The 67,439-nt window shown below is 41.5% G+C and overlaps 1 protein-coding gene and 1 long non-coding RNA gene across 3 annotated transcripts; one reads left to right on the top strand and one right to left on the bottom strand.

Annotated features, from left to right (window-relative positions):
- Positions 1-11,583: 11,583 nt before the first annotated feature.
- Positions 11,584-55,686, bottom strand: DCP1A (decapping mRNA 1A). Of its 2 annotated transcripts, XM_055558567.1 has the most exons (10): positions 55,417-55,686; positions 52,846-52,886; positions 50,783-50,910; positions 34,886-34,952; positions 29,892-30,030; positions 27,847-27,960; positions 19,777-20,526; positions 17,797-17,862; positions 15,853-16,071; positions 11,584-15,542 (listed from the first exon to the last, which is right to left on the bottom strand). In XM_055558567.1, the coding sequence occupies exons 1-10, from the start codon at positions 55,549-55,551 to the stop codon at positions 15,462-15,464; spliced, it is 1,740 nt and encodes a 579-aa protein (XP_055414542.1). In that variant the 5' UTR covers positions 55,552-55,686; the 3' UTR covers positions 11,584-15,461. The 2 variants fall into 2 exon arrangements, with proteins under 2 accessions (XP_055414542.1, XP_055414543.1); XM_055558568.1 differs by lacking the exons at positions 50,783-50,910; positions 52,846-52,886; positions 55,417-55,686 and adding an exon at positions 43,011-43,749.
- On the top strand, positions 43,508-54,641 carry LOC129635490 (uncharacterized). Its single transcript, XR_008706324.1, has 3 exons — positions 43,508-43,643; positions 44,035-44,099; positions 54,522-54,641. It is a non-coding gene; the product is annotated as an uncharacterized LOC129635490 (long non-coding RNA).
- Positions 55,687-67,439: the final 11,753 nt, after the last annotated feature.

Genomic DNA, 67,439 nt, shown 5'->3' with positions numbered 1-67,439 from the left:
GCTTCTTTTGATAATGATGCCCCCAGGAATGTGAGCTCTCACCGAGTTAACTCACAGAACCTCTGACTTTTCTGATTTGACTTTTGTTATTGTTCTTGTTTTTTAAAACACATTTCCCCCCTACAAAGGTAAAAGGAAAGCATGCTCATTGTAAAAACCTGGAAGGTATAGAAAATTTAAAAGTAAACTAAAATTGCACATAATTCCACTCAAAGAGGACCACTGTTAAAAGTCATTTGTTCATTTGAGAATTTTTTTTGCCACATCATGCTGCATGTAGCGGAGAAGGCAATGGCAACCCACTCCAGTACTCTTGCCTGGAAAATCCCATGGACGGAGGAGCCTGGTAGGCTGCAGTCCGTGGGGTTGCTAAGAGTCGGACATGACTGAGCGACTTCACTTTCACTTTCATGCATTGGAGAAGGAACTGGCAACCCACTCCAGTGTTCTTGCCTGGAGAATCCCAGGGATGGGGGAGCCTGGTAGGCTGCCATCCATGGGGTCGCACAGAGTCGGATACAACTGAAGCGACTTAGCAGCAGCAGCAGCAGCAGCTGCATGTAGGATCTTAGTTCCTCAATCAGGGATTGAACCCGTGTCCTCTGCAGTGGATGCTTGGAGTCCTAACCACTGGACCAGGACTTCACTCATTTGACAAATATTGATTTATTACAGTGGTGATGGAATTCCAGTTGAGCTATTTCAAATCCTGAAAGATGAGGCTGTGAAAGTGCTGCACTCAATATGCCAGCAAATTTGGAAAACTCAGCAGTGGCCACAGGACTGGAAAAGGTCAGTTTTCATTCCAATCCCAAAGAAAGGCAATGCCAAAGAATGCTCAAACCACCGCACAATTGCACTCATCTCACACGCTAGTAAAGTAATGCTCAAAATTCTCCAAGCCAGGCTTCAGCAATACGTGAACCGTGAACTTCCTGATGTTCAAGCTGGTTTTAGAAAAGGCAGACGAACCAGAGATCAAATTGCTAACATCTGCTCGATCATGGAAAAAGCAAGAGTTCCAGAAAAACATCTATTTCTGTTTTATTGATTATGCCAGAGCCTTTGACTGTGTGGATCACGGGAAACTGGAAAATTCTGAAAGAGATGAGAATACCAGACCACCTGACCTGCCTCTTGAGAAATCTGAATGCAGGTCAGGAAGCAACAGTTGGAACTGGCCATGGAACAACAGACTGGTTCCAAATAGGAAAAGGAGTACGTCAAGGCTGTATATTGTCACCCTGCTTATTTAACTTATATGCAGAGTACATCATGAGAAACGCTGGGCTGGAAGAAGCACAAGCTGGAATCAAGATTGCCGGGAGAAATATCAGTAACCTCAGATATGCAGATGACACCACCCTTATGGCAGAAAGTGAAGAGGAACTACAAAGCCTCTTGATGAAAGTGAAAGTGGAGAGTGAAAAAGTTGGCTTAAAGCTCAACATTCAGAAAACAAAGATCATGGCATCTGGTCCCATCACTTCATGGGAAATAGATGGGGAAACAGTGGAAACAGTGTCAGACTTTCTTTTTTTGGGCTCCAAAATCACTGCAGATGGTGGCTGCAGCCGTGAAATTAAAAGACACTTACTCCTTGGAAGGAAAGTTATGACCAACCTAGATAGCATATTCAAAAGCAGAGACATTACTTTGCCAACAAAGGTCCGTCTAGTCAAGGCTATGGTTTTTCCTGTGGTCATGTATGGGTGTGAGAGTTGGACTGTGAAGAAGGCTGAGCGCCAAAGAATTGATGCTTCTGAACTGTGGTGTTGGAGAAGACTCTTGAGAGTCCCTTGGACTGCAAGGAGATCCAACCAGTCCATTCTGAAGGAGATCAGCCCTGGGATTTCTTTGGAAGGAATGATGCTAAAGCTGAAACTCCAGTACTTTGGCCACCTCATGCGAAGAGTTGACTCACTGGAAAAGACTCTGATGCTGGGAGGACTGGGGGCAGGAGGAGAAAGGGATGACAGAGGATGAGATGGCTGGATGGCATCACTGACTCGATGGACGTGAGTCGGACACGACTGAGCGACTGAACTATGTAGAGAATAGAAGAGGGTCAAGGGTTAGGGAGAGGGGCTGGAGAGTAGAATTGGGCATCCCCTCAATAGGTGTTTACTATTTTTTTTTTTTTTAAATATTGTCAAGGTCATATAACATTTACCATTTTCTTTTACATTCTCCCATTAGCATTCTCAAATTCTTCAAAGACATCATATTGATTAGCTGTGAACCATCCCTCAGTGATGGGTATTTGGAGTGCTTCCAGGTTTTCACCAAGATATATTACCCTGCAGTTAACATGTGGTACCTAAATCCTTGTCCTGGCAGCTTAGGTCTGAACTGGGAGTTCTCAACTAGGACTCTTCTAAGTCAGAGGGTGGCAACCATTCTAAAGCCCTTGATACGTATTTGGCAAAGAGCTCTCCAGCAGGTCTGGTTCTGTGACTCTGGTAGTTCTGCCTCAGTACATCTGCCCCAGACTGTGCCTGGGGGAGAGGGTGGAGGGAGGGAATCCAAGGCCCCCATGGCCTTGGATGGATTCCTCACATCTGTAAAATGGGCTCATTCTTACAACAGAGGTGTATTCTTGTTTTCCCTTTCTTTGCCTAGGGGAAGCACATTCAAGGGTGGGAGCCTGCCTTCATTTTAACAGGACTGTAAGCTGTCTCTGGTAGTGGTATGTAGGCAGCAGGAGTGATTGGAGACTGTATCCTCTGAGAGAATTCTGAGATGACTTTTGTAGATGGTTTTCTCCAGGACACAGGCAAACTCTGGGATGTGGGCACTGGGTGGGAGCCCCATGATAGGAAGGCTGCTGCTGCTATTGCTAAGTCATTTCAGTCATGTCCGACTCTGTGCGACCCCACAGACGGCAGCCCACTAGGCTCCTCTGTCCCTGGGATTCTCCAGGCAAGAATACTGGAGTGGGTTGCCATTTCCTTCTCCAATGCATGAAAGTGAAAAGTGAAATTGAAGCCGCTCAGTCGTGCTCGACTCTTAGTGACCCCATGGACTGGAGCCTGCCAGGCTCCTCCATCCGTGGGATTTTCCAGGCAAGAGTACTGGAGTGGGGTGCCATTACCTTCTTCGTGATAGGAAGGCAGTGGTGGGGAAAGGGAACCAGGTATATATATATCCTTGGATATACACTGCGGAACAAACTGTTTTCCAAAGTGATTGCACTATTATATAATTTCACCAGCAATGGATGCCAGTTCTGATTTCTGCACATTCTTGTCAATCCTTGTTATTATCTTGTCTTTTTTATTTTAATCAACCTTGTAGGTGCAAAGTGGTATCTCATGGTGGTTTTGTCATTTACTGCTTTTTAAAAAAAAATTATACAAGTAACAACACATGTCCCTTGCAGAAAATTTGAGAATATAACAAAAATATTGTGATGGTCTGTTTTATGTCATTCAGCTATGCTGTAGTCCCCAATTATTCAATTAAACACTAAGTGCTGCTGTGAAGATATCTTATAGATGTGATTAAATTCCATAGTCAGTTGATTTTAAGTAAAAGAGATTCTTCTAGATAACCTGGGTGGTTATCTAGAATATCTGATTCAGTTGGTTGAAAGGCTGAAGAAGAAAAACTCCTTCAATGGCAGTTCCACCTGAGCCCAAGGGTCTAGCCTGCACTTCCTGACAGGTTGCCCTGCAATTTGTGACTTACCTGATCAGCCACTCCCCACCCTCCCTGCCATGCTGCTGCTAAGTCGCTTCAGTTGTGTCTGACTCTGTGTGACCCCATAGATGGCAGCCCACCAGGCTCCCCCATCCCTGGGATTCTCCAAGCAAGAACACTGGAGTGGGTTGCCATTTCCTTCTCCTCCCTGCCATACAGCAATTCAATTCCTTGTACCAAATCTCTTTAATATAGACAGTTTCCGCTTCTCTGCTTGAACTCTGATACACCAAGAGGAAAATTTCATTCCCCATAATCTCACCATCCAAGGTTACCAAGGACAACATTTTAGTTATTTCCTTCCAGTCTTTTTTCTTTTTCTCCATGAATATAAATATTTCAAACAAGGTCATGACCCCTCTGGTTTACATCACTGTGTATCTTAAATTCTTTTCCACAGAGTCCACGTGCTTTTCTCCCCCAGGATTATCACTGGGCAGAGGAAGGTTATCCACTGGCCCCCTCGGTTGGACACTGCTTTGGCATTTGCACTGTAATTAACAGTATGTGTGCTTTCAGAACAGCTAAGCACTAGCTTCCAGGAGAGAGGACTTTTTTTTTTTTGGTTTTCACTGTGTGTCCTTGGCCAATCTCAGGACCAAATTGGGTGGTTGACCCTCTGAGTCACCACCAAAGGCCAGGGCTGAAGGCACCTGCCATTCCTAACAGGTGAGCACCAGGCTGGAGCCCAGCCAAGCCAGGCCTGCTTTTCTTGCACACAAAAGAAAAGTGCCTAGTCACTGCAGCTTGCAATCTGAGTAGCGGAGCCTGGGCACCTCCCCTGCGTTGGGAGCAAGGAGTCAACCCCCATCAGCTCCCGTCTGGGGGCACTGTGGCAGGCTGGGATCCGATAGTGCTATTGACAATCGGGGCACTTCTAGGGCAGCTGGCCTGGCCTGCAGCACGGAGTGGGGAGAGATGTCACCCTGTGCCTTGTTCTGATTGCTCGTTTCCCTGAGCAAGCTGGGCAGCAGGGGTGGCTTTTGTTCCAGTGGATATTACAGATGACCGCTTGTTTTTGTTTTGTTGTGGTGAGATTAAGTGGATTTCCTCCCGGGCAGTTACTGAATAGTTGAAGTGGTAGTTTTTTAGGCGAGGACTCTGGAGAAAGGCATGGAGAGGGATCATTTCCCTGTTCAGAGCCACATAGCTCCTCCTAGGAAACATTAAGCTGTAGGAGTGCTTGGCTGGGAAGAGCAGTCAGCAGTTATAGGAAGTCCCATGCCCAAGTTGGCTGCTCCTCACCCAAGGGAGGTGCCCAAGTTCCACTACTCAGATTACAACATAATGGTTTTTTTCTCCCCACCCCACCCTCAGAATTAGCAACGACATCTAGTCAGCCTTCCTTCTGGTGACTTTGAAAGAAAGTGAAAGTGAAGTCGCTCAGTCGTGTCCAACTCTTTGCGACCCCGTGCACTGTAGCCTACCAGGCTCCTCTGACCATGGGATTCTCCAGGCAAGAATACTGGAGTGGGTTGCCATTTCCTTCTTTGATGAGGCCTCAAATGACATTTTGATTCACTCATGAATTTATTCGTTTGTTGCATTTGCCAAGGCCTGTGTGCAGATATTGTGCTAGATGTTTGAAGACAATCCTGTATCAGTTCTCAGCTCACAGGTCATAGGTCAGTGGGGGCCATGCGGCTCTGTCCCTGTGATCTATACAAAGAATTGCCTCCTGAGGCTGCAGATCAGGGAAGGCTCTGAGGAGGAGGTGACCACCGACAGCCAATTTGCCCCCAAACTGTACCTGTGTCAAGCTGGCATGGGTGATGGGGATTGAGACAATAAAATCATTTCAGACCTGGGCCTTGGCTTTCCTGCTTGGCTGGTGTCCTGGCAGGATGCCTCTAATCCACTCTCCCACTTTCTCACCCTCTTTGGCTTAGGGCTGAGAAAGCCCTCTGAGAACTATTCCTGTAAGTGAGGAATAACAGAAGGGGATTGGGAGCAAGGCTGCTGTCACTTCCAAATGTACTCCAAAATTCTCCAGGGACCCGAAGCCTTTCTCCATGGTCCACAAACCCAGAGAGAGGTGGTGGGAGTAAGTCCACTTCAACTCTTGCCTCTGCTGCCCTCTAGCTGGGTGAACTTGGATGGATGGTCTTTGGCTGATCACTTAATGGCCAGTTCCCTCATCTGTGTCCCCCAGTTGGTCAGGAGGGTGAAAGTCACTCTGTCCCACAGCACCCTGCATCCTGCTCTGTGCCACACTGTGGGTACAGAGAGGCTCCCCAGTGCGCAGCTTCCTACGGAGCCACAGTCTAAGGGCACAGGGCAGGCGTGTGTGCACATGGTGTCCAGCACTGGGTTTGAGACAGAATAGCTCCTACCTGCAGCCCCGAGGGTCAGATGGGGACCAACAAATAGGGTCTGTGTATGTGTGTCTCTCTCCCATCTTCCCTCCTAACTTCCTCTGAGGTTGAGCCACCAGCCATTGCACTGGTCCATCAGTTAAGGGTGCTGAAGTCCTTGGGAGGCGTTAATAACCTCACCATCTTGAGCTGAAGTGCAAACAGCTCCTCAGTCTCCTTTTGGGCAGGAGCCCAGGGAGACAGAGTGGGCAGTGGAGGGGTGGCGGAGCAGACTCCCAGGTGTGTCGGCCTTGGGCAGGCCCGCTACGGGAGAGCCGCTGTCTTTTGTCGGGGAGGGGAAGTGTCGGAGTGAAGGCCAGGGCTCTGATTTATGGGGGCATTCTGAGAATTTGTGTAGTCATGCCCGAGCATTTACATATTTAATATAGAACATCTGATTATAAATCACTGTAAAATTTCTCCTGTGTATTACAATTAAGATATTAATTTAAAATTTATGTAGGCCTAGGTTACATTCTCTACACATGGACATCACCAGATGGTCAACACTGAAGTCAGACTGATTCTATTCTTTGCAGCCAAAGACGGATACGCTCTATACAGTCAGCAAATACAAGACCGGGAGCTGACTGTGGCTCAGATCATGAACTCCTTATTGCCAAATTCAGACTTAAACTGAAGAATGAAGGGAAAACCACTAGACCATTCAGGTATGACCTAAATCAAATCCCTTATGATTATACAGTGGAAGTGAGAAATAGATTTAAGGAACTAGATCTGATAGATAGAATGCCTGATGAACTATGGAATGAGGTTCGTGACATTGTACAGCAGACAGGGATTAAGACCATCCCCATGGAAAAGAAATGCAAAAAAGCAAAATGGCTGTCTGGGGAGGCCTTACAAATAGCTGTGAAAAGAAGAGAAGCGAAAAGCAAAGGAGAAAAGGAAAGATATATGCATCTGAATGCAGAGTTCCAAAGAATAGCAAGAAGAGATAAGAAAGCCTTCCTCAGTGATCATGCAAAGAAATAGAGGAAAACAACAGAATGGGAAAGACTAGAGATCTCTTCAAGAAAATCAGAGATACAAAGGAAACATTTGATGCAAAGATGGGCTCGATAAAGGACAGAAATGGTATGGACCTAACAGAAGCAGAAGATATTAAGAAGAGATGGCAAGAATACACAGAAGAACTGTACAAAAAAGATCTTCACGACCCAGATAATCACGATGGTGTGATCACTGACCTAGAGCCAGACATCCTGGAATGTGAAATCTTAGAAATGGAATGGGTCTTAGAAAGCATCACTACGAACAAAGCTAGTGGAGGTGATGGGATTCCAGTTGAGCTATTTCAAATCCTGAAAGATGATGCTGTGAAAGTGCTGCACTCAATATGCCAGCAAATTTGGATTTGGAAGACTCAGCAGTGGCCACAGTACTAGAAAAGGTCCGTTTTCATTCCAATCCCAAAGAAAGGCAATGCCAAAGAATGCTCAAACCACCGCACAATTGCACTCATCTCACACGCTAGTAAAGTAATGCTCAAAATTCTCCAAGCCAGGCTTCAGCAATACGTGAACCGTAAACTTCCTGATGTTCAAGCTGGTTTTAGAAAAGGCAGAGGAACCAGAGATCAAATTGCCAACATCCGCTGGATCATGGAAAAAGCAAGAGTTCCAGAAAAACATCTATTTCTGCTTTATTGACTATGCCAAAGCCTTTGACTGTGTGGATCACGGGAAACTGGAAAATTCTGAAAGAGATGGGAATACCAGACCACCTGACCTGCCTCTTGAGAAATCTGAATGCAGGTCAGGAAGCAACAGTTAGAACTGGCCATGGAACAACAGACTGGTTCCAAATAGGAAAAGGAGTACGTCAAGGCTGTATATTATCACCCTGCTTATTTAACTTATATGCAGAGTACATCATGAGAAACGCTGGACTGGAAGAAGCACAAGCTGGAATCAAGATTGCCAGGAGAAATATCAATAACCTCAGATATGCACATGACACCACCCTTATGGCAGAAAGTGAAGAGGAACTAAAAAGCCTTGTGATGAAAGTGAAAGTGGAGAGTGAAAAAGTTGGCTTAAAGCTCAACATTCAGAAAACGAAGATCATGGCATCTGGTCCCATCACTTCATGGGAAATAGATAGGGAAACAGTGGAAACAGTGTCAGACTTTATTTTTCTGGGCTCCAAAATCACTGCAGATGGTGGCTTCAGCCATGAAATTAAAAGACACTTACTCCTTGGAAGGAAAGTTATGACCAACCTAGATAGCATATTCAAAAGCAGAGACATTATTTTGTCAACAAAGGTCCATCTAGTCAAGGCTATGGTTTTTCCTGTGGTCATGTATGGATGTGAGAGTTGGACTGTGAAGAAGGCTGAGAGCCGAGGAATTGATGCTTTTGAACTGTGGTGTTGGAGAAGACTCTTGAGAGTCCCTTGGACTGCAAGGAGATCCAACCAGTCCATTCTGAAGGAGATCAGCCCTGGGATTTCTTTGGAAGGAATGATGCTAAAGCTGAAACTCCAGTACTTTGGCCACCTCATGCGAAGAGTTGACTCATTGGAAAAGACTCTGATGCTGGGAGGGATTGGGGGCAAGAGGAGAAGGGGACGACAGAGGATGAGATGGCTGGATGGCATCACTGACTCGATGGACATGAGTCTGGGTGAACTCTGGGAGTTGATGGACAGGGAGGCCTGGCGTGCTGTGATTCATGGGGTCGCAAAGAGTTGGACACGACTGAGCGACTGAACTGAACTGAATTGAGGTTACATTCTCTGTGAATTCTGGGTCAAAATGGTAAAGGTGAGGGATTTCCCTGATGGTCTAGTGGCTGGGAATCTGTGCTCCCAAAGCAAGGGGGCCTGGGTTTGATCCCAGTCAGGGAGCTGGGTCCCACATGCTGCAACTAAGACCTGGCACAGTCAAAGAAACAAATTAAGCAAACAAATACTTTTTAAAATGGTTAAGGTGAAATGACAAATTATTTGTTTAAAATGGGGTGAGGTGCCTGCTGGGGTGCACGTAGCCTGTGGTGCAGATCACAAGGTAACTGGTGTTGCCGGCAACATTGCTGGAGCCCCATTTCCCATCGGGGGCCCTGTCAGGGTAAGGGGTCAAGTAGAAGTCAAGGAAGCCTCTGGGTGCCAGCAGGACAGGAGAGGATGTTAGCCTGAGAGGCTGGAGGGCTAACCTCTGGGGGTAGGGACACCTCAGATATTGTTGTTCAGTCGCTAAGTCATGTCTGAGTCTTTGTGACACCATGGACTGCAGCATGCCAGGCTTTCCTGTCTTTCACCATCTCCCGGAGCTTGCTCAAACTCATGTCCATCCAGTCAGTGATGCCATCCAACCATCTCATCCTCTGTCGTCCCCTTCTCCTCCTGCCTCAATCTTTCCCAGCATCAGGGTCTTTTCCAATGAGTCGGCTCTTCCCATCAAGTGGCCAAAGTACTGGAGATTCAGCTTCAGCATCAGTTCTTGCAGTGAGTATTCAGGGTTGATTTCCTTTCGAGTTGACTGCTCAGATCTCCTTGCAGTCCAAGGGACTCTCAAGTCTTCTCCAGCACCGCAGTACAAAAGCATCAACTCAGATGCCAGATATAGAAACAATAAACGGGGCTTGGGTCGCAAAATGTGTAGGGATCCAGATTTTGTACTTGCTTCAGAAGCCAGGGCCCCATTGCCAACACTGTGAGAAACTCCACAGAAAATGGCGTGTAGCTTGCTAAGAGTGTCTCTAGAGCTCTGGCAGGGCTCAAGCAGTGCCAGACTCATCTTTTTGGAGTGGCAGGGACCTGGGTACAAAGACACCAGTTCTTATGGAGTGTGGCTGCCTTCTCGGCTCCACGTTCTGGAGCTCTTTTCAGATGGATGGGCTGATATCAGTCTAACCAGACCCCGTACCCCTTCTTCCCCTTCTCAGGATAACAGAAGCTGGTGTGTTTCAAGCCCTTTCTGGAGGCTGCACTTTGAATGGCCTCCTCCTCCCAGGGATGTGGGGAAGATTAACAAATAATGCATACAATCACACAACAAATGTTGGTTATGATTACTCATGGGACTGTATTTCAAATTTATTCCAACTTAACTGAAGGAAATGTTTGTGAAACACGATGTGACTGTCATGTTGCTTTTGTTATCACCTCCTTCTGAGCCATTCTACCAGTTGGGCATAACATATCTCTTAGCAGCCATCCGCAGAGAATTTATTTGCCTGGTGAACCTGAAGTGATGTGTGGAAGCCCCATCCTCCCGCCAGGTAGGAGGCTTATGTCATGAGTTCTATTTGCGTTGAGTATGGCAGCAAACTCTAGGAGGCTGAGGATCTTGAATGGATTTAAGCCCTTTAGAAACTTGTTGACTTCTTCCCATTACAGATACCAGAAATGCAGTGTCTGAAAGAGGGAATGCAGGCTGGGCTCCAGGGTTTGCTTGATTTAGTGAGTTTCCTGCTGCTCTTCTCTTCTGCTTTCCAAGAACCCTGCTTCATCCTTAGAGGAAACCCCGTGGCTGGATTTCCAGCTGCTCATCCAGGAGAGACAGGCTGCTTCCTGTAGCTCTGACAAACATAAAAGCCCCAGCAACAGCAATCTAGAATAATTTATCATGGAGGCAATGGAATCAAGAAAGGAATTCTAGACCAGCCTTCCAGTCTGCATGGCTTCAGGTCCTTAACTCAGTGCTGGCTTAATAAGCAGCAGCCTTTGGCACATCCTTGTCACTCTTGGCTTCAACTCCCTTCTCTCTAAAATGGGTTATTGTGAAGATCAAGAAAATAGTTGCAATGTTTATGTGTTGAATGAGCATGCATTAGTGGTGACTGAGTGTGTGTATAAAAGTCATAAGAAGAAAAGAAAGAAAGTCGCTCAGTCGTGTCTAACTCTTTGCGACCCCATAGACTGTAGCCTACTGGTCTCCTCCGTTCATGGGATTTTCCAGGCAAGAATACTGGAGTGGGTTGCCATTTCCTTCTCCAGGAGATCTTCCTGACCTAGGGATTGAACCTGGGTCTCCCGCATTGTAGGCAGACGCTTTACCGTCTGAGCCACTCATGAAGTAAACAAGTCATAAAACAAGGTTTAAGCATATGCTCTGCTCTATGAAAGCAGGCAGGTAAAGCAAACATTTTAGGGAGAATTTCATTTGGAAACATACTGGGTTGGCCAACCCTATACTTAATGTGAACAGTTATCAGGGACTTATATGATTAACACTTTTCTACCCTCTTCCCTATTTCCCATAACAATCACAGTTTATTTTCTTCTCTCCCTCTTTCCTTCTTTATCAACCTAGACACCAGGCACATGAATTGAGTGCATTTGAGAAGTGACTCAGAAGATAAAATTCCCCTATAAAAGACTATTTCTCGTCCTGATTAAACCTGTTCCCTCTATCTGGGGAAACCTTTTGGGAATAAATGGATTTGTTTTGTTCTCTCACCCTACTCCCTCTCAGCAGTAGGAGGCTCTAGCACAGTGTAGCAACTCATCCGAAAGTTCCTAAGTCTTTAAGTTCAATAAAAACACAATTAAAATTGAGTAGGTGCTAAAACTTGGTTTTGAACTTTTATTAAAAAAATATATTTGCAAACATATAAAATTTAGGATGAAAAATGCTCATCTGAAAACAGGTAATAACTTAATATTTGCAAACATACACAGATGGTATAAAATCCATACCATTAAAAATGTTAATGATGCTGCATTGCGCTCATGGAACAAAAATCTTGCCACAGTCCCAGAGCTTCTCAGGCCCACATTCAGGGCAATGAGACTGGTACACTGAAGGTCATGAGAGCCACATGGCCAAAGCAGGAATACAGAATAAAAAACCATTGAGAACATATATTTTAAAAACATGTTTCTGAAGGAATCACACAGATAAAAGGGAAACACAACTCTGCATTTCCCCCTTTCAAAGTGAACGGTATTGCATCAGAGCATTTCAAATGAAGATGTCACACACAAAGCCAAGTGAAACATTGCACATGTCTCTCTTGCTGAAAAAAACAGGCTCCTGGAGGCCCCAGCCCACTCAGGGAAATGTTCTCAAGCACAGCTTTTAAAGAGCTCAGTGTAAGTTGCTTTACTTCTTTCAGATCTTAATATTTTAGACACCTGAAAATGCAGGGCGCTACTGGTTCCAGCGGGCCCTTTGAATACAACTGAAGAAAACCAAAGACAGGTAAGAAAGAAACATGTGCTCAGCAGCAAACGTGCAGCAAGAATGCAGGACACATGTCCCTGTGAGTACTCGTTTTCACTCACACGGACCGAGCCTACCCATGCCTGTGCCGCCTCTCATTCCTCTGTGTTTCATTTTGCCCAGAGTTACAGTATGATGGCTGATTTTGTTTTTTAAGCAGTTAGGCACCTTCAATTTCATGTTGCATTATTAGTAATACAATGGCAGTTATGGCCTCTACTACCAAAATGAGAAAAATGTCAAACTACATTCTTTGGGGAGGAGAGTAATAAAGCTGCATGGTTTAAAAATATTTACCTAGTAGATTTGATGGGGTTTAAGATTTTTTACAAGAACACACAGGTGGAAAAAGAACAATTCTTGACATGCAAAATCGGGTCCTATTCTCAACTAAGCCTGTGCCTCCTCTGGCAGAGAAGTACCCAGGTCAACTTGGGCTCTTAACAAAACCCAGCTCCCAAAAGCCTTCCAAAGTAAGCCGTGGACATTCATATTCACATGCAGATGGCATGAATGCTACTCCTGGAGCTGACAGTCACTGGACAACATGGGATTCCAAGTCACACCTTACCAACCTGGGGGGAGATGCACAATGAGGAGGAGCTTCTGCCTTAAAGAAACGAGGCTGTTTGGGCAGTGGGAGTCCACTCAAACACACCACGGTAACTGCAAGAAAAGAAGAGCAGGGCCGCCCACTTGGGTGAGGGGCTCTACAGACAGACACGGTGACCTAAGTGCAGGGCACCTGGAGTTCTGCAAACCTAGCAAGGAGCGTCTCCGTTTTGGTGTCCATTTTGACTCAACTAAGGTTTAAAACTTAAGATTCCAGTAAAGTTACTGCAGCAATGTAAACATGCAACCTAAACTAGCATGAGGTTCTGGACAGAAGTCTGAATGAGGGGTAAGGCAACTGAACTGTGACTTTTGGCCCAGGGTCATCCAACTGCCACTGTTCAGGCTTGGCCTGACTTCGCTACTGACTCATTCTGGCCTGAACTTCCTGGTTCTCATGACGGTGAACCTCTGGCTTCTGAATTTTCAAAATGCTTTGAATACAGAAATTTGGGAGTTGAAACAGGCTTACCCTTTTCAAGTCTCCATGACTTGGGCACTTAAAAGTTTACTTTCACACTAAGGAAACCTCATCCCAGATTCTCTACTGTCTATCTTATTCATTCCTTGAATTAAAGGGTGAAAATGAACAGATTTGATTACAGACCCTCTTCAGGACAGTCTCTCAACTGTCTTGTAATATTGACCCTACTCAAAGCATCATTTCAACTCAAACATCTATCATAACAAGAACCCCTCGATTCTTCCGCTTTCCAAAGCCCATAGAGACTTACACCTGGGATGCATGCCAGCCTGCCAGGGCAACTGTCTTCCGAGAACAGTCACAGGGGCGCCCTGGACACCACCTCCTGGGGTCAGCGACATTTCACACCTTACTGTAACTATCTCTTTCCTGGGTGATGCGCAAGCAATTCATTTTTGGTTGCTGAATTTACACACTACCTTTGAAAACAAACTATTCCTAATTCCTAATTGAGTATGAGAACTTAGAAGCTTCCTGGACTTCTGCACAATTCACAAATAACAGGTAGACACAATAGAAGACACTAAATTTGGAAGCAGAAAAGTTCACGTTTAGATTAACAAAAGCCAATCAAGGTATTCTTTATGCTAAAAAACAAAAAACAGAAAACAAGCGCAAACTAAAACAAGTATGCAATTCACAAGTAATTTTCTAAAATCTCAGCTAAAAGAAAAAAAACCTATGGATTTATGATTGAGTTACCATTAAAGCTTAAATGATTGTTCCCAAGGAACCATCATATCTGTCAGCATTATTCACAGCTAATCCTTAAGCTAGCTGGTTGAGCCAATTGGGTTTTTACCCCATCATTAAATAGTGCTCAGAAAAGTAAGCAGTGCATTTTAATTGGTTAAATACTACAAAATGACCTGTATCATAGAAACGAAGACACTTTCATTCAAAGAATATCTTAAAATTACTATTGCTGAAATAAATCAAATCTACATTAAAATATTACTAATCACCATTACATGCCATAAAAGAATAAATATAAATCATGGCAGATCAATAGCAGCATAACAAAGCATCTTTACATATTTTCAGACTTTGGGCTGCAGAAGTACTCACAGCCTAAGAATACATTGGTAAAGTTCAGAATATCACACTTGGTTTTTAATTCCATATTCTATAATAAAGTAAGGGCAGTGTGAATAACAGTTCCCTTTTCTGCATAGCTTTAAAACTATTCTCAGTAGACTTGAGGAATGGAACCAGAATGGCTTTGTCAGATTGGTCCACTGGTCCTTTTGTCAAAGTGTTAAGGGAAACAATTAACAATGACCTCTCACTGTGTTTAGACAGAAAAGGAAAATAAGGCTATGATTCACACACAAGCTTAACATTTTCAAAACCAGTGGAGAGTTTAACTTAAAGTGAAGATTTCTGATAGAATTTGGGTCTTACCAGTCCCAGCCTTTACTCCAAAGGTGTGCCACGCCCGCTCCCACCTCAGCACAGGGCCGGCAGGGCCCTATTCAAACATATCCGCACAGGGGAAGCCCTCTGCGTGGCATCACCGGGGACACTTAAAAACAGAACACAATTAATAAACTTCAGAACTTTTAAGGCCCCAAAGGGGCATTCATATAAAATACACTTCACTTGAACAAACCAGTCCTAATTTGCCAGCTTAACCTCTGACCCTTAAAACCCGAAGCTACTTTGCACAGAGCTGACTTTTGCTCTGTTCAGAACTTGACTACCAGCCCAAGGCTCAAGTTTTTAGATGGAAATGAGGGAGGGGAATGGGGGTGTGGGCTGGGCTGACTGCCGCAGGGCTGGTGACCTCTTTTCCCTAAGACCTTGAATACGAAAGTGAGTTGAAAATCAGATTCCTTATTTCACAAACTTGTTTAGAGCTGATGAAAACACCCACACAACTGAACACAATGGTCTCCCCCCCCACCCAAAACAAAGGTCTGCTGGTGATGCTTCACAGTGAAACCTCCATTATCACTGAGAACGTCACTTGGAAAACATTCTTAAGCAATGAGTCTCTTTCTCATAGGCTCAATTTTAGAATTCTCAAAGTTCAATGTTCCGTTTAGAAGTTTCCATGATGAGGCCTGTTTGTTTCTGAGGTCGACATTCTGCCTTCAGAATTACTCTGCTCTAGTCATAGGTTGTGGTTGTCTCTGTTCTTGGTCAGAACCTGTAGGTAGACTTCATGAAGTGTGCTGAGGAAGCTGGAATCATTCTGGAAGAGATGGTCATGTCACATTTACCTCCTTAGAGCTTACTGTCATGATAACAGCTTAGGAAGAAGTTATATACGTGCTCTGTATAACTAATTATGCCAAGAATCCCACCACCCAGAGACAATCATGAGGAATATTTTGGAATTCACACAGATCTATTTTTCCACTTTGAGAATTTTTCCACAGGGAGAGAGAAACACTGGTCCTAGCTGGTCTTGGATTTTCTTTATGAATTGATTTTTTTAAAGAATCATACAATTATTTTTTTACAGACTGAAAATCCAAAGACTAAACTGATATTCTACATACCTTGATTAGATGTATTAATGTATCCTGGAGCTGAGACTTGCTGAGGATGATGGAAGGCTTTCTCTGATTTTCTGTCGTCCCGACGGTGAGAGGAGAAGGGGAGCTGGCTTTCCTCTCAAGGTCTGAGGACCTTGTAACTGTCTGCTGGAAAACACTGGGGGACAGCAGGACTGAGGGTGCTGCCGAGGTTGTTGCGGGAACCAGAGGGGGGCCTGCCACCTGCAGGGGAACAACGGTTATTTTGCAACAAAGAGCGTGGGAGCCAGCAGCCAGGCCCAGAGGAGGGGACGCCTGATAATAAGCACAGCAGCAGGAGGCTGGAATGCAGAGTCCAGTGCTAACTATTTAGAGTTCAGATAAAGATTCGGAAGCAGTATCTAAGCATTTAATGTCTGGATAGGAAGCTTGTTAGCTGAAGGATGAAGAGCCCATATACATGATAAGGATGGCCTAGAGCTGTTATGAGAAGCCAAGCCCCATCACTACAGAAGGGGAACCTGCTAACTAACAGCAGGGTAGGCACAGTAAGAACAGTCCTGAGATTAAGTTGAATATGTAAAGTTTTTCCATGAGGGACACAGAAACGCTTGGAGGAGGGTGTGAAGGAACTTTCTGAGGTGACGGAAGTGTTATATAACTTTTCACTACCCAAGGGATATATGTGTATTAAAACTCAATTTAAGAAATCTGCATTTTATTATACATAACTTTTAATTCAATAAAAAGAATTACATGAAGCATTAGTTATATGAAGTTATATGAAGCATTAGCTTCTTTAGTCGTGTTCAATGTATTTATTATGCCACTACAGTCATCAAAGATACAATTTTAAAAACATAAAACTAATATTTATCTCCTTCTTTCATTTAGATATACTTCTGGGCTAACAATGGCTAACCAGCAGAACACAGTAATATTTTTTTTTGAAAATGAAAGTTGCTCGGTCATGTCCGACTCTTTTAGACCCCATGGTCTTGTATAGTCCATGGAATTCTCCAGGCCAGAATACTGGAGCGGGTAGCCTTTTGCTTCTCCAGGGGATCTTTCCAACCCAGGGATCAAACATTGTCTCTCGCATTGTAGGTGGATTACCAACTGAGATATGAGGGCAGCCCTTTTTTTTTTTTTACTAATTCTCATATTTTGATACACTCAACACGAAAACTATGTATTTTTCCCCTCCTATCTGTCACCCTCCTCATCTACAAAGAACCAAACTGTCCATAGTTTGAGAGTGCAGTTTCTGGGTTCTGCGCCATCTGCAGTTATTTTTGGTGCAACACCAGGCTGAGAGATCACCAAGAAGTGGTACGCTGACCACCATGCAACAGGGCAAGCTGCAAAGAAGACCTGCTAAGACCAGTCAGAAGGTGGCTTTCGTTTACAATCTTAGGCTTCAGGAGAGGTGTTAAGGCTCAAAAGCTAATGGAACCTAAAAGTTTAGGAACTGAAAAAGATGAGTGTGCCTGTCAAAGCTGGTAGGGAATGGAGGATGAGGACAATGTCTAAAAAATGAGGCAGGGGGGAAGCAGCAAGGCGCAGAGCACACAGGCCTGGGAGGTTCTGCCCACAGGGCAATGGGAAGCCAATGAGCGGTGGTGACACTGCCTTGTCTACTGGGCACCATGGTTCCTCCAGGGCAAAGACCATCTCCTATCCACAGGGACGGGGCTGACGTGCTCTCAGCAGTCGCCCGCTCACAACACAGAGGGATGGAGTGAGCGCCCCTGCCGTGGCCAACCTTGTCCTCCCATACACGCACTCAGGGAACTCATCACTGAGGACGGATGACTTGAGGACTGCAGAGGCCACAGCAATGAGCTCTGCCTGGGGGAGTGGGAGGGGCATTTAAGAGGGACCTAGGTTTGAAAGCTGAAACGTTTCACTTCACACTCAGCAGAACTTAAGACATACTATGCTCTTTAGAAAAAGGGGGATCCTTACCGGGATGGCACTGGATAACACCTTAGGCTGGGCAAAAACTTCAGGATCCTGGTTTTGCTGCATAGACTGCAATGTTTAAACAGAAAAGATGAACAGATGTAGCAACTTTTCATTTAAGATTTCTTAGTTACTGGGGGAAAATCTAGGTTAGCAATTGTAAGGAGGAGTTCAAACATGACTTGGTTCCTAGATTCCTGAGGGAAGTGGCTGACCAGAATTTGTCACAATGCAGGATAGGCACTTCGGGACAGCCCCCAACCCCCTTCAGTTCCACCGGAGAAAAGGGGTGTGCAAAGCCTTGAAAAGGTCTCTACAGAAAAAGCTGAAACCTGGGTCTCTTATAAGAGCAGGGACAGACCAAGCATATTTTTGCTGCTGAGAATGTAGAGACGCAAGATCCTGACAGCATGAAGCCTCCTGATAAGGCGGTTCACACTCTGGAAGGTGGCACTAAACAGTCTTACACAGCCACACACTTCCACAGACAAATGTTACACCTATTCCCTGGGAGACACAGAACTTCCTGTAGCAGAGCAAATACATTAGGACTCAGTACGGTCCCAGGTGCTGAAATTTGATACAGCCACATAAATGAGAAAGAACATGTTTGTAAGCTTCCTCTGCCAGGAGGCATGCTGGAGAGCAGGGTGCTGTCCCAGAGGCCAAATCTAGAGTGGGCGGTATTCACGACTGCTGCTGGTTGTATTTCTAGAACAACAGGAATAGTGGCAGCAGACACATTTCAGGGATGTTTTATTAAACAGAACATTCTTGCTGCGCCTTATACTACAGACGGAAACGGCACATATGACAATTTAATCATGTAACCAGGACACTAGGTTTCTTTTTCTGGACAAAATTTTAACAGAACGGAACAAAACACTCCATTAACTAAGAAATAATATTATACAGAAGAGCCAGGATATTATTTGGTAAAATGTTCAAGAGCTGGGGATTGTAATTATTAAAGGGCATGAGACTAAAACCTTAAAAGGCTCTACCCCTTTTCAGTTCTGTGATCTTGCACAAGTCACTTCAACTGTGACCTGATTTCCTCATTTGTAAACTCACCAACCTTATAAGTTACTGAGGGACAAACCTCTTCTTCACCCCTATATCCAAACCCCACCAAGTCCCACTCATCCTCCTTCTTAATAAATCCACATGTCCACACTGCCCAGTATAGGCCCCTGCCCGCTCAAGCCCAGGTGACTGCCCCGACCTCCTTTCTGATGGGTCGTCCTCCTTCCGTCGTCTCCTCTCCCAGTGTGCCACCCTTGGCTCACGCACTTAAAAGACTCTCCAGGGCCCTCAGAACAAATCTCTAACTCCTTGACACTATTTACAAAGTTTTACTCATCACCAATACCTGCTCCCCCATTTCTTTCCACATAGATCCAGTCACCACAGTTCAAGTTCACCAAATGCCCTCTAGTGTCTAGGCTTCTGCACCTGCTATTTTCCTTGCCTTCACACACTCTTCCTACCTCTAGGTCTGGCTAATTTCTCCTGAGTCTTCAGATCTCAGCTGATGGCCAGTTTCCCGAGGAAGCTTTCTTTGACCTCAGACCTGCAAATGTGGGATGCTCTTATGGCAGCCCTAATGCACCTGGCACAAGGCGGGCACTCAGAGTACTGAGGGAGCAGGGGATGGAACAAAGTTTGGGATAATCTGGATCCATGGTCTTGAGTCAAATAAGGACTCCTAGACCTGTCAGGCAAAAATAAACGTTAAAATGCACACCCAGGAAGGAAAATACAGTTTCTCAGCTTTTATCAGCTGAAATTATTTTGGGAAGTGGAACTGAGTTACACCACCAGTTACTGATGGTTTGGTTGATCACTGCAGGGCTTCTCACCTCTCCTTTCTTCTAGCCCCTGACACACTCAACGGTTGTCTCTTTAAACAACTCTGTCTCCTCTCAATCAAAATCCAGTTTCATCCCACTAGGTTACAGCCACCCGATCTCCCGCCAGTACCTGAAGGGGAGCAAGCACCATGTTGCTCAGGGAGGCTGAGGCTCTCGCTGCTGTCGCTTTAGGGGAAGGCTCTATGAAGCTCTCAGGCGTGGCCAGCTGGCCGGCTGCTGGAGAAAAGCTGGGTGCCGCTGCACCTTTCCCAAGTGACTGTGTCTGTATTTGGTCATGCTGCGGGGTCAACCTGAGTTTCTGGAGAAGATCAACACTTGGGAGAGACGGACTGGTTGTGTTTGTCACGCTCAGCGGGGCCCTGAATGGGCTCTGGCTGGCAGTCAGGCTGGCGTGGCTCAGCTCAGGGACAGGCTGACTCAGGAGTGGAGACCTCTGCCTAGTCGCGGTCTTCACTGTTTGCATCATGGTGGTTTTTCGGGGTAGGCTGGGGGGAGCCTGTCCAGTAGAAGCTTCTGCTTGTAGACTGGGACTGAGCACAGAGTGCAATGGGATGGCATAGCTGGGGGCCTGCTTTTCACTGGACTGAGTGATGGAAGCAGGAGTGATTAGCACCGGGGTGGTGACTTCGGGCTGGACTGAGGGGTGGGCAGCAGGATGGACACCCAGGTTTTCCGACTGGGGCGCCCCACCAGGCTCAAAGGAAAATGGTAGGAATGAGTTGGGCTCTTTCTGGGAGGCATCTCCTGGCAGCTTCTCCACTTCTTCTGAATCCAGACCCACAACTGTTGGCTGTTCCTTTGACAAAGAGGTTCCAAATAATTCTTCCACTGTCAGATGTTTGTGTCCAGATGGAGCAGACTGAGAAACAAATCAAACCACCCCAATGAGAGAAAACTCTTGCAAACCAGCATAACTAAGTTTCTTTTCCATCAACCAAATCAGTTTGCAGAAGCAAGGCTAGGTAGAGTCTGAAAATAGGAAATGGAACAGGCTGAAGATGTCCTCAGGATTAAGGCCAAGAATGCACCTAGTATCCCCAAGGTGGTGAAGAGATATCTACATTTGTAATAAAAATCAAATTTTAGGGACTCAGGTGATAGTTTAGAAGTCACCTTTTTTGCTTCGCAAACACATGTAAGGTAAAGGGGCAATTACTTTACTCAAAGTTAATTTGCCCCATGCCAGTCACACATGGTAGGGAAATTACACTCAAGAGGATATGAGGACCAAATGATGATCAAGCAATCCTACCTTTATGTTCATTTTTTTTTTTTAATTAAAAGGCAGGCATTGTACCTTAAGGACTAGGCCTCAAATACCAGAAAATAAATTTAACTAATAAAAAAAATTAAAGTATAGGTGATATAACATTATATTAGTTTCAGGTATACAACATAGTGATTCAATAATTTTATAGACTGTACTTCATTTAAAGTTACTACAAAATATTGGCTATATTCCCTGTGCTGTACAATTTATTGTTGTATCCTATTTATTTTATACATAATAAGTTTGTACCATTTAATCCCCTACCCCTATACTGCCCCTCCCAATATAACCATTTTTTAAATAGCAACCTTCCAATTCCCAAATCACAGATGCTGGAGGAAAAGGAAAGCATTTAAGCCTGAAAATGTTGAACTTACTTATATTTTAGTGATCTGGTTTACTGATACCACTGCAGTGACTCAGAGGAGACATGTTCACAGTTCTCAACTGTGAGCTTTCCTGCACCTCCCTTCAAGCAGTACTGCTGAATTCATTTAACCTTTATTTGCTGGGTATGCAGAGGGTGCCAGGCCCTGCTCTGACCTGGGCCCAAAGGACTCCTTTCATTTATTTTATTTTTTGGCTGCACTGTATGGCTTGCAGGATCTTAGTTCCCCAATCACGGATTGAACCACAACTCTCTGCAGAGGAAGTACCGAGTCCTAACCACTGGACCCTCAGGCAAATCCCAATTACGTAACTCTTAACCACCATATTCTTTTACATATATATATGTGTGTGTGTGTACACACACACACACACACACACACACACACACACAAACCAACATTTAGATATACCTACTTTAGAAAACATCTGCTGGATCATGGAAAAAGCAAGAGTTCCAGAAAAACATCTATTTCCGTTTTATTGACTATGCCAAAGCCTTTGACTGTGTGGATCACAATAAACTGTGGAAAATTCTGAAAGAGATGGGAACACCAGACCACCTAACCTGCCTCTTGAGAAATCTGAATACAGGTCAGGAAGCAACAGTTAGAACTGGCCATGGAACAACAGACTGGTTCCAAATAGGAAAAGGAGTACGTCAAGGCTGTATATTATCACCCTGCTTATTTAACTTATATGCAGAGTACATCATGAGAAACGCTGGACTGGAAGAAACACAAGCTGGAATCAAGATTGCCGGGAGAAATATCAATAACCTCAGATATGCAGATGACACCACCCTTATGGCAGAAAGTGAAGAGGAACTAAAAAGCCTCTTGATGAAAGTGAAAGTGGAGAGTGAAAAAGTTGGCTTAAAGCTCAACATTCAGAAAACAAAGATCATGGCATCTGGTCCCATCACTTCATGGGAAATAGATGGGGAAACAGTGGAAACAGTGTCAGACTTTCTTTTTTTGGGCTCCAAAGTCACTGCAGATGGTGACTGCAGCCATGAAATTAAAAGACGCTTACTCCTTGGAAGGAAAGTTATGACCAACCTAGATAGCATATTCAAAAGCAGAGACATTACTTTGCCAACAAAGGTCCGGCTAGTCAAGGCTATGGTTTTTCCTGTGGTCATGTACAGATGTCAGATTTGGACTGTGAAGAAGGCTGAGCACCAAAGAATTGATGCTTTTGAACTGTGGTGTTGGAGAAGACTCTTGAGAGTCCCTTGGACTGCAAGGAGATCCAACCAGTCCATTCTGAAGGAGATCAGCCCTGGGATTTCTTAGGAGGGAATGATGCTGAAGCTGAAACTCCAGTACTTTGGCCACCTCATGTGAAGAGTTGACTCACTGGAAAAGACTGATGCTGGGAGGGATTGGGGGCAGGAGGAGAAGGGGACGACAGAGGATGAAATGGCTTGGATGGCATCACTGACTTGATGGATGTGAGTCTGAGTGAACTCCGGGAGTTGGTGATGGACAGGGAGGCCTGGCGTGCTGCGATTCATGGGGTCGTGAAGAGTCAGACACAACAGAGCGACTGAACTGAATTGACTGACTTTAGAAAACACAGATCATATTGGAATGATCTTGTAAAAACTTAAGAGTCTTTTCCAGTGAAGAATACTATTTTATAAGAAAAGGAACAATCAAAAACCAGACATGGAGAAACCTCACCATGAAATACACCTTAGGCTTCGAAAATGATCCAGGTAGCAATTTTTATCTATCTAGTGGAACAAAAACGAACCCTTACAAAACTAAAATTACCCACATTTACATGTGAAGTGTTTCTATACTTGAACTTAAGAACAGGTATTTCTGATCATTTAAAATCTACTTCATATTAAAAAATGAAGTCATCTGGTAGTATGCAAAAGCAGCAGTAAGTTTCCAATTTCTCCATGCTGCCTCCCTGCAACATCTGCCAGGCCAGAGACAGATTATTAGACTTTATGGAATAGGGTGTGTGGTAAAGCATTAGGTTTCAGAGGTACCTCACATAAGGCAGAAGAAATGAGGTTACAAGGCAGTAAGAATAATCACAGACAGAAGGCTCACTGTACAGGAGGCCCTGTACTACACACTTTGCATGCGTTACTCTATTAATCGGTGAGGGCAGTACTATTATTATCGCCATTTATGGATGATGCCCAAGTACAACAGAACCAGATGCCAACCTAGTTCTAACAAGACAATCCATATTCTTAACCATCATGCCACTGCACCATTATGTCCACCGTGCAGATGACAGGTTATCTAATCAACTGAATGGTGATATGATCCTTTGGAAAAGAGAGGTGCAAGTAAGACCTGAATAATTAAGAGCTGGTGACTGGTCAGATTGTACCAACTTTTGGAAACATGTAACTGGGTGAATTAGTCACTAGAGGCTGAGGGAGCAGAGCCTGTGTCTTTACACAAACTCCCCAAAGCTTTATTGTCTCTGAGCTGGTTTGGACAGGACCCGTTCCATTCTCCTCTGCCTCTGACAAGAAAAACTGGCTGCATTCCTCTAGTTGTTGGGCTTATTTATTCATGGATTCATCATCCATCATCCACAGAAAAGGTGAAATTTTATTCGTTACTCATGTCTGAATATACTTACAGTCTGGATTCTGAGTTCAGTAATGCCTCACTTAAATCAGATTTTAATCTGACCATTCCCTTGTGAAATGTAATTCATGAGTGACAGTATGTACGGGACTGAAAAAAATTTTTTTTTAAGAAACTATATCAGGTTTTCCATTGTTCCTCTCTCACCCCACAGCTCTTGCTGTTTACAGAATTTCATATTTCTGTTTGAATTTACTGTGTCCCTGTCAGATTTCCTACTCATTAGTGCCCTGGGCACACTAGAAGGTGTGATTATTCTTAATCACAGGAACAAAAAAACAAAAACAAAAATAATACAAAACAAACTAGGGAAATTGTCTCAAGGAAATTCTACTAAGTGAATAATGAAACTGAAATAAAATTTAATACTATTAAGGCTTGACAGCAGTATTTGCTCCTCAGCACTAGATGGCAGTGTTACTAAACCAGTGTACTATTCTGTGTACACGGCTGGCTATGGATCTGAGCTAATTGTAGACAATCACATGGCTCAACAATATCCAGTTCTCAGTATTTTACAAAACGCTGTCACTTTGGCATATAAAATGGAGTCTTTTTGGGTTCATTTTTTCATTTGGGTTTCAAAGTAAATCTGTGAGTCAAGTACTGCCAGAATCCTTAATCCCATGATTTAGAAATGAAAAGGAAAGTGACTAGCCCACTGGACATTCATGGCTGATAAGCCAGACCAGAAGGAATCTGCTCCTCCACTTGCTGCTTCTCTTAACACATATTTTTTAAAAATTAAATTTTATATAACACTTTCTCTTTTAATATACGTTTGACCTTCAGGATCTTAAATTCAAATACAGTAAAAATGGAGCAAAGAAATGTAGTATACAAAATATGGTTTAAATAATTTACCACCTGCATCCCTAGAAACATTATACATACATCGTTTAGGAATGTAAAGATGCAGATGACACCACCCTTATGGCAGAAAGTGAAGAGGAACTAAAAAGCCTCTTGATGAAAGTGAAAGTGGAGAGTGAAAAAGTTGGCTTAAAGCTCAACATTCAGAAAACGAAGATCATGGCATCCGGTCCCATCACTTCATGGGAAATAGATGGGGAAACAGTGGAAACAGTGTCAGACTTTCTTTTTCTGGACTCCAAAGTCACTGCAGATGGTGACTGCAGCCATGAAATTAAAAGACGCTTACTCCTTGGAAGGAAAGTTATGACCAACCTAGATAGCATATTCAAAAGCAGAGACATTACTTTGCTAACAAAGGTTCGTCTAGTCAAGGCTATGGTTTTTCATGTGGTCATATATGGATGTGAGAGTTGGACTGTGAAGAAGGCTGAGCGCTGAAGAATTGATGCTTTTGAACTGTGGTGTTGGAGAAGACTCTTGAGAGTCCCTTGGACTGCAAGGAGATCCAACCAGTCCATTCTGAAGGAGATCAGCCCTGGGATTTCTTTGGAAGGAATGATGCTGAAGCTGAAACTCCAGTACTTTGGCTACCTCATGGGAAGAGTTGACTCATTGGAAAAGACTCTGATGCTGGGAGGGATTGGGGGCAGGAGGAGAAGGGGACGACAGAGGATGAGATGGCTGGATGGCATCACTGACTTGATGGATGTGAGTCTTAGTGAACTCCGGGAGTTGGTGATGGAAAGGGAGGCCTGGCGTGCTGCGATTCATGGGGTCACAAAGAGTCGGACATGACTGAGTGACTGATCTGATCTGATCTGATAGCCTCTTGGAAAACAGTATGGTAGGGCAATTTCTAAACTAAAACTTGCAGTTATGAAATTACCTAACATTTGTACTCTTGGGCATTTAACGCAGAGTAAAGGAAATTTAAATTTGAGCTTCCTTGCTGTCTCAGCAGTGAAGAATCTGCCTTCCAATGCAGGAGACAACAGGTTCAATCCCTAGGTTGGGAAGATACCCTGGAGAAGGCAATGGAAACCCACTCTAGTATTCTTGCCTGCGAAACTGCATGGACAGGGGAGCTGGCAGGCTACAGTTCATAGGGTTGGAAAGAGTCGAACACGATTTAGTAACGGAAAGGACAAAGGAACAACAAAGGAAATGTGTGTACAAAAATCTGTATGCAAATGTTCATGGAAAAGTCATTCACAATAGCCCCAAACTGGTAACAACACATCCGTCCTTTAACGAGTGAATGGTTAAAAATGTTAATTCCACTCAGCAGTGAGATTCAGAACTATAATATATGTAACAATTTCAATGAATCTCTTCAATGAGTTAGAAGAAACATACTCCCAAAAGGTTATATATTGTATGATTCCATTTATAGAAAATTCTTGAAATGACAGCGTTATAAAGCTAGAGACATATCAGTCACTGCTGGGGTTAGGGATGCCAGAGGAAGGCTAGGAGGGTGTGACATATAAGTCAGTGTGATAACAAATGGGTAATACAAAGGAGTCTTGTGGTGATGAAGTCCTCTATCTTGACCGTGGTGGTAGATACACAAAGCTCTACATGAGATAAAAGTGCATGGAACTAAACACACACAAATGAGGCTTCCCAGGTGCTGCTAGTGGTAAAGAACCCGCCTGCCAGTGCAGGAGACATAAGAGACATGGGTTCGCTCACTGGGTCGGGAGGGTCCCCTGGAGAAGGGCATTGCCTGCAGAATCCCAAGGACAGAGGAGCCTGGAGGGCTACAGTCCATAGCACTGCACAGAGTCGGATACGACTGAGGCAATTTAGCATGCATGCAAACACACACGTGCATATACCCATAGAAACGAATATGAATACAACAACCGAGGAAACGTGAACAAGATGGGTATACGGGGTTAATATTCTGGTTGTGATACTGTAGTTTTCAAGCTGGTATCAATGGAGTAAACAGGCGAAAGGGACATGGATCTTTCTGTATTATTTCTTATAACTGCGTAGGAATCTGTAATGATCTTAAAAAGCTTAAAAAACTATGGCTTTTACTCTTTCTGTATTATTTCTTACAACTGTATATGAATCTGTAATTATCTTAAAATAAAAAGCTTAAAAAACTATGGCTTTTACTTGATATCTGTTCCCTTATCAAGTCATCAGTTTCAAGGAGAATTACTTCATAAAAATATAAATAGTAAAATAAAAAGAAATAAAAACAAAGAGAATGATTTCATTCAACAAATATTTACAGTGCTGGATGCTGAGGATACAGTAGCAAACAAGGCAGACCCTATGATACTTGGATTTTGGTGGGGAGGAGACAATCAAAAACTTTAAAAAACCACGAACCCTGATAGCTGGAAGAAAATAAAGCACAGCAGAACAGGGGTAGGGAAGAATTGTTATTTAAAATAGGGTGGTGTGAAAGGCCCTCACCTATATGGAAGACACTAGAATGGGAGCAAGGTACTTCTAGGAGGCAAGTCTTTCAGGCTGGGGGGACTCTAACTGCAAAGGGGACTCTACCTGCAAAGGCCTGTCCTGAGGCAGAGGCAGGTCTGACACATCTGTGAAAAGGTAGAAAAGCCTATGAGGCTGGCAACAAGGCAGAAAGATGGAAGATGAGGCCAGGGGTAAGGGGGCCAGATCAGAGAGGGCCTTAGGGGTTATTGCTGTGACCCCGGCTTTTATTTGAGTGAGATGAGATACCACTGGAGGAAAGCCACGGTCTAACTTAGGTTAAACCAGGATTACTTTGACCCCTGGGTCAAGAAGAGGAGAGGGAGTGGCTAGGGCAAAAGCTGGGAAACCAGATAGGAGGCTACTGCAAAACCCGGATGAAAGACAGTTACACGGACCAGGGGAAATGACACGAGAAGATGACATCACGCTACTGCCTATACGCACATACTCTGACAGATGATCAACGGCTCAAACTTGTACTGCATCAAAACCCTTACAAAATGCTGACTCTGTGTTAGGTTACTTTGGACAAAGCTAGGGCTTGAGCTGTACAAACCTTATCTTGCAACCCAGATGGTGTCTCTTCTAGCGTCTCAGTGCTTCCCAGATTGGAGATCTGAGTACTTGGCTGCAGCCCAGGGCTGGAGATATTTGAGTCGCCCATCTGATTCTTAAATTAAAAGGAAAAGTATATCATGTGAAAAAACTTGCTATTGTTTGGCTTACAAAACAGCATTCAAGGTTACTGTTAACAGAAGTATTATTTTAAAAGTCAAGGATAACCATCCCCACCAAATGCCAAATGTTTGCTTTGGACCTGCATGTAAATATGGAAATTAATTGGACAATAAAATTTCTAGAAAGCTAAGCACATGATTTTAGACAATAGCGTTCGTAGCAACTGTTATTTTTATAACCCCTTTAAGGACAAGCAAACAGCATTACTTTATTATATATTCTTTTCCATTTTTTTTTAAAGTTAATATATGGTAAAATTAACTTTTGAAATGTATCACCAGGCTTCCCTGGTGGCTCATATTGTAAAGAATCTGCCTGTAATGCAGGAGACCCTGGTTCGATCCCTGAGTTGGGAATATCCCTTGGAGAAGGAAATGGCAATCCACTCTAGCATTCTTGCCTGGAGAATTCCATGGACAGAGGAGCCTGGAGGGCTACCATTTCTTTCACTTTCAAAATTAACTTTTGAAATGTATAGTTTTGTGTACCCATTACCACAATCAGGATATCCGATCACCTCCCCAAACTCCCTTGTGCTATCCCAAGGCAGTCGTGCCCTCCTTCCACTCCTGGCAACCAGTGACTCTTCTCTGGCACTAGTTCCGTCTTTTCGAGATTGTCATCTAAATGGAATGCTGGCTTCCTTAGCATAATCATAATGCCTTTGAGATTCACCCAAGTTGTTGCATAGATGAATCTGGCAATCTCCCAAGTCTCTACCTAAAGATAAAGGGTCTATTTGGAATCATCTGAGGCAGAGGAGAGCTCATCCAAACACTAAGAAGTGAACTCATGGGCCACTGCTAAGACTAACAGCATATGATTAGATGACAGGCGAGTGCAGACAAGCAACAATACTCCTGTTTAAGGAAGTGCCACCTATTTATGGATGGCTTCAAAAATAGAAAGAACACATTATGGAGGAAATATCAAAGATTTAACTAAATCCCCAAAGGTTTAGTGTTAATCCAACCACAGAAATTTTATTTACTCCATACCATACCAGAAGAATTTTCTTTACAACAGCAATTATTGCGCTCTCCATATTTTCTACCTTTGCAATGTGCATTCACCAGAAATCATGTCAGATTTATATACTGTTCATGTGACCTAGAGTTCCTTTGCAGCTCTGCATCAGAAACAAGGCTTCAGTTCCTTCTTTCCTCTGGAGATGACTTGCTTCCCAGCCTGAGGAGGAAGGCGGGCCATCTCCTGGAGTGTGTGCTCTCGTGTGCAGCACCCCTACGTTCTGTCCCATGTGGCACCTTGGTCCCGTCCTCACTGTGAATGGGCGACAGAGCTCTCAACTTATTAGCTGTCACCACAACACAGAAAGGTCTCTATAAAAACAGAAGACGGCATCTATGTAGATAACGCATATCTCATTAAGGGTATGGGAGGGAATTTATGGTAATACATGGTAACTTAAAAGCTCAGAAATGATTCTTGATATTTATTTACTTCATCCAGTTTCCTAAGAATCAATGAATTCATTATAGAGATGACTGCCTTTCCTGTATTAATTTTCATAGATCCATAAATTCTTCGTAATTCTCTAAGATAGACATTGAGGAATCTGGTAGAACTTGAAATGTCTCATGGGTTCTAATGTACATTTCTTTACCCAGGAGGTGGGACCTTTTATTTTCCAAAATCCTTTTCTCCCGCAGTAATTTTTTAGGAATAGAAAAAGAACACTTTGAATTTTCCGAGGTAAGAAAATCCCCTTCCTTATCTATAAGACATGTTTTCTTTCTGAACTACTTATTCCCGCTGGCCCTGGAGGTGAGCTCCCCAGTCCACCAGACCCGCCACAGGTCTCCTCCCTGCTCTGGTTTTCCTGCTCAGCGCACACAGCCTCACCCTCTCGTACTCATCCTTGGCTCTGCTTAGCATCTCCAGGATGTCAATGGGCCTGTGGTCACTGCAGCCATTGGCCTGGCTGGGACTCTGCTTATCCCGAGCTGCTTGCTGGGACCGCCGTGTCTCCTCTTCTACCACACTAGAGGAAGAGAACCAAGTTTTAGAAAGACCTTTTTTGACACAATATGACCCAAGATTTTGGCGTCCATTTTCCAAGGATACTGGAAGACTGCCTCATGGTAACAATGCCTTCCTCACAATACAGAACACAGAGCCTTAGCTACCTCATCCCAGTAAGACATGACTGACTACTTTCACCATCTCACTCACAACAGTATCAACCAATATAGTTCACTGTTAGAAGGCCAAAAATACAGAATTCCTTTCCAGATTTGGTAGAAGTAGATACTTTTAAAATCTACTAAATTACTCATTATTTCTCTCTCTCTCTTTCCTACAAGTATCTCAGGATCAGTCAAACTAACTGGTAAAGTAAATCCAAAAATGGACAATGCCACCAAGACAAAGGAAGGCTGTACAGGTGAACAACTTCTATGGAGAGTGTGTATTAATAATGGGGAGCAAGGAAAAAGCTTAGCATCTTGAAAATGAAGATCTTGGTGAATCTTCAAAAATCAGTGATAACTAACTCTACAAGCAAAAAAAAGATTTTCCTTGTCTCCTTAAAAAAATCACTAAGTGGGTAACTAAAGTCAGGGTGATTGTGGCAATGCTCTTTATCTTGACTAGTGCTACTTAAGCTAATTTCGCACTTGAAAATATATATAAAAAAAGCATGAAAAGCCAAGGTCTAAGTCAAGGGTTGCGGTCTGCACATCTGTCTGAGGGGTTTCATTTCTTAGGAACATCCTTTCTCCCTGCCACATCTTAAAGTCTGAAGCAAAATGTGAGAAACTAAAAGTTGGGTGGTGAGCACATAAATGTTTTATTGCTTCTTATATTTTTTTCAAGCTTGAAATTAATGTAATACATTTTAATAAGATAACTAATCTTTTTTTCTTTTAAACATCCATTCAGGTTTCAAGTCCAACTGTAATGAACAGGCGTACTTGCCACGGGATAGTATAGGCACAGTCGCAACGTGATAACTGAATTAATTTGAGAACCTTCAGACAGTACGGATGGCAGGCAATAAAATAATTCAGTTGTAAAAGGCTTTTTTATGGACTACGAGGCACAGAGCAGGGCACCCAGTGTTGGTTTACTGCTTTAAAACAGCCTGCTTAGGAACTCCTATTAGTGTGTGGGGGATGGTTCTTTTATTTGACAACATCGGATTAAACAATATTAAACACAGATTTTTTTTTAAACAGCAACATTGTTCTGAGTTTTTAACAAGCTACAATGTATTATGATTCTCCAAGGATGGGTTTAAAGCTTTCCCCAAACTGAGAAGTCCCTGGTGGTCCAGTAGTTAGAACCCCATGCCTTCACTGCCAAGGGCCTAGGGTTCAATCACTGGTGGGGGAATTAAGATCCCACAAACCTAGTGATGCAGCCAAAAACCAAAAAACACTTTTTATTTAATACTCAGCTATAGGCCATGACAACCATCAAGGACTGGTCACACAGCCCGTTTCTACCCACCACCTGCTACACTGTCTGGCTTACCCATGCTAGTATTCACCTCTCTGACCTGGACTGGATTTGTGATCTTCACTCAAAAGAAAGACATTTCTAATAATCACCACTGTTCATCCACCCAACGGGCTACCTTATAAAGCTCTCCACTGCTGAGAGCAGAAACTGGCTGGCGGCATGGAAGGCACACCGAGCTCTGGACTCTAAGGCCTCTTCCAATCACACTCTGGGAAGAACAGCCCTGCCCCTCTTCCCTTCCTCCCAAACCCAAAGTATGTCCCAAGACAATCTGTAAGATCAGGAATAGGGCTCAGTTCTATGAGTTCTCCAAATTTTATAGTCTATGTATAGGCAAACATTCAGACTAGGTTTTGTTAAAAACACTTTCTGGCAGACTGAATTTCCTCTTTAGGAGAGGCGACAGTTTCCAAGTTTAGTGAATTTTCAATTTTGCTACTGATCAAAGAGAATTTCCAGATTTATTTATAGAACAGGTCTAGAAGTTTACCTGTTCTATATACCTTCTTAGTTCTTATTAACAACCTTTTCGAATAAATCAATGTTTTACTTCAAGAATTTTTATTATATTGCAGCTGTCAAAACAGTGGTAGAAAGAACTAGATTTAACAGAGCGGGCAGTGGCAGGCACTTTTGTTTAGATGCACAATATGTCCCAAAGAATTTTACCTGTATCTCTGGCTAACAGAGATGATATTCTGAAATATGTAGCAAAAAGAGGCTGTATGCAGGCAAAGTCAGAGCAAAGGAAGACAAAGATAACCTTTTTATCTTTGGTGACCAGAACGCCATTTATCACAAAGTTAATGTGAACATATTTGGTATTCTCTTCAGCCATAAATAGGCCAAACACTTGAAAACTCACTATCAACAGCTTCATGCAGGCATTTGCTAATCACTTTCAATGCCATTGCTTCTAGTAAAACAAGCTGAGAGTTTAAGCAAATGCCCCTCTTTTGCACATCTCTAGTGAAGGAAACCTGAATGCCCTTCTTTTCCCTTTCTGCTTCCTATTTCTATTTCCTCATCCTATTTTTATGTTCACTACAGTATTTTCAGATAAGCCTTGCTTTATCTTCTGCTTTATCTATGATATGAAGTCTTACCTTATGGGTACCGCCTAATTATAGAGAATATAGTTCAAAATGGTTTCCTGCAAATAACTGTTAGAGCTGAAAGAGCCAGGGTCTCTCAATTTGGGCCCCAAAGCTCTCAATCTGCAGGAGAAAGTCTATGTATTAACATACTCCAAAATATAGACATTTAAGAAAAATACTGTCGATTTCAGGATAACCAAAAATCAACAAATCTCTGTCTTCTAAGTTATCAAAAACTGCCTCTGCTGTTCCTTTCAAAAGTACAGATAGTGGTCATTAAATAAACGGCTTTGTAAAAAAGTAGTTTCCATCTTTTTTTTTAAGAGAAAAGTTCTAAAAAGAAAAGTCTGGTTGTGGAAAGCCAATACATTTTCAAATGAATGACACAAGTTCACGTGGAACAATGTCCTTGGGGTCACACCCACAGCAAACAAAGCGGGAAGCAGATAAAAACCCAATTGAGACACGTTAGCAGTCCTGGACTAAAATGTGGCCTTAGCCATGTGCACTTCTTTTAAAATGCAAATGTATCTGGAAATGGGATGTGGGGCCCAATTATTTATTTATAGTTTAACAGGATTTAGTTTAATATTAGACAAAAGAAAAACAAAAAATCAACTGTTTTCTCCCAAACATGTAAAAATTTTGCAGAAGAGCAAAGGGAATTCTGATTTGATGGAGGGGGAAGAGAGGCCAGCATTTCTGAGGAAATCCAGGCAGAAACTGAAAAGGAAAACTTAAATCCACCAGAACTCGTTGCCCACTGCAGCATTCTGTCCAGGGCGTAGTAGTACCTCAGGCCCCTCTAACCCCTGTGTCTTAGATTCCCAGAAACCAGAATGGCAGTACCAGCAATACAGAGGGATGGCTTCTTTGGGCCAGTCTGAGAAAGGACAACGACCATCCCTCAGAACATCAATTCAGTGAAAATTAGTTTCCAAATTCCAAGATTCTGATTCATAAAAGCTCTCCTGGGACATAACCCATTAGAGGACTGGGGATTCTAAACCTGGAATCTGTGTCAAAAATAAGTTCTCTTAAAGGAAGTAGCCATGGATGTGTGTGGGAGTTCTTTGTCAGTTACTGAACACAGCTCCACCTGCTACAGTGGAAATCTGGAGAGAACCCGAGTCAGATGCACTGCAATGGTGGGGCTGTGCTCTGGACACAGAGAACACCCTCTGGAGCGAGGCAGCTGGATGGTTCTAACCACATGCTTAACAGCAAGGCTCTGGTTAAATTAGGATCTGTCTGCAGAACAGAATACACAGCAGACATAAATACTATAGAAGACTATTTAATGTCCTGGAAAAATGCTGTGGACGTGAAAAGTCCAATGTACAGCGTAATCTTACTTCTGGAAGTGTAAAAAAAAAAGTGTTGCCTGCCATTCCAGTTCAAGAAGGATCAAGCCTACGGGCCACTGCAGTTACCATAGAGCGCGCCGTGAGAGGAGCTCAGGATGGAGGAAAACAGGAAACACTCTGGGCTCTGGATATACTGGCCCGTAGATAATTAAGATGCATATCCAAGGAATCACTTCACTGACCTCAGATTCCTGCATCTTCCCACATATAGGAAAGCACTAAAATCTTCATCATGAGATGTCTGTTTATTACTAGGAGTAATCTTTTGATACTTGACTATATGTTTTTCTCAGCAAAAAAGTTTACCTATCCTCATTTTATTGGCATTCTCTTCTCTAGCTCCCTTGTCTTTGCTTTTATTTTTTCCAAAAGTATTTTAAAATTCTTGTTACTATTGCTGAGGATCATATTTTAAATTCGTTTTTTTCTGATATGACTACACTAAATACCATTTTTTGGTTTGATTAATTTGGTAACAAAGCAGTCTTTAGATGATTCCAATCATGTAAATATTTTTCCTAGATATTCTCCTCTTGGAGGTATTATCTCTTAAATAATTAGATGAGGCTACCTCCCAGGCTATAGGCCTTAATATAGTCACTTAATAAAAATTAGCTCATAACTCTTTTTGTTTTGCATTTTTCTTTCAGTGAACATAAAAAAAAGAATAAAAAACAATCACACATATCAACCCAAGGTACACATAAAAAGAGACTGGTGGTAGTAGGATTATTGATAATTTGAGATTTCTTTAAGCTTTTCTGCCTTTTTCAAAACTTTGACAATAAAAGGAAATTGGGGGAAAATATATGAGTTAGTGGACTCTGGTAACAAAGAGAAGGGAGAAACATTATTTTTTCATCTGCCATATATCACTAATTAAAAGCTATGGTGTAACAGAAATACTTACTCGGCCATGAGTTTGGCTATGCGGTGACAGTCATTCTTGTCATAAAACCAGATACTGTATATCGACACTTGAAAAACAAACAAAAAAAAAAGATAAGGAGAAATGAAGTTTCAGTACTTGAGTATATGGCAGTAATATATTATTGCCATAAAAGGTCACAGAATTTACCATCAGACCCTCAAACTGTTAACAGTTCCTCTAAAGAAAAAAAAAAGCCTCCCCACAAAATGTTTAATAAATTAATAAAGTTGGGTCAGGTAAAGTATACAGACAGTTGGTTTTAGACATCATTATCAGATCTCATGGAGTTTAAGATGACACTAAACTATAAGATTCATTATTATTTTATGTATTCAGATCAGATCAGATCAGATCAGTCGCTCAGTCATGTCCGACTCTTTGCGACCCCATGAATCGCAGCACGCCAGGCCTCCCTGTCCATCACCAACTCCCGGAGTTCACCCAGACTCACGTCCATCAAGTCAATGATGCCATCCAGCCATCTCATCCTCTGTCGTCCCCTTCTCCTCCTGCCCCTAATCCCTCCCAGCATCAGAGTCTTTTCCAATGAGTCAACTCTTCGCATGAGGAGCAAGGGAAAAATGCTGCCAATTAAACTAGGAGTTTCGAGGTGGCACATTAGTAAAGACTCTGCCTGCCAATGCAGGAGACACAAGAGAACATCGAACACTAGTGTTCGATCCCTGGGCCAGGAAGAGTCCCTGCCTGGAATAGGAAATGGCAACCCACTCCAGTATTTTCGCCTGGAAAATTCCACGGACAGAGGAGTCTGGCAGGCTACAGTCCATAGGGTTGTAAAGAGTTGGACACAACTCTGTGATTAAGATACACACGACAAACTAAGAAACAACACTGATTGTGTGGAAAGGGAACAGTGTCTACCATTCCAGTAAATAAGGAATGCTGTCCTTCCCTGCTGCAGTGCCCCCACGGTGAGTGCTAAGGGAAACTCAGGATGGAGATAAACAGGAAACTATGTGCTCTGCATACTATGGCCCTCGATGGCTGTATATCTAAGATGCCTACCTAAGGAATAATTTCAATGAGCCCAGTCATCTTCCCGCACAGAAAAAAGCACAAAAACCACTAACCTGAAGTATCTGTTTTTTTGTGAATAGCAGTAATATTTCGATGTTTGACTACATGTTTTCAGCAAAAACTCCTATACACCCTGGCTCCTCCCTCATCTCTTCACAGCATTCTTCAGAGTTATCTGAGGCTATCCCCTAGGCCTTAGTTCTCAGAGAAGTCTCTGAATAAAATTTAACCTTTAACTTTTAGGTTTTATTTTTCTTCACTTGGTCACTAACTGCAAAATACCTTCCAAATTGACAGTCAAATGTAGAGAGAAAAATTAGTGAAAATCGCATTAAACCACATTCCAAAACCAAACACCAGAATCTTTGAGTCTCTTGAAATTTAAAAATATAAAATTAATACCATGTTACAGTAAAACAAAGTTTTAAAAACAAACACCCACCCCAGAACCTTCTATGATCAACTCTACTCACACTTGAAATGGACGTGCCCAGGCTGAGCTCCATACCACACTTCTTTTCCAATCTTTTATTCCCAATATGGTGATCACGGCTAAGAAAGCTCCCCAAAACAGTGGTGAATAATAAACAACAAGGTCCTACTGTATAGCATTATATTCAATATCCTGAAATAAGCCAGGATATATTAAAAACAATAGGATATATAAAAAAGAATATAGAAAAGAATGCATACATGTGTATACCTGACTCACTTTGCCAAATCAGCAGAAATTAATACAACTCTGTAAATCAACTATGCTTCAACAAACAGAGAAAAGCCTGGTGGATGCATAGATGGAACTGTATTATAAAGAATATAAAACTGCTCTAAATACTTCTTGAATATATTTTTACTTTTACTTTTTTATACAATTTTAAAGGTTACTTTCCATTTACAGTTACTACAATTTTGGCTAGATTGCCTGTGTTTTACATATAAATACTTCTTGCATAAGGAGGACCCTTATTGCCAAGTTCAGACTTAAACTGAATAAAGTAGGGAAAACCACTAGACCATTCAGGTATGACCTAAATCAAATCCCTTATGATTATACAGTGGAATTGAGAAATAGATTTAAGGGACTAGATCTGATAGAGTGCCTGATGAACTATGGATGGAGGTTCGTGACACTGTACAGGAGACAGGGATCAAGACCATTCCCAAGAAAAAGAAATGCAAAAAAGCAAAATGGCTTTCTGAAGAAGCCTTATAAATAGCTGTGAAAAGAAGAGACGCAAAAAGCAAAGGAGAAAAGGAAAGATATACCCATTTGAATGCAGAGTTCCAAAAAATAGCCAAGAGAGATAAGAAAGCCTTCCTCAGTGATGAGTGCAAAGAAATAAAAGGAAAACAATAGAATGGTAAAGACTAGAGATCTATTCAAGAAAATTAGAGATACCAAGGGAACATTTCATGCAAAGATAGGCTCATATGGACAGAAATGGTATGGACCCAACAGAAACAGAAGACATTAAGAAGAGGTGGCAAGAATACACAGAAGAACTGTACAAAAAAGATCTTTATGACCCAGATAATCACGATGGTGTGATCACTGACCTAGAGCCAGACATCCTGGAATGTGAAGTCAAGTGGGCCTTAGAAAGCATCACTACGAACAAAGCTAGTGGAGGTGATGGAATTCCAGTTGAGCTATTTCAAATCCTGAAAGATGATGCTGTCAAAGTGCTGCACTCAATATGCCAGCAAATTTGGAAAACTCAGCAGTGGCCACAGGACTGGAAAAGGTCAGTTTTCATTCCAATCCCAAAGAAAGGCAATGCCAAAGAACGCTCAAACTACCGCACAATTGCACTCATCTTACACGCTAGTAAAGTAATGCTCCAAATTCTCCAAGCCAGGCTTCAGCAATATGTGAACAGTGCGTGAACTTCCAGATGTTCAAGCTGGTTTTAGAAAAGGCAGAGGAACCAGAGATCAAATTGCCAACACCCACTGGATCATCGAAAAAGCAAGCGAGTTCCAGAAAAACATCTATTTCTGCTTTATTGACTATGCCAAAGCTTTGAAACTGCGTGGATCACAAGAAACTGTGGAAAATTCTGAAACAGATGGGAATACCAGACCACCTAACCTGCCTCTTGAGAAATCTGTATGCAGGTCAGGAAGCAACAGTTAGAACTGGACATGGAACAACAGACTGGTTCCAAACAGGAAAAGGAGTACGTCAAGGCTGTATATTGTCACCCTGCTTATTTAACTTATATGCAGAGTACATCATGAGAAACGCTGGGCTGGAAGAAGCACAAGCTGGAATCAAGATGCCGGGAGAAATATCAATAATCTCAGATATGCAGATGATACCACCCTTATGGCAGAAAGTGAAGAAGAACTAAAGAGCCTCTTGATGCAAGTGAAACAGGACAGTGAAAAAGTTGGCTTAAAGCTCAACATTTAGAAAACTAAGATCATGGCATCCAGTCCCATCATTTCATGGCAGACAGACAGGGAAACAGTGGAAACAGTGTCAGACTTTATTTTCTTGGGCTCCAACATCACTGCAGATAGTGACTGCAGCCATGAAATTAAAAGACGCTTGCTTACTCCTAGGAAGGAAAGTTACGACCAACCTAGACGGCATATTAAAAAGCAGAGACATTACTCTGCCAACAAAGGTCCATCTAGTCAAGGCTATGGTTTTTCCAGTAGTTGTATATGGATGTGAGAGTTGGACTATAAAGAAGGCTTGAGTGCTGAAGAATTGGTGCTTTTGAACTGTGGTGTTGGAGAAGACTCTTGAGAGTCCCTTGGACTGCAAGGAGATCCAACCAGTCCATCCTAAAGGAGCTCAATCCTGGGTGTTCATTGGAAGGACTGATGTTGAAGCTGAAACTCCAATACTTTGGCCACCTGATGTGAAGAGCTGACTCAATGGAAAAGACCCTGATGCTAGGAAAGATTGAAGGCAGGAGGAGAAGTGGACGACAGAAGATGAGATGGCTGGATGGCATCACCGACTCAATGGACATGAATTTGAATAAACTCCGGGAGTTGGTGATGGACAGGGAGGCCTGGCATGCTGCAGTCTATGGGGTCACAAAGAATCGGACATTCTGAGTGATTGAACTGAACTGAGACTAGAAATACTGAAAACATAAGTCAAAGTAAACACATGGACAGGCATGGCTCATCGCTATCCCAGGCTGCATTCTATTTCATATGACTCTGGCACAAGAAGGGAAGGTATGCTTTTATTTTTTTAAATTAAACTTTCAGTTTTGAAACAACTATAAGTTCATGCATATTGTAAAAAAAGAAACAGAGATGCTGTGTGCCCTTTATTTCTTCCAATGGTAACACTTTGTAAAACTGTAACATAATATTACAGCCAGACTATTGACACGGATACAATCAAGATACAGAACATTCCTATTGCCATAGAGATCCCTGTTGCCCTTTTATGGCCACACCCATCTCCCTTGGTACCCCTCCCCCATCTCTGACCTCTGGCAAACACTCTGATCTCTGTATTTCGATACTATAATGTTGCCAGTTCGAGAAATGTATTACAAATGGAATCACAGAGGATGCAACTTCTTGAGACTGACTTTTCTGACTCAATCTAACTCTCTGGATATTCATCTACAGTTGTTACTTGCATCAAAAGTTTGCTCCTATTTTTTGCTGAGTAGTATTTCTTGGTGTGGATGTACCAGTTTATTTAACCATTTATGCACTGAAGGTCTTCTGCAGTGCTTCCACTTTGGGGCTATTATGCATAAGGCTGCTATGTTTGTGTATAGGTTTTTGTGAACCTAAGTTTTCATTTTTCTGGGTTAAATGTCCAAAAGAATAGTTACTGAGTCATAGTAGTTGCATGTTTAAAAAAAAACTGTTACACTGTTTTCCAGTTTTATATTTCTGCCAACAATGGACAAGCCATCTAGTCTCTCCGCTCCTTGCCAGCATTTGCTGTTCTATTTTTAATTTTACACATTCTGATAGGTGTGTAGTGGTATCTCATGGTGGTTTTAATTTACATTTCCCTAATGACTAATAATACAGAATGTCTTTTCACCTGCTTGTCATCTATATATCCTCTTTAATTAAATGTCTATTCATATCTTTTGCCCCAAAGGATTGTTTTCTAAACTGTTCAGTTGAGAATTCTTCATATATTCAAGAAACCAATTCTTTGTCAGATGTGGTTTGAAAATATTTTCTCTTTTGTCAATAGCAAAGTCCAATTTATGAGTTATGCCTTCTGTGGATTTCAAGTCTAAAAACTCTTTGCTGAGCCCTAGTAAATAGGACTGGGGCTCTGAAAAGACTCCATTTATGGCAATTACACACAATCATCTTTCTGTAATATGCCTCTTCTGACCTGGCTAAAGAACACACAAAACACAAGAGACCAAATACAAAAGACACCAATTTTTCTCTAATGGACACAAGAATGATATGCAATACATCAGGCTCAGAGAAGAACACACAACATTTTGAGGGGGCTAAGCAGAGGCATTTAAGTTTTCATAGAGGGGCTTGTAAACCAAACTCTTAGGAAAGAATTCCATATCAATAATCAAAATAAGTCCAAAATAAGAGCTGTCGACTTACTCTGACAAATCTTTACCTAAAGTCCCACTCTCTTTCCTTTGAAGAAATACGCTATATTAGATAGAAATAAGATGCACATTTTCCACATTTGTGCATTATCAAATAAACTGCCAAAAAAGTCAAACACTTTCAAAGGCATGCTGCAGAAGAAACAGAGATAAGGAAGCCATAATGATAGCTTAATGGGTAAAGGATAAGAGTCACACTCAATTCTGCCAAAAGCAGACATGCAGAGGTTCAGACACGCATCCAAGAATCAGCTCTGTCTGCCAACATATCAGATGCTCAGTGCATGCAACTGGCAAGGAGGCCCAGGGAGCTGCCACTGAGCCTGTCACTGTCACTGTGAGCAAAGACAGACAAGTTCACCAGATAGCTAAAACCATGGAAGACCTCGTCTCCACACCAAAGCCAAGTACTCTTCCCTCAAGGGAACTTACACTCGAAGGCTCAGCATATTCTGCCAACCATCTGCTTGCTAAAACATCCTGAAATAATTTTCCTTGATTAATTATGCCACAGAGGATGTAGACATTTGGCAATACAGTATAATTTTGCTATGGTAAATAATAACGGCACCATCTTTTGTACGTGGCTTTTCTGAAGATGAAAGCAAACTACTCAGTTACTGGACGCCCACCACGTATCGTGGCTGCTAACCACTGTCCCAATTAGTCACGCTGTCCCTGCAGAGTTGGGGGTGTGACAGGACATTTCAATAACTTTATGCTGTACTTCCATAAAAAATATCAAAATGCAGAAAAGCATATTCAAAATTAACTGTTTCCCTTGCTTCTCAAATGACAGCCCTCTTCTTTTGAACATATGAAAAGTGCAACTGACAAAGATCGAAGTTGTTGGATTATTTAATGCTGAGAAATTTTCAAAAGCTGAAGGGCAAGTCATCTGTTTCCCTGGAGAGTCCTGTTTGAAGATTCAGCAGCCAATTATGATCTGATGTTATACCTCATTCTGCTTCTCATCAGAAGTGGTGTATGACACACACAAGGTCAAGAAAATCCAAATTAATTTGGAGCCCTTACAAAATCCCTTGAGACTTCTAGCAATCTGGTAAAATGTCACTAAAACAGAGCTGGGGACCACTTTCATGCACGTGCTGCAGCCTTTTTGATTCATTTATTAGTTACATCTGACCTACTTTTTAAAAGGATCTGAGGAAGCTGAAGATTTTCTCAGTATGCTGCCGAGCTGAAAAGGGGGTTTGATAAAGCTTTTGGCAATGGTGTTATGACTTATAACATTTCTGAAGATGGCACCAACAAAGGTCCTCTAGACCAGGAAACAAACACAACAAAATGTACTTTGAACATAACCAGAAATATTTACTCTGGAATAAGGAAGACTCTTCTGATTACAAAAGGACTGTAAGAATAGAATAGATGACATATACATAAGCATGCCCTGACAACTGAAAAAACAAACGCTTTGACAGACCATTTCCTTTAAGATAAGAAGAAGCCTGGTGGCTCCATAGCATTATCAAAAGGTTGGGAAAGAGACAGAGGAGAAAGTCTCCGGGGTGGAGGTTAGAATACACACATACAGGTGAAAAGTTACAGAGCCCAAGACTGCGGGACCTGGGATTACAACACAACGGTGTGCAGTGGTAAACAGGCAGGTGAGGAAACGCTGTGAATCATAAGTAAGGCTGCTAAGTGCAACTGGGTTGTAGCAGCAGCTTAACTTTTTGGGGCCAAAGAGTAGACATACTTAAACACCACTGAACACGAACATGGCAGAAAAAGAGCCCACTTTCTAAAATTTAAATTATGTCTATTTAGTAACATTGATTAAAAGACTTCTTCCAGGAAATTAAAAATGCTATTCTGCAAGCTCTTTAGTTTATTTTTAAATTTGGTACCCTTCTCTAAATCAAGTCCGAAAATATTTACCAGCAACACTACTTCCACAGTTCCTTTTAACTGTAATTTCAGTATAGGATTCAGACATATGAAATGACTACTAAACTTTGTGGAGGACTAGGAAAATAAAACCCAAGAATATCACAAGTGACGATTCCTATTTATAAACTTTTTACTCTGTAATGATGTGTAACCCTGAATAAAACAGTGAGTCATACTAGGATTTCACCTCTGCTTTTAGGATTTATCGTCACTATAGCCGCATAGCACTTGCCATGAATAGAGTACACGTGATCAACTTTTAAAATCTTTACAATTAAGAAAATAATAATAATAATAATAAATGATAAAAATTGCTTTCACCTGAAAACACTACTGGGGAGAGGAGGGGAAGCCAGTAATTGGGCATAATGAAAAGAATCTGTTTCGGAAATTCTCAACTGTTCACAGACTCAAGTTAACAAGAAGGTACCCGATGGAGGCTCTACTGGAACACTAAGTAGTGACCTACAACAGCTAGGAAGCATTAAAGATTTTTGATATGTCTGACCTAACAGCGTCACCAGATCAACCCTGGAGTCCAAGTCACTGTTTTCATGGTGTTTTACCTCTTCAGTCTACGTTATGTGACAACAGCAAGGCTCTTTCTTTATCTTGGTTCAGAAGGCCAGACGAATGCAGCGCCAAAGATTTCTTCCTCTTACGCTGACTGCAGAATCATACCAGCTGCAGCTGCTGCTGCTGATGGGGGAAGACTGCCTGCCTCTCTTCAGGCTACGTAAGAAGCAGTGTGTACTGGATTCAAAGATCACAAAGTATGGGCTGTGGAACTTTAGAAACTGTTCATAAAGTCGTCTTTTGGCCGGGTGGTAGAACTCACATTATTTGAGTTGCCAAACTGTAAAACTACTCTTGCAAGGAAATTTCCTGTATTGTGCTTTAAGTTTGAAGATTTGCACCGAATGCCAACAGCCACCTAGCATCTTTACTGCTCTTGCCCTTGAACTGAGAAAGGCCAAGCAGAGACCAAGAAAAACACACGTACACACTACAGTATTTCTTCTAATAAAACTTACCATTTGGCAGCTACATTTTCAACGCTATGGAAATGAATCTCCCTGCTTTTTCTAGTGATCTAATTTTAATTAAAAATGCTCTATATCAAGAGACTGATGCTCGATATAAAGGAAAAGTGACAAGTGAAGCGGAAATGAAGGGGTACGTCACACAGATTTTTGGAGGTAAGTTCTTTCAAAATATTTAACAGTGATAAGATTTTTATTTCCAATTGTTCCCGGTGTGGTGATCTGCTGTTGCTGTTAAGCTGGTTACAGGGTGTCTATGCCTTAACGTCCCCTCTCTTCTCACATCAAACTTTATTCTGTCCTTAGACAAGTGTGTGATGGTGGTTTTAGCCAAAAGAGAAGTGATTATTTTACTCTGTGTGCATGTTAGACTTGATATCTCATAATTAATTCACAAATACATATACATATATATACAACAAATTTCAGGTTACCATGTTAACCCTGGAAGATACCCACAGAAATGAAAATGAAAGTACCCGACACTGATCTTGGGGGAAAGCACCTTCTAAGAGAAACATACTTAGTGAGGTTTTGTTGTTTGTAGCCAGTGCTCACCAAATGCTTGAAGGAATAGTGGATAATATGAAGCACGATTTCCTTTCTATGGAGGTAAGTGTTCCTGTGGTAAGATCAGAAATGTGAAGATCTTATAGTTACTTTTTCAGAGGCCCGTTGCTATATGGATGACTACTTTAGTACCACTTACTGAACTGGAGAAAACATTCTTCTCAGCATTCTTTTTAGATGAGATAGAAGAGATTTTAAAACTACTGACCCAATTATTTCATTGAATCCATTTACTCCTAAGTTTTGTTACACTGTTTTTTTCCAGGAAATTGTCTATATAATCCAATTTTAAACTTCTGTGCAAAAAGTTCTTTACAGTGGTTTCTTATTCTCTATCCTTAGTTGCTGTATTATATATATAGTATATGTTATTCCTAATATTGCTATTTATGTCTCTCCTTCTCTTTTTTGTTGGATCAATCAGGTCATAAGGGAAAGCTTTTGTTTTGTTGATCTACTCTATTGCTAATATTGATAGATAGATCATGTTGCTAATATGATATTCCTACCTATGTATGATAATTTTAATAAAAATTCTATACATACTTGAAAATAATGCAAATTCTTGAACTGCTAGAAGCAGGGTTTTTTCCTTTGTCCATTAAACCAAGTCTAACTGTGTTGTTTAAATATCCCATAACCTTAGTAAATTATCTGCCTTATCTGTCAATTACTGAGGTGGTCTGTTTATATTTCCCACTATAATTATGGATTTTAAACATTTGATGTGTAATGCTGATAAATACAAGGTATGTATCAGTTTAGAACTGTTTTTTCTTGTAGGCAATTTACTTCTTTTGTCATTATGGGATAACTTTTATTCCTGATGTTTCCCACCTCAGATTCTATGACATGTGATTAACACAGCTACATCAGTCTTGTTTGGTTAATAGGTACCTGACATATATCATCCTATTCTTTTACTTTCAACTTTTCCTGGCTTTGGAGTTTTAAGCTTTTTGAAAACAGCATTACTGGCAAATTCTGTATCTATCCAATCTCAGAATCTCTTTTAACTGTCAAGTATAGTTCACTTAACATTTGTTTCAGTTACTGGTTTATTTATTTCTGCCATTTTATTAGAACTGGGCTATTCCCCATAGTTTCTATTTACTTTTCTCCCATCTCAAATTGTACTGGTTTAAAATTAAGACATCCTATTTCTGTTCTGCAGTGATTACCCGGAATCTTTTGATCAAAACATACCTTGACTTACAAGTCTATTGGTCATCAATTTATCTACCCTCACCTCAGTCTTTGTAATTTTTTGGTTTGGAAAGTTTTTATCTTATATTATTGCTGTCTGGTATTATTGCTTTACCTTTTTAATACCTCTACTCAAGCTAGGCATTTTATTTTTTTATACAGTCAATGCTTATTTTGTTTTACTGTTGCTTAAACCTAATTACTTCTGTATTCCATTTTCTTCTTTCTTAACTATAGCCTTTAGAGCTGCACTGGTAAAAATAAATTAACTAAACTAAATTAAGAACTTATAGTTAAAAACATAGTTGTATAGGCACATTTCAAGGGTTCAATAGCTACCATATAGTACTGCTTTGGAAGCACATATGACAAAGGTCTGCTGGAGTTAACTTCTGTTTTTGTTGAAAAATGTCTTAGTTTGCTCTCTTGAATTATTAAATTGATGGCTAATTGTTTTTTTCCTTTAGTACTTGAAAATAAAATTCCTTGTCTTCTAAACTCAGTAGCTGCAATTAAATATGCTGTCAGTCTAACTGACGCTCTTCCTAAATAATAAATCTCAACAGTTTGGCTGTTTACGTCTTTGCCTTTGATCCAGGTCTCTATTTATTTTGCCATGTGTCCAAGTCTGTATTTATTTCTATTTATTTTGCTTGAGGCCTTATTTTATTGCCTAAATCTGAGACTTATGTCTTTCATGGATTCTGGAAAATTCTGAGTTATAATCTCCTCAAATATTCCCTCTTAAAAAAAAAAAATCGCCCTCTACATATTTTATCATTCTGAAATTCTTCTCTGTCATTATGTTAAACTTTCTAAGACTTTCCAACCCTTTGCTCTCTGTCAAGCTTTCCATTTTTCCCCTTTCTGGACTGCATCCTGGATAATTTCCTCAGATGTCTCTTCCAGGTACCCAATTCTCTTTTCAGTCTTTATAATTAAATGTTAAATCAGGTAGAGAGTTTACTTCAACAACTAAAATTTTAATATCTTAAAGTTTTACTTAGCTATTTTTCTAATCTACCTGTCACTTTATTTTATAATCTACTAAAATTTTAATTTCTTAAAGTTTTATTTAGCTATTTTTCAAATCTACCTGTCACTTTATTTTATAATCTACATCTGATATCCTTATCCATTAAAGTCTCTAACTGATCATATCATTAACCAAAATTTCTGGGAAGGGCTGGCTGTTTGTTTTACCATATGCTTTACCGACTGTGAATTATGTCTTTGTATATATTGTAATTTTTGGACCATGGGGCTTACCAGTAAGATCCTGGGGCAATTCTGATTAAGAATATTCTCTCCAAAAAAGTTTTGCATTTGCTTTTGCCAAGTGTTCTAGAGTATTCAACAGGTGAGAATCAATTTTATGTTAATTTTTTGGCCTGGGTAAGAAATTACACCAAATGAATATTATAACTTGAACCTCAAATTTGAAATATGAGAGGCCTCTGGCTACAATTTTTAGGGGGGAAATCTTCCCTCTAGTTCATAGCACAGATTGAAGTACATAAGCTTGCCTGTCATGTCCCTAGGTTGATGGGCTCATATCTTCCTAATTTACTAATATACAACTCATTAGGGGACCTGGATAATAAAGTCTTTAAGATCTTTCACTAATTAGACCACTTGGTTTAAGTCTAAGACAGAGACACAGTCTATAATATTTCAATTAGTAAGTACCTGATAAATTACCTTTACATATATGATGCTTTCTTAAGACAAGCAGGTCAGATCAGTGGTTTAAGTGATTTATCCAGTTACAGCTGGGAAAATGGCAAAGCCTAGAATAGAATTCTTTTCTGCAAATTAAATTCCACTGCAAAGAGTGTTACCATGGCAAACCCACCCTCAGGGATATCTTCTGCAGCCCTTGCATCTAGAAATCATTTGTAAATTTTAAAAAGAAATGATTAAATGAGAGGCATACAAATCTAAAGGTGCCCAAGTATGTTTCTGTATGGATCTATGCTTCAGAACTCTGGTGTCCAATATGGTAGCCACTAGTCTTATATGGCTATTTAAATGCAAACTGATTAAATAAACTTTACAAATCTGTTTTTTCTTGGCTGCACCAGCCACACTTTAAGTGTTCCACAGTCACATGTGGCTGACCGGTGACTGCTATATGGGACAGTATCGATAGAGAGCATTTCCATCATCACAGAGTCCACAGGGCAGCACTGCTCTAGAGAGTGGACTGATGAAATAAGTTATTTTACTGTTGTAGCAAAGTAGAAAGAACATTTGTTTTGAAGCTCAAGAGACCTAGATTTGACTTCTGCCTGTTACTTATAAACTTTGTTGACTCTTGGGCAAGTTTCTTAACTTCTCTGGGACTCTTGTTTCCTCATCTGTAAGTGGGGAATCAGAAATAAGGTGCTGGGAATATAATTTTCACTTAGTAACTACAGAATCTGCAGTCTCCTCAACCCTTATTGGGGTCTTATGGCTGGCAAAAGGTATAAAAATAAACTGTTTCCAAAAGGTGCAAGAGAATCACCAAACCTAAACTTCTGGCAGGTGCAAGCATTTCCTTTCTAAGCTTTTACCTTTCTCTTGGAATGGTGAGGTGGGGTGTTAAAGAAAAACTAGGGAATTCCTGGCAGTCCAGTGGTTAGGACCCTGTGATCTCACTGCTGTGGGTCTGAATTTCATCCTTGACCGGAGAACTAAGATCCTACAAGCCACTCAGTGCATGCCCCCCTACCCCCCAAAAAAAGTTAGAACTGGAAAAAGTTATAGCTCAATATTCTATCAACTCTAAAAAGTGATTTAAGAGAAAGAGGCTGGATCTGAGGGTGTAGCTGGAATACAATGGGTCAGGTGTCTTGGTGATATTTCCCACGAGAAAATGACAGAAGAGCAGCTACAGAAGCATGTATAATTACCTGTATACACATCAGACACTAATTAACTTTTTATTTAAAGATCAAATCCCTAAACAATTCAGTAGCTTGCTGACCTGACAAGTCTACTTGATACTTTTAAGACTAGGGAGACAAAACATACTCCGCAGAGGCTTTAATACTCTCATTTAATACTTTATGCTGCCCTGTCACTTCTCCCCAGTACAAAAAGGCCTCTAAATACTTTCCCCAAAGAAGATTTTGGGGAAAATCTTCTAGATTATTTCTCATATATCCACAGTATTGTTCTTGACCTTTTCAGGCTTTTCTCTGGCTTAAAACCAAACTGATGTGCTCTTGAATATCTCATTAGCAATACCAGAAACTGTTAGGCCCTTAAGAAATAATTCAGTGCCTCAATTAACGGAGAAGCGGAATGATCTAGGTTAAGTGACTCTTATGTTTAACTAAGGAAACCTTTGTTTCAACCTTTTGTTGAAAATCTTTCTACAATAAATAGCATTAGTGCACTGTCCCCCTCAAGAATATTCTAATTAACATAAGAAACACTTCTGATGGTTTGAGGTCTTATCATTACAGCAAATCAATCTATGACACTATAGTGTGGTAAAACTTATAGTACTGATCCCAAGTAACCCATGAGAAATTTGCTAGATTTTCACAAAATAAAACATTAGCCTTTTCCCTTTACAATTTGCCTTCATTTCTTCCATACACGGACTATAGAAATATTTACAGATATTTTAGGCTCTGATTGGTTACATTTTGGTTAATCAGCACAACACGAGAAATGAACTACACTCCAATAAAAATTAATATAAAATACTTTTTGGTTAATCATGGTTCATTTTGATTTGTGTTATTTTGCACTTCAACTTCATAGGTAAGTTTACTTGTTCAATACAACTCATTTCAGGCTTATGCTAAATGGTAATTAAGTCCATAGGCCTGTGATAATTTCCCCTACTGACTACTTTACTTGGAGAGGGCAATGGCACCCCACTCCAGTACTCTTGCCTGGAAAATCCCATGGACAGAGGAGCCTGGTAGGCTGCAATCCACGGGCTCGCTAAGAGTCAGACACGACTGAGCAACTTCACTTTCACTTTTCACTTTCATGCATTGGAGAAGGAAATGGCAACCCACTGCAGTGTTCTTGCCTGGAGAATCCCAGGGATGGGGGAGCCTGGTGGGCTGCCGTCTATGGGGTCCCACAGGGTCAGACATGACTGAAGCGACTTGGCGGCAGCAGCAGCAGACTACTTTACTAATCAAACTTGTATTAGAGGCAACAGCTAGATTAAGTTTTCAGGTATTAAAAAACAGAATTAACCCAATTTTCCTTAAATAAAAAATTGGATCTGCACTGCTTTGCAGACTTTCCCCTTTAACAGAATAGTCAGCACAAAGAAAACAGCTATTTGAAGTAATTCTTACTGTTAATAATAGTTTAAATAAATCCATCCATTCAAACTAAGAGAGATAATTATCTGGACAAATCGTTTACTAAAAATTCAAGAGATAGATTTTACTTTGCTTAAAAGTGAGCTAGGGAGAAGAATTTGGGGCTTTTAGTTTCAACAAAGATTTGTCACTTCTCATTCAGGGAATGAAAAGATGCATACTTTCTTGGAGTTTTTTTTTTTAAACATGTTCTATTGAAGACATTCCCCCAATACTAGTTACCTCGCACTCAAGTGAAATTCATACTTTTAGGTTTTGAGTTAGAAGCCAAGCCTCTCCAGCAGTCTCCTCAGATGATGGCTGCAGCATAGTCCCCTTACCGGAATAACCAGGGCTGGCATTCCTGCCAGCGAGGCCAGACAAATCGCCTGTCTTCTGTTCCCAAACACTCATACCTCCAATCCCATGTTGAAATACAAGAACCAGGTGTACTTTCTAGTATTTATTTCTTAAAAAGGCCACTCTGGCTTTGCTGACTATACCCAACCATTTTTCGTGTCTTAAAATGCCTGAAAGGACCCTGGACTAGGAAGCAGCAAAAAGGGTTACAATCCTCTCTCTCCGAGCAGCTCCCGCTCACCTGAGTCTCAGCTGACTTAATGGCCTGTCTACCCTAAAAGTTATTATACTATTGACGTTAAAGTACAATAGCTCTTGGCCCAACACTTGTACCCAACACTCAACTAAATAAACAGACTGAAAAATACCACAATCAGGGCAAAGACAGTCCTTTCTTTGTGCACAGAAATATTAGTATCTGTCTTTAAGTTCTTTTGCTCAGTGGCATCAGTTCAGTCGCTCAGTCATGTAAGACTCTTTGCGACCCCATGAATCGCAGCATGCCAGGCATGGGCAGCCAATAACACATATTACAACAAAAACAAAGGGTGAAATTTATTTTCATAGAACAAATAGTAGAAATATAATGTAATATAATTATATAGAGTAATACAGTTAACTATTACTAAAATAATAAGTTACTGTATACAAAGAGTGTTTCAATTTTAGAAGTTCAATTCAAAAGCTCTGATCTTAGCAAGAGACTCACTTATAACCAAAAGAGTATAGACCATAGTTTTTATCGTACCCTGAATTTCCAAGAATACTCTGCTGACAGAAACTAAAGTCACTCAATTAAGCAGCAAACACATGAACTATAATTAACAGATAGATACTCACAACTTGCATTTCTATACAGAAGAAATGGTTCGTGGAGCTGAAATTCCAAATCTTTATTTACTGGTTCAACTAGATTGTGCATATTCAGTCGATTCACAATGGTGAAACCATGGTAAGGTGAAGCTGACCTTAGATTTAATAGAAGAAAAAAAAAGTAGTCATTAAATTTGCTGAAATATTATCTACTTTTTAGTTCCATTTTAAAGAATGAATGGAATATTGCATTATATAATATTATTAGCACTGAAATCATAAACAAAAAGTTTAAGTCAGATCATATCCCTCCCCATGTCGGGAGCTTTCAAGGACTGTCCCTCAGAATAAAGGCCAAGGTCTTAACTAAGGCCACCCACCCAAGGCCTTAAGTGATATGTGCCCCTTTGACTTCAACGCCTGTGCCTCTTCCCTGTTCTTCCTGCTCCAGCCACACTGGACTCCTTAGCATTCTTCCTATAGGTATGTTTCTACCTAAAGACCTCTGTCTGGGCTACTTGCCCAGAATCTACAGTTATCTCATTTCCCACAAGCCTCTGTTCAAATGTCCCATTCTCACTGAGGCCTGCTACAGAACTACCCTTTTCAATGCTACCAAGCTCAATACCTCTAACCCTTCTCTCTCTTTTTCCATACCACTATTTTTTGTATTTATCATCTTTCTCCACTAAACTGTACCATGCAAATAGGATTCTTCTTTTTTTCAGGTAAGTACCAAGAGAGACATATAGTAGATATTTAGTGAATATATGCTCAATAAAAATATCATTTATTTTAAATATGGTATGGGACTGGTTACAATAATTATTGCCCACCATCACAATGATTTTGCTTATATCAAATGGGAGAACTATGGAAAGACTTGAGCTGTTAAGAAAATGTTTTGAATCCTACGAAACATCTTCGGTTCCCATGTCAGGGTGACCCAGCGCACGACCCTTCAGGCACTTCTCACTTGTATACAAATATTTCTCTGTGTACATGGGAGAGGTTTTAGAATTCTAGTCTACAGATTAGGAAACAAGCTTAGGATGATTCAGGCCTGCACCCAAAGTCACACAAATAATAACCAGGATTTAGCTTTTAGGTTTTCTGATTCCAAATCCATGCTTCTTCTATGCTAAGGTCTCTCCAAAGGGACATTCTGACATCTGGTATATATTTATCCATTTCATCCATAACATGTTCTCACATTTCCCCAACAGAGTCTCACTGGTCTCCTTTTATTGGAATCAATACAAGTGGAAGCTTCCATAAATTTTATTAAATCAAGTCAGTCACTAAACTAAATTTCATTTTCTGTAATTGGTGAATCCACACAGTTACAATAAGGCCAGGAAAGTGCTTCCCAAGTACCAAGGTTCTAATAATAGTTGAAGAGCTTCTAGAGATTTATATTGGTAATGAATATTACCAGGTAAAAGTCTTTTTTTTTTTTAAAGGAGAAAGATGAGTAACAGGGAACAAAATGTCAAAAAGAAAGAGTAACATTAAATCACTTAAAAGGAAGAAAAAAAATCAGTGTTTTTTAGACAAGATCTCAAAGGTGCACAACACAATTTAGAAGAATATTTGACAAATTCTTGTTGCAATCCATAAATAATTTACCACACACACACGAAAAGAACCAGTATCAGTTCTTTTCGTGTGTGTATGTGTATCAGTAATCCTGCTGAGTTTCCTAAGCTTTAGAAACCAAGAAAAGGCATCTATCTCAATCAGAGCGAGAGTTAAGAGGGATCCAGGAAAACAAGAAACTCCAATGACTAACATATCTCTGTTTTCCTAATATGGGGGGAAGGAGAAAGGCATCTGTTTTAGATTCATTCATTACTACAAAATGTCTTCTATTTTGCTAGGTTCCTAAATAAGTTCTGTTTGATTCTGAATCACAGGAACTGTCAAAGAAGGGACATTACTTGGTTAAGATTTCACAGCAAGGGATGGATGAATACTTGGAAGGGTCAAGCAGGAAGGTTCCAAACACAAATTACAATAGGGCTGAATCACTCTACATGACATTGTTCACCATCAAATTAAAAAAAAAAATTTTTTTTTAAAAAGCTTACCTTCGATATACAAATAAGGTCCCTTCTATATCGGTCTTCTCCTGTAACAGACAATGAGTCAATTAGTTTTTTCCCATAATCTAACCACAAGTTGTCCCAGTGGAGAAGTACTTCACGTTTAAGATCAACTTATTTATTTTAAAATTAATTAATTAATGCATGTTAATTGATATGCAATGTTCTATCCAGCAACATGCCTATATCTACAGTAACTTTCCTTTTCTTTTTTAAAATTTAAAGGAGAAAAATATCTAGAATTAGCTTTCATTTTTTAAAACTAAAATGTTTTAGCCAAATTTCTTAATTTTAAAGCCAATGTCCGTATACAGTCATTACTTCACCTTTAAAGTTTATCAAAGTTAGTAGGGAAAAAAAAAAGAAATTTTATTTTACAGGACACTGTTTCATCACTTGGGAGATCCTGGCATATTTTCATGAGTAGCCAATTTTGTGTTTAGTTAAGAACTACTGTCAAACACAATGAGTTTGTTATTCTTAGAACTTTGTTGAAGAATCACGAATACTGAAATTATACTTAGTGTAATTTGTATAGTTCTTACAAATAATTTTAAACTTTTTTTTAGCTTAAAGTAAACGTTTGATTAAGAAAGTACAATTCATCATCTTTCATTTGCTGTGACAAGAGTGTATTTAGGTTTTAAACAGTTACAATGTTTAAAAAAAAAAAAGAAAAAAAAATTAGTCTACAGTTCACAGCCCAGATAGGATCTAAATAGTTTAATGCAATCAGCAAACTATTAGCAAACTTAAATGTTAGTCATATAGAATTAAATTTGGTGGGATGAAAAAAAGAACTTTAAAAGATATTTACCATCTTGATTTCTAACTTAAACATCATCATGGAATTTTTCCTTATGTATTTCTTGCTTTTCAAACTTTATTAATATAAGAAATTGGTAATCAATTGCTTCACAATGAAAGAAAACTTACCCAAATAAACAATTGTGTAAAGTTACAAATCACTGCCATGATACAAATGAATAATAGCAGTTTAGTTTTCAATTCAGGTTATTTCAGCTTGTATTTCATTCAGCTTGTATTTAAAGAAGAATGGCACAATTAAAATTCCAAAATATTGGAAGTCTGTGACAAACTAGAAATAAAAGCTTGTCAGTAATAACCCCATGCCCCAAATATTCACCATCTGTCTGCAATCCACATTCCAAAAATGTATATGTACAGCAAGAAAAGAAAAATGGTCCAAACAATTTAAACTAAAGTAATATCTAATAAAAGAGTCACACTTTAAAAAAAAAAAAATCTATAATTTTGTTCTGTGTGGCTTGCCATACCTCCTTCTATTCCAGGAGGTGAAGGAAAGACGATACAAAGTAAAGCAATATGACTTTGAAAACTCTCCGCATCTGATTTAACTGTTTATAAATGCGAAATGATTTTTTACAAAATTAATGATTAAATATAACCCATGTATCTGCATTATGTTGCAAAGGATATATTATGATAATAATCTTTCCGTTTTGTTAGTACAAGGACTTCAATTCTTATTGAAACGTGAATGTGAATCATTAATTCAATCCAACAAACATTTACAGATTATTTTTTAAATAAAGCCTATATAGCTAAATGAGTTAATCAAGAAGATTCATATTTTTAAGGGAAATGATGTTACGTTTATTTATTTATATTTTATTTAGCCACTTGGGTGGCTTGTTAGATCTTAGTTCCCCGACCAAGGATGGAACTCTGCAGTAGAAGCGGGGAGTCCTAACCATTGGACCACCAGGGAAGTCTCGAAATTCTGACATGTAAACAACAACCGAAGCTTCAAACCGGCTCATCAGCGAACTAACTGAATGTAACTTTACGCAACCTCTCTCGTGCAAAAAAAAGGCAAAAAGTCTGATGCGAGCATTCAGAGGTGACATCACCAGCGGCATAGCTGAAACAAACACGAGGTCTCTTATCCAAAGGTTTCAAGGTAACAAAATTAACAAGCAAGCCCTTTTCCTAAGAGCCTTGAAATCTTTTCCAAACTCTGGAAACACAGTGTAGTTTGATAAATGCGGGACTTACCACCACCCTCTCGCCTTTCCAAGAACTGAAACTAATTGGATTTCAAACTTTAAATCCTAATAACCTCTGCGAAGGGGTTTCTGATTTATCTATCTGTTGCGGGGAGAGGAGTGTTTACTTTATAAATTATGTATATATAATGTATCTAACAACTCTCAAAGCTTCAGACAATCTTACAGGCGTCTTTCTGACTCCATCGGTCTCATATCCTCCAACACACCTGCAAAGAAGGCAGGTCGCCCACATCCTCGAACTGGACCCCTGGGGACTAATCCTTCTTCAACCCTCCCCTCTATCAGCTTTACCCCCGGATGTTTGGACCTACTTCCCTCTCTCCTCTCACCCAATCCCCAGCGGCGCCGACACCTCTCAGGCGCCGGCCAGGCTCTCCTCCAGTCCCTGGCCTCGCCTCCGCCACCCTGGCCTCCCGCATCGCCCCCTACCCAGATCGGTCGGCGCGGCCCCTTTAAGAAGCGGCGGCTGGGAGAGCAACTTCAGCGGCCTGGCTGCACTCACCCACTGGTTGGCCTTGGGGCAGAAGGTGTACAGTGCGACCTGGCCCGTGAGGTCTGCGATGCTGGTGATGTAGGGGTCGTGTTGCTTCAGGGCCGCTAGGCTCATCTCTTGCCCAGCTCGACTCAGCGACTCCATCTTGAATTCCGGAGCCGAGCCCCTCTGGCGGGGCGGAGTCGAGGACAGGAAGGTGCCATGGAGGCAAAGTTCCCCCAGCTGCGTCAGCGCCCTCAATTTCCGCCTATCCACCGGGCCTCGCGGTACGGCAGCTATTATGCTCCGCTGAACCCACGCCCGGGGCGCCGGGTTCCGGTGTCGTCAGGTCCCAGTGGACTGAAGGTGCGAGGTGGCATTCGCCGCCGCGTGGCGGAGCAAAAAGGCCTGGGCGTAGGTTCTTCTTTTCCGCGGGCTGAAAGGTACCGGCGCTCGGAACAAGGCTGCTCTGGAGATTTCTCACCGTTCCTGCCGTATTAGTTTCCTGCGGCCGCAGACTGGAAACCTAGCTGTGTCAAGGCAGGGCTCCACGGGCGATTTAGAAAACAGAAAAGTGGGGAGAAACGGGGTGGGGGTGGGGGAACCTCGGAAAGTACCCCAGATCTCAGATTTATTAGTGTTTTTATAAAGGAAGTTTTTGAAAAAGCCAAACTAGCCCGTCTGTAACTACACGGAAATGTCTTTTATTGTCAACTTATTTTCTTCCTCTGAATCCCACGAAAATCTTCATTCAGTTTTGGAAAGAACCCGTGAAAACTTGTTTGCCGGGCATCGTTTAAAGCTTTAAAACGGTAACTCATCCTTTTAGCAAACATCTGCTTAATATTTTAAGACATTTTAAAGGAGCCAGTTACTAGCTAAAGAGTAAAAACAAGGCTTGGAAGATAAAGGGAACTCTGCACCGCCCCCCCCCCCCCCGGTTTGTTATAAAAAACCTTTTTTTATACTGAAAAGATAACCGAGAGGTGTCTGTGGCGGCCCAGTGGTTGACTCCACCCTTCCAGTGCACGGGGTGTAGGTTGAATTTTTTTTGCCTGAAAAAAACTATTGACTGTAATAGTTGTATTGTTTATGATTTTACATCCCGAGGTCGTTAACGGAAAGATACTTCATGTTTTACATTCTTGGCAGAATCATGTTACATGTACAAATGCAGACAAGGAAACATATTCATTTACTGTTTCTTTAGCAAGTATTTTTGTTAGTTGCTCAGCCGCGTCCGACTCTTGGCAATCCCACGGACTACAGCCCACCAGGCTTGTCTGTCCGTGACGTTCGCCAGGCAAGAATACTGGAGTGGATTGCCATTCCCTTCTCCATCAGTTCAGTTCAGTCGCTCAGTCGTGTCCGACTCTGTGACCCCATGAACAGCAGCATGCCAGGCCTCTCTGTCCATCACCAGCTCCCAGAGTTTACCCAGACCTCATGTCCATTGAGTCTGTGATGCCATCCAACCATCTCATCCTCTGTCCTCCCCTTCTCCTCCTGCCCTCAGTCTTTTCCAGCATCAGGGTCTTTTCAAGTGAGTCAGCTCTTTGCAACAGGTGGCCAAAGTGTTGGAGTTTCAGCTTCAACATCAGTCCTTCCAAAGAACACTCAGGAATGATCTCCCCCCGGATAGACTGGTTGGATCTCCTTGCAGTCCAAGGGACTCTCAGGAGTCTTCTCCAGCACATCAATTCAAAAGCATCAATTCTTCGGCATTCAGCTTTCTTTATAGTTCAACTCTCACATTGATACATGAGTACTGGAAAAACCATAGCCTTGACTAGACGGACCTTTGTTGACAAAGTAATGCCTCTGCTTTTTAATATGCTCTCTAGTTTGGTCATAACTTTCCTTCCAAGGAGTAAGTGTCTTTTAATTTCATGGCTGCAGTCACCATCTGCAGTGGTTTTGGAGCCCAGAAAAATAAAGTCAGCCACTGTTTCCCCATCTGTTTGCCATGAAGTGATGGGACCAGATGCCATGATCTTCGTTTTCTGAATGTTGAGCTTTAAGCCAACTTTTTCGCTCTCCTCTTTCACTTTCATCAAGAGGCTTTTTAGTTCTTCACTTTCTGCCATAAGGGTGGTGTCATCTGCATATCTGAGGTTATTGATATTTCTCCCGACAATCTTGATTCCAGCTTGTGCTTTCTCCAGCCCAGCGTTTCTCATGATGTACTCTGCATATGAGTTAAATAAGCAGGGTGACAATGTATAGCCTTGACGTACTCCTTTTCCTATTTGGAACCAGTCTGTTGTTCCATGTCCAGTTCTAACTGTTGCTTCCTGACCTGCATACGGATTTCTCAAGAGACAGGTCAGGTTGCCCTTCTCCATAGCAAATATTTATTGACCTTCTACTTTGAACGGGTATCTGCTTGGGATGCGAAGAACTGACTCATTGGAAAAGACCCTGATCCTGGGAAAGATTGAAGGCAGGAGGAAAAGGGGATGAGATGAGAGGATGAGATGGTTGGATGGCATCACCAACTCCATGAACATGAGTTTGAGTAAGCTCCAGGGAGTTGGTGATGGTCAGGGAAGCCTGGGGTGCTGCAGTCCATGGGGTTGCAAAGAGTCAGACACAACTTAGTGACTGAACTGAACTGAGTCCCTTGGGAAGCTTCAAAGTCTAAGACAATTTTCTGGTTCTGGGAGAAACTGAAAGAAGTAGGGGCAATGCTAGAGATGTCTCACTTGACACCCAGGGGATGGAGCCAGTAACTTCATCTGTCAGAAGAGTATTGGAAGGCTTGATGGAGGAGATGATGTTTGAATTAGTGTTTCAGGAATAAGGATGAGTTCATCAGGAAGGACAGGCAAGGACTCCCTTTCATATCATAGTCTAAATGGTAGTGATGTGCTCATCCTCTTTTGATGGTTGCTTAATTGAAGCTGGGTGGAGACGTCACTGGCTCGTTGTTCCACACTAGTCAGGGGGATCTGGTGTTAGAATCCAGGGACTAGGCGCACCAGGGTCCTTTTCTCCATGCTATGCCTGCCTTTCTTCGTATTGGAGAGAGAGCCCTACATCTCCCGCTACCTTCTTTCTTTCTTTTCCTTAACTTTTTATTTTATATTGGAGTATAGTTGATTAACAGTGTTGTGTTAGGGGACTTCCCTGGTAGTTCAGTGGTTAGAAATCCACCTTCCAATGCAGGGGATGCAGGTTTGACTCCTTGTCCCGGAAATAAGATCCCACATGCCTCCAGGCAGCTAAGCCTGCACACTGCAACTAGAGAAAGCCATGCGCTGCAACGGAGACCCAGAGCAGCCAAAATTTTAAATTTAAATAAAAACATAAAAAACCAACAGAAACCAATATTCTGTTAATTTCACGTGTACAACAGAGTGATTCAGCTATACGCATACATGTATCTATCCTTTTTCTTTTCAAAATATTTATTTGTTTTGGTTGTGCCAGGTCTCCGACGCTGCAAGTGGGCTTCTCTAGTTGCAGTGAGTGGGAGCTCCTCTCCAGTTGCGGTGGCTTCTCTTGTCGTGGGGCACAGGCTCTAGGCGAGTGAGCTTCAGAAGTTGCAGCACGTTGGCTCGGTAGTCGTGGCACACGGGCTTGTTCTGTGGCACGTGAGATATTCTGGGATCAGGGACTGAACCCGTGTCTTCTGAACTCGCAGGCGAATTCTTTACCACTGAGCCACCAGGGAAGCCCATTTATTCTTTTTCAAATTCTTTTCCCATTTAGGTTGTAACAGAATATTGAGCACAGTTCTCTGTGCTATACAGTAGGTCCTTGTTGGTTATCCATTTTAAATATGGTAGTGTGTAGCTGTCAATCCCAAACTCCCTAACTATCCCTCCCCATCCACCTACTCTCAAGGGAGCATTTAAACAATCGGTACCCTAATTTTTAATCGTAATTTTGAAATAAGTAACACATTCCCTTGGTACAAAATTCAAAGGCACACCTGAAACAATTTAGGTTTTTTAACTCTTATTTTTTACCTTAGATACAGTTAACATATTAGTTTCAGGTTTATAACATAATGAGTTGATATTTGTATATATTAAAGTAATCACCACAATAGTCCAGTTAACATCCATCACCACTCATAGTTACACATTTTTTTTCTTTTGATAACAGCTTTCACGATCCACTCTCTTAGCTACTTTTAAATATGTAATGCAAAATCCCAGTAGTCACCATGCTACTCCTTATATTCTTGTTCCTCGTTAATGAGTTTTCTTCTTACATAGATTTCCTGAAATAATCTAAGACATGTCCTTCTTAAATTATTAACTGTTTATTTTTGATTGAAGAGGACTAGACTAGTGAAGAACACCCAGTTATTTTAGGGAGTTTTCATATTCAGAATAGAAAATTGCTTCAACATGCATGCATGTTTGCATGGCCCCAATTATATTAATTGACTTTGATGCCCTATTCAGCTATTAAGATATATGAAAGAGAATGTGAGTATTTTGGAATTGAAAATCTTTCTCATTTACTTTGACGCCTGACTTTACCTTACATTTGTGAATCAAACATGAAGACCTTTCCTGTGTGTTTCACACAATAGGCTTTGAGAGGTCAGAGATTACATCTTAGTCCATTAGGTCTCTAGTACCTAACACAGCCCCTGGCAAAGAGTAGACTTTGAATAAATACAGTGAATGTTGTCTTAAAACCCAACTCCCTTATGGTCATGGAAGAGACTAGTGGCAGCGATGGGGAGGTGGAAAGGAATCTTACTCTGCACTGGAAAACCTTTGGTTAGTTTTGTGTCGTGTTCCATGAATGCAACCATTTTATATTTATTTATTTGACTGTGCTGGGTCTTAGTTGCGGCATGTGGGATCTAGCTTCCAGACCAGGGATCGAACAAGGGCCATCTGCATGGGGAGCTCAGAGTCTTAGGCACTGGACCACCAGGGAAGTTCCAACAATTTTTTACAGTAAAACTAATTTAAAATATGAAAACCTAAAACCCATGTCTCTGCCACTCTGAGTGTTTTTGTGGTAAAATAAATAAAACTTGGCATTTAAATCGTGGGCTATAGGTCCAAGATGGCAGAGATGTTGACTTCCACTAGACCTTGAGCCTCAGTATACCCGTGACAGGCACCGCAACAAGCCAAGGCCGACCAGAAAAGGCCAATAAGTGGGCCATGGCCTAATTCCTGGAAATCTCCACCTCTTTCCCAAAATAGTTGGAGTAATCCTCCCACTCACTGGCCTATTAAATTACCCAGCCTATGAAAACTAACCACACCTTCTTTCAGGTCCTTTCACCTTCTGGGATGGCCCAAACTCTGTCTGTGGAGTGTATCAGTTCAGTTCAGTTCAGTCACTCAGTAGTGTGCGACTCGTTGCGACTCCATGAATCGCAGCACGCCAGGCCTCCCTGTCCATCACCAACTCCCGGAGTTCACCCAGACTCAGGTCCATCGAGTCAGTGATGCCATCCAGCCATCTCATCCTCTGTCATCTCCTTCTCCTCTTGCCCCCAATCCCTCCCAGCATCAGAGTCTTTTCCATGAGTCAACTCTTCCCATGAGGTGGCCAAAGTACTGGAGTTTCAGCTTCAGCATCATTCCTTCCAAAGAAATCCCAGGGCTGATCTCCTTCAGAATGGACTGGTTGGATCTCCTTGCAGTCCAAGGGACTCTCAAGAGTCTTCTCCAACACCACAGTTCAAAAGCATCAACTCTTCAGCGCTCAGCCTTCTTTACAGTCCAACTCTCACATCCATACATGACCAGAGGAAAAACCATAGCCTTGACAAGACGGACCTTTGTTGGCAAAGTAATGTCTCTGCTTTTGAATATGCTATCTAGGTTGGTCATAACTTTCCTTCCAAGGAGTAAGCATCTTTTAATTTCATGGCTGCAGTCACCATCTGCAGTGATTTTGGAGCCCCCAAAAATAAAGTCTGACACTGTTTCCACTGTTTCCCCATCTATTTCCCATGAAGTGATGGGACCGGATGCCATGATCTTCGTTTTCTGAATGTTGGGCTTTAAGCCAACTTTTTCACTCTCCACTTTCACTTTCATCACGAGGCTTTTTAGTTCCTCTTCACTTTCTGCCATCAGGGTGGTGTCATCTGCATATCTGAGGTTATTGATATTTCTCCCGGCAATCTTGATTCCAGTTTGTGTTTCTTCCAGTCCAGTGTTTCTCATGCTGTGGAGTGTATATCTCCCTGAATAAACCTTCTTTCATTTTTAAAAATAAAATAGGACTTCCCTGGTGGTGCAGTGGATAAGCATCTGGCTGCCAAGGCAGGGGACACAGGTTTGATCCCTGGTGTGGAAAGATTCCACATTCCATGGAGCAACTAAGCCCGTGCACCACGCCTGCTGAGCTCAGGCCCTACAGCCTGAGAGTTGCAAGTACTGAGTCCACAGCCTGCATCTACTGAAACCCACAAGCCTAGGGCCCATGCTCGGCAACAAGAAAAGCCACTGCAGTGAGCAGCCTATGCGCCACAACTAGAGAGGAGCCCCCACTCTCTGCCGCCAGAGAAAGCCCGCTAGCAGAAAGGAAGACCCATGCAACCAAAATAAATAAAAAATAAGAATCAAATATAAGCCATGGAGTCTAAGATAAAGAGCACTAAAGTACAAGTCATAAGATCAGTGTTTTAGTTCCGAATCTGCTAGTCATGTAGCTTTGTTAGTCCAAGGCTTCCCCTTTCTCCGCTGTCAAATCCCAGGTCCTTGCCATGGCCTGGGAGGAGGCATTTCTGGGCCTGCTCTCCTGCTTCCTTTCTATCTCCATCTCCTGTGAATTTCTCTTTCAATTATCCATCCCAGTTCACTGACCTGCAGGTGCTAAATGAGTCCTGCCTCAGGACCTCTGCACTTGTTCTCACTTTCTGGAGCATTCTTCTTGCTGATATCCCTGTGACAGCTTGTTTTCTAGCTTTCTTCATAGCATTTATCTGTGAGTTGTAATTATTTTGTTCATGTATGTTTCATCTGTCTCATCAGCGCAGTGAAGCAGGAAACATGTCTGCCTTAGTTACTACCACATTTTGACACAGAGGCCAGACCTCATAAATGTTTAAGAGTGTTAAGATGATTTCTGTCACATAGAGCTGAGAGAAGGGATGGTTGTTTCATCTCTACATCCAACAAAATATTTGTTTGTCATAAGTGCTAAACAAATCATCATGCCTGATTTACTTGTACTGATATATTTTGATTCTTAGGCTCTGTGCTTATTGCTTTTAGTATAGCCCGGGACAAGCATTTGGCATCTTTTCACTCTTGCAACTTTCTCCCTGTCCATTTTCTCTCCATCTCTAAGTCTCCCTCTTTTCCTCTCTTTCTCCCCTTCTCCCTCAGATTAAAAAAAAATATTCTCAAAGTATATGCTTATTAATGTTTTGCCTTTTTAAGTAGAGAAACCAAGCTAACTAATTTTCCCAAGGTCATATAATGTTTCATTTGCTGAGCTGGAATTCTTTCATGCATTGGAGAAGGAAATGGCAACCCACTCCAGTGTTCTTGCCTGGAGAATCCCAGTGATGGGGGAGCCTGGTGGGCTGCCGTCTATGGGGCCGCACAGAGTTGGACACGACCGAAGTAACTTAGAAAGCAAGCAAGCAAGACTTTGGCCAGCTGATGTGAAGAACTGACTCATTAGAAAAGATCCTGATACTGGGAAAGATTGAAGGCAGGAGGAGAAGGGGATGACAGAGGATGAGGTGCATCACCGACTTGATGGACATGAGTTTGAGAAAGCTCCAGGAGTTGGTGATGGACAGGAAAGCCTGGTATGCTGCAGTCCCTGGGGATGCAAAGAGTCAGACATGACTGAGTGAGTGAACTGAACTGAGCCTTGGTTTCCAGGTGGATCATGCATCTTGCTACTCTTCTGCCAGGCACACTTTTTTTTTTTAATATAAATTAGTGAGGTTTATTAATGAAGGAAAATACTATCTATGAGATAATGACACATAATAAAGCAATATCAAGCAAACAAAAAGAGAAAGCACAGCTATTATTACATCAAAAATGGGTTAGTCTAACAAAAACATGGTAAAATAAGACATTAAACACATCAACTTGAAGCCACACTTTTAAATTATACTGTCTACACATGAATGAAACTTGCTTTTCTTGTGTTGCTATTTCACTACTGAGATTTATTTTACATGATTGATATCCAAAACATTTTGGATTTACTATTAAGCATAACACTCATTAAATTACCCTTGCCAGATGATTCAGATGGTAGTTCTTTCTTTAGGTTTCTCTAGAAAGGTCTCAGACCTCTGTATTTTAAAATGTTACCCTATGAAAGTATTTTAAGTGGTGTATTCAGGTGGCCCGGTGGTAAAGAATCTGCCTGCCAATACAGGAGACACGGGTTCAATCCCTGGGTCGGGAATATTACCTGGAGAAGGGAATAGCAACCCACTCCAGTATTCTTTCCTGGAGAATCCCATGGACAGAGGAGCCTAGAGGCACAGTCCAAGAGTCAGAGATGACTGAGCACACACGCACAGATGCTTTATATAATTACACTTCTGATATGTTGCACTAGTTTAGTCTATCAGTCCTGGAGCAGAAATAATAATATTTTCAACCAGGAAGAAAGAAATAGCTGTCCCATATAGAGTAATGTAGGGAGAATAAAATAACATGGGATTAGAACAACATTTATTAATAGTTCATCCCTCTATTGCCAGGAAAGATTGCACGTAACATGGTGTTATTGACAGTGTTCTTTGGCAGGAAGGACAATGTTGTTTAATGTTACTTTACCAAATGTTATGTTTCAAATTACCAATAGCATAGGAATGTCATAAACAATGGCAGTATATTCAACTGCTTATCCTTGGATCAAAGTGCTTCGTAGGTAGACTGTGGAAGGGAAATAAAAATGGAGTCAGTGTTACTAAGGGAGTTCTCTGAAGCAGAACAGGCAGGACACTGAGGAAGTGTGACTGACGCATGTCTCAGCCTGTATGGAATCTGAACTTCTGACCAGTTAGTGTCCTAATGCAAGCATCCAGAACATCTACCAGAAACTCAAGATATTTATCACCTCTTACCCTAAAATAACCCATTCTTCCTTAAGGACAGAGATATCCTGACTTGTGTCTTGAGTCAGTCACAGTTCTTGCCAGGCAACTGTAACAATGTGATGATGTTTGTCTTCAGAAGCGCCTGATTCTTTCTCTCCCAAGGAACACACTTTTGGTTTTATCCAAGTCTGCGTCTCCAGAATGATCAGATCTCGAATAAGTTGTTTTTTAACTTGCCACCTTTTCTTCTCTTTGGGTTCGACAGTACACGTTCGCAAGCCCTCAAGATTGGTATATGGATGCAGATCACTGTTACTCATTTGCACATGAAAGAGCCAGAGACACAAGATGAGTTGACTTGTCTCTGGAGGAGATTGTTCACCAACAATCCCTTGATCCCTTTCCGTTGATGGAGGCACAGCCAGGCTTCACTTCCCAAGCTCCTCTGGGTTCCCTTTGTCTCCATGACCAAGCTCAGGCCAGAAGAACGTTAGCAGAAGCGCTGTGTGCCTGCCACAGGCCAAGGCCTTCAGGAGCACCTTCCCCTTCCCGTGTTTTACACCTTCTGCCGACTGGGTGCTGTCATGGTGAGGCCATGGAGGAATGGCAGCGACACAGGATGAAAAGAGCCAAACCAACCACCGCACGAAGGAGAGCTGGCCACCAGCCAGGGTGCCCTTGAGAGACTATTATAAGGAATGAGAAGTAGGCTCTGTTTGGTTTGAGGGATTATGTTATGTGAGGAGTTTTAGTTACCCAAGTCCAGCCTATCCCAACTATATTACTGCTCCAGGTTGCTTAGAAAGTCACAAGTCACAAATGACAGTTCAATCTTCTGAAGTAAAATTAAAATGAAGCATATGACTGGCCAGAACACAGCTTAGCGCTTTGAAAATAAGTCCAAATTATAAAAGAATTACAGTCAAAGCTCTGCATTTACAATCGATGATAAGCAACAAATTTGCAGTTACAAAGTGGCTAAAGACCAAAAATAGTGTTCCCTGGAGAAGGCAATGGCACCTCACTCCAGTACTCTTGCCTGGCAAATCCCATGGATGGAGGAGCCTGGTAGGCTGCAGTCCATGGGGTCACTAAGAGTCAGACACGACTGAGCAACTTCACTTTCGCTTTTCACTTTCATGCATTGGAGAAGGAAATGGCAACCCACTCCAGTGTTCTTGCCTGGAGAATCCCAGGGATGGGGGAGCCTGGTGGGCTGCCATCTATGGGGTCGCACAGAGTCGGACACGACTGAAGCGACTTAGCAGCACAGCATACCATAAGCAAACTGAATTTGTAATTGCGTCATGAAAAACCCTTGAAGATGAATGGTACGCTGACTTTGTGGCAGTTTCCACGGAAACTCTTAGGTTTCTGTTTTGTCTTTTTTCATCTGACATACTGAAAGGAAACTATGTCTTATTTTCTCTTTATAATTTGAATTTGGTTTTTCAGAAATTTTTATTTAAAATTAGACCACAGTTGATTTATAATACTGTGTCAGTTTCAGGATTACAACAAAGTAATTCAGTTATACATATATTCTTTTTAAAATGATTTTTCCATTTAGATTATGACATAATAAAGTAGATTAATAAAGTAGTTCCTATGGTATACAGTAGGTCTTTATTCCTTATCTATTTCAAAAGTAATAGTATGAATATGTCAATCCCAATTTTAAAATTTTGCCTTCTACAGATCACAAACTTTCTCTTGGTACCCATAAGTTTGTTTTCGAAGTCTCTGAATCTATTTCCATTTAGTAAATTATGTCATTTGTATCCATTTTTAGATCTCACATATAAGTGAATGATGTGATATTTGACTCTGTGTCTGACTTACTTCACTTTGTATGATCTTCTCTGGGTCCACCAATGTTGCTGCAATGGTACATTTCATTCATTTCTGGGCTGAGGAATATGCCATTGTATATATGTACAATTTCTGTATCCATACATCTGTCTACGAATATCATACATGCCTCAGAGGCTGGGCTGTTGTATACAGTGCTGCAGTGAAAAAAAAAAGAGTGCTGCAGTGAACATCAGCTGCATGTGTATGTTCAAACATGATTTTCTGCAGATTCTTGCCCAGAAATGAAGTTGTCTGGTTGCTCTACTTTGTGTTTTTTGAAAAACCTCCAATGTGTTATCCATACTGACTAGTAATTTGCATTTTCCTCAAATGCAAAGGAGATTCGCTCTTCTCCAGATTCTCTCTCGGATTTATCGTTTGTAGGCTTTTTGATGCTGGCCATTGGGATTGGTGCGAAATTATTCCTGGGGGTAGTGGTGGTTTCCATTTCTCTAATAGGGCCAGGATGAGCAGTTTCTTTGTTTCTTTCCTTTGTAAACAGAGTGGGTAAAAAGTACCTATTGACTGGCTTCTTGAAAGCGGGCCTTCTTTTGAATTCTGTTGTGATTAACTACCCCAGAATATGTCCATTTTTCCCTATAATATTTAAAGATTAATTAATTTTTATTTATGATTCTGGGTCTTCCTTGATGAACTAGGGCTTTCTCTAGTTGCCAAGGGTGGGGCTACTCTTCCTGGCGGGGTTCTCATTGCAGACGCTTCTTTAATTGTGGAATATGGGCTCTAGGCACGCAGGCTTCAGTAGTTGCAGGACAAGGGCTCAGTAGTTGTGATCACTGTCTCTAGGTTGCTGGATCAGTACTTGTGCCTCAAGGAATTACTGGCCCCCAGGCACATAGGATCCTTCTGCAGAAGAGGTTGAACCCAAATCTCCTGCATTGGCAGGCAGATTCTAAGTACTAGTCTCCCAGTAAAGCCCATCCCAGGGCAATTCTCAGTTCAGTCACTCAGTCGTGTCCGACTCTTTGTGACCCCATGGACTGCAGCACACCAGACTTGCCTGTCCATCACCAACTCCCGGAGCTTGCTCAAATTCATTTCCATTGAGCTGGTGATGCCATCCAACCATCTCATGCTCTGTTGTCCCCTTCTCCTCCTGCCCCCAATCTTTCCCAGCATCAGGGTCTTCTCTAAGGACTCAGTTCTTTTCATCAGGTGGTCAAAGTAT

The sequence above is a fragment of the Bubalus kerabau genome, chromosome 20 (genome assembly GCF_029407905.1).
Source record: "Bubalus kerabau isolate K-KA32 ecotype Philippines breed swamp buffalo chromosome 20, PCC_UOA_SB_1v2, whole genome shotgun sequence".
NCBI lineage: Eukaryota > Metazoa > Chordata > Mammalia > Artiodactyla > Bovidae > Bubalus > Bubalus kerabau.
The sequence above is the reverse complement of the archived record's forward strand: the minus strand, read 5'-3'. Positions and strand labels throughout refer to the sequence as shown.

Coding starts and splice junctions, on each gene's coding strand:
- DCP1A (XM_055558567.1), bottom strand. CDS start 55,551: ATGGAGTCGCTGAGTCGAGCTGGGCAAGAGATGAGCCTAGCGGCCCTG. Junction 27,961..29,891: donor CCAAGGATGAGTACGAGAGG/GTGAGGCTGTGT, acceptor TTTTAATTTAAG/AATCAGATGGGCGACTCAAA. Junction 15,543..15,852: donor CATTAATACATCTAATCAAG/GTATGTAGAATA, acceptor CATCTCTTCCAG/AATGATTCCAGCTTCCTCAG.